This window comes from Chaetodon trifascialis, chromosome 11 (assembly GCF_039877785.1).
Source record: "Chaetodon trifascialis isolate fChaTrf1 chromosome 11, fChaTrf1.hap1, whole genome shotgun sequence".
In the NCBI taxonomy this organism is placed as follows: domain Eukaryota; kingdom Metazoa; phylum Chordata; class Actinopteri; order Chaetodontiformes; family Chaetodontidae; genus Chaetodon; species Chaetodon trifascialis.
The window spans coordinates 10136314-10190908 of record NC_092066.1 but is presented as its reverse complement, the minus strand read 5'-3'; the positions used below and the strand labels follow the sequence as shown (position 1 = coordinate 10190908).

The 54595-nt window shown below is 42.6% G+C and overlaps 2 protein-coding genes across 2 annotated transcripts; one reads left to right on the top strand and one right to left on the bottom strand.

Annotated features, from left to right (window-relative positions):
* Positions 1 to 9911: 9911 nt before the first annotated feature.
* Positions 9912 to 23842, bottom strand: wnt3a (wingless-type MMTV integration site family, member 3A). The gene is made up of 5 exons (XM_070973862.1): positions 23772 to 23842; positions 18548 to 18789; positions 12901 to 13166; positions 10900 to 12815; positions 9912 to 10837 (listed from the first exon to the last, which is right to left on the bottom strand). The coding sequence occupies exons 1-4, from the start codon at positions 23840 to 23842 to the stop codon at positions 12336 to 12338; spliced, it is 1059 nt and encodes a 352-aa protein (XP_070829963.1). The 3' UTR covers positions 9912 to 10837; positions 10900 to 12335.
* A 12301-nt stretch (positions 23843 to 36143) lies between these two features.
* Positions 36144 to 53639, top strand: wnt9a (wingless-type MMTV integration site family, member 9A). Its single transcript, XM_070974551.1, has 4 exons — positions 36144 to 36280; positions 49649 to 49908; positions 50113 to 50375; positions 52997 to 53639. Exons 1-4 carry the CDS (start codon positions 36189 to 36191, stop codon positions 53525 to 53527), a joined length of 1146 nt encoding a protein of 381 aa, XP_070830652.1. The 5' UTR covers positions 36144 to 36188; the 3' UTR covers positions 53528 to 53639.
* Positions 53640 to 54595: the final 956 nt, after the last annotated feature.

Genomic DNA, 54595 nt, shown 5'->3' with positions numbered 1-54595 from the left:
TATCTGCAGTCTTAGATAATCCCTTTTCTGGGATATTATGCCCACAGGCTGACAACCTCTGTAGACAAGTTGTTATCGTTGTCTTCTAAGATGTACATTTTGAATTCAATTGAGAAATATGAGACAGAGATAATGCTCAGCGATCAACTGGATAGCCTGAATGGACAATTCACAGTCAACAGTAGTTGACCTCTTCTTTTTTATAAGGATTTTAACCAAAATTTTAAAAAGCAGACTTTATTGGGTTGACATGATCAAAATACACATTTACAACGTACCATGTAGTGAACTGAAGACACTTTAAGGATCCTTGAGGAAGTGCTAAATCCACTTTTCCATGCTCCACGGGTAAAGACAGTGGTAATATCCATTTGAAGGGCTCTCCTCCTTCCTCCTTTCTCCTTTTCGGCTTCATATCTCACCAGATACTGACAGCTGTGATGTGTGGACAGAAGACTAGAAATAGGACAGTAGGGGGTGTATATATCACACACACCCCCTCAAACACACACACAAACAAATCTGATGGCACCGCTTGTGTACTCGCTTGACAACTTTCTCCCACACATGCACAAACATGCGTACACACAGACACATGCATGCATTCTCTCTCTCTTTTTTAAATCCCTTCATTATTTGTGTCAAATCTGTCCCCAGAACACCTACTCCCACCTTCGACCTCAGAGGGGACAGCAAGAGTGGGACTCTGGAGATTTTCAAAGAACAAACCTCTTTTCTGCAGCACAAATTGGCTTTTGGTAAGTATCTGTGCTATGTATATGGACTACATCACCGCCTGAGAGATGTTATCCAAGTTGCTGAGTCATTTTTACCCAAATCAATGTAAAGTTATGGGAGGCGGTGCAGAAAGGCTGGTCGGCAGTTTGTGAATGGAGGAGGGCTGCCAAGGAGCCAAACAGGCTTCGCAGTAGGAAGTGGGTAAGGATCTCAGTAGGGGCCTTACTCCCCTCTGAGACGAAGCCTAGCAAGGATAAAAACGCTCAGTAAGGGGCTTGGGAACGCTGATCTGGTGTGCGTGTGTTTGTGTGTGTGTGACAGAGGCAGATAATGTGTGCGTGTACACATAAGAGAGATGTGTTATTTGCAGTTTTGTGAGCCTCACGTTTTGTTAAAAAATTTATTTTGCATTTGGAGTTCATATATGTGGTATGTTGTTTCAATAATCATGATAATCATGATAATAGACACACATTATGAAATGGCCCTGGGGCAACCAATAGACTGCTGTGTGAAGTGTACAAAGGGGCTGGTTTGGGCAAAGCAGTGCTGGAACTTGGATGGACAGGCATGGGATGCCTCCCTCTGCGTCTCATGTACTGGATTATAGGTCGGGCAAAATCCCAAAGGAGGTGTGAAGCAGGAAACAAACCGAACATTATTACAACGACCAGCATCGTTGCCATGAGAGGATCCATGCTGGCTTCATCCATTGGCAACAAGGGCCACTGGGCACCCTACCCCACGCCTCTCACAGTAGGGGGCGCTACAGACAGAGACAGGCCGGGGCAAAAGGATAAATGTGCACCAGTGTCGGCTGCCAATCACCTTTGTATGGTGATTGTCGGCAGTCTGAAAAGGTCGTTAAGGGGATTTACATAACATTTTGCACTCCGCCCCGGGTACATGCGGAAATGTTTGATTCCATATTGAGTCATTACTGCATGAAGATGGTTCTCTTGTATTTTGACAGCACAGTTTATGGAAACAAAGGCAATGAGGTGCTCTAGTTGAATGGTGATGAAGTGTGAAGTACATGGCGAGCCATAAGTCTGGGCAAAAAAAAAATGAAAGATTGTGAAGTTCATTAGCCACACCTGTTTTGCATTTATCAGATTTTTTCCAAAAACCTTCTTGTGCAATACAAATTTCTTAATCCTTGATGCCACAAATGGTCTTCAACCATGAGCAAACGTGCTACTGAAGAAATGATGTAATTGAAATATCAGTGACCCTTTCACTCCTGCCATGACAGCTTGTGGGAGCCATGGTGTTGATGTGAGATGTGCTGGGACATCCGTGACAGATGGTTGAGACAAGCTCTTCAGGGACGCACTTCCTCAGAAAAACATGGGGGCCTCCAGCATGGGGGGTGGGGGTTGGGGGTGAGGGGTGGGAGGGTTGTATTAAGAATGGGAATCGCTGGCTTGCAGGATGTGGGTACACTGGCAAGGTGTAAGGGTACACATAGAACAGGACGTCCATGCCAGGGAACCGGATTTCCTGCTGAAGGATGACTTGGTTGGACGTGAGGTTACCATGCTCCATTTCTTCAAATTCTCAGCACCCTTTAAATGACCTACATTTAGGGCATTTCACCACCTTCCATGAACCCAAAGGACATTTTGACTGGAGTAGTATTTGAGGCTACGTCGGCTTCTCTCCCTTTGAAACTTGCTTCAAGCATCCACATGGGCTATGACGAGCCATTGCAAGATGAAACAATTGCGAGGATAAAGGCATTTCTTTGAAAGACTTTTTTGTTTCCCTCAGTGGGTTGGTTTGAAGTTGATTCATGTTTGCTGTGTATACAGGTTTTTAAGGGTTGTTCCACCCCTGTTCCCTGTTTTAAATCCAGCTATATCCCATTGGAGGAGGCATCAAAGATTAAAGTGTGAACCTGTTGCACCTTGGGGTAGATAATTGGTTGGAATGCACAGCATGTCGAAGCAGGGCCTTGAGGACAACCAGCACCAACCAAAACCTGTGGCATCAAAACCACGTAGGTGTCCAGATTTGGCATTTGGGATTTTACACTTGTCATGTTGATGCCAAATGATTTGTAACCTGGTCTCAACTTATTCCTCCAACATTCAGGCATCCGTGACATTGACAAGTTGATTGTAAGTGGCCCTGTGGGCCTCCTGGTGACAGGCCTAACATGCTCCCAAGGTGGTCCAGGTAGACTGTTTTTTATTGCTACTGACAACTGAAAGATAATCCTCAAGTGATTGAATAATGAATTTGGAGGCGTTTTGAAGATTGGATCCAAGTGTGTGCACCACAGGCCAAAAAACATAATGAGAAATCTGACAAGTGATAATTCCCCTGTAATATCTTGGCATTATGTTCGCTCTAGAAATGTTAATATAGATATTTAACATGTGAGCAGTGTTATGACCTGGTCATTGTTTTGATAGGGAGGGCGTCTTTGGGTGTGTATACGTTTGGAGTGTGTGTTGCTCGATGGCGCACCTGTCTGCCTTGAGGCTGGAAAGACGGCAGCCTCTCATTTCTGGCTGGAACTCGTGCGGTGATGCATTAGAGGGCTTGTCTTTGCACTTTATTGAAGGCCTCTGACAAGCAATTTGACACCCTGACAGGGTCAGAGGTGTCAACCTGCTCAGACTGACAGGGAGATGGACACAAAAAGGCACAGGCGAATTAGGTTGCTACCCAAGTCAATTGCAGGTTGTAGCCCCAGGGCTGCTCCACCAATAAAGCCAGGATGCAGTCACGTTCGATGCACAGTCAGAAAACAGGAGACATGCAGATCACTTTTCAGCATTTCAACCATCTTAAACACATCTTTGCATTCTGTATTTTTCATCTGTATGACATTTTCCTGATGGTGTCTTTGTGTTTGGATAGGGGAGAAAAAAGCCTCTTTATAGAGCTGTTACAGATTTATTTGCAAAGGCTGCCAGATGAATGATAAAGCCAGTATTTTTTTTTGCATTTTGAGCATTTTCACATCAAATAAGGACACATAAATGTGGGAAACAAACTGTAAAAGGTTCTACACTTGTACAATATAATGTAATCCAATACAGCAAAACAGCTCTGCCTTAAGTTCTGCCTTTACAAAGTGGGTTCAGTTTTCATTGATACCGTCAGAGACGTATTCATTTAACTACATGTTTATTATTGAGGTCATAGTTTGCGATAGTGTTGAACTGGACTGCATTATCTTGAGAGGTGTTCCTAATATCTTGTCCCCTCCTCTACATACACGAGAGGGGCAGAGCATTAGAAACATCTTTCAATACATTTCACTTCAGTGCATCACCACCAACCACTACGACCTCAATAATAAACATAAAGTAGAATTATTACCTCTCTGGAAAATTCAGAGTTTTGTCGAAGTAGTGACATTGTTCAAGTGTAGCTAATGAAGTCTACGTCGAGTGAAAATCTGAATAAAGTAATTATTACATTCTGTCACAATGATTCTGAATATTGTGTGTAGACTTGCATGTAAAGATGTAAGGAACTGTGGGCTTGTAAGGGCCACAAAATGGCAAACAATTTAGTTGAAACTGCACAGGATGGAAATAATGGCACAATGAATTCTAAAGTCTCAAATCCTTGTTAAGACCCTCCATCTTTCAAACTAAACTAGATCACACCAAGAATCTCCGATCCCTTTATCCTGTTTAGATCCTCTAATCCCTCAGCCATTTTACATCCTTTCTCTTTTTCCCCATTTCAAATGGCAACTGTTTGGTTGTCCAGCATTGGAACGTTGAGAATTTGTCCTCTCAGTGAAAGGAAAGTAACTATATTGAAGAAAGGAAGAACAGCTTGACAGAGCCAAGAATGCTACGGATCTCCTTAAGTCCCATAATGAGATGTTTTCTCTGCTCGGAGCTTGTATTGACATGGAGACTAATGATTTCCACAAAGTAATAGATTGAGAGAGTAATGCGCAGGGGTGGGAAAGACAACACGAAGTGATTTAAGTCGTGGACTAGCCAAGATGCTCAGGGCCTCTCTTTGTATGGGATGTGGAGAGCCTTAATGATATCATGTCTATGCAGCAGACACACGCAGAAGCATTAATGGAGTTTACGTGTGCCTTCATAACGAATGTGGAACTACAAATTTTGTTTCTTGATCACTACAAAATAGATCTAATACAGAAGCACAGTTCACTCAAGAACTAAGAGATTTTAAAAAATGACAGAACTTTCCTGAGGTCCAAGACCTTCCAATTAGGTCCTAATGTTATCTATATTAACCCTTCGCCCCTTCCCTGACTTAGCTTTATTGAGGGAAGGGCAAGGGGGTTGGGGTTGCCTCAATAAAAACAGCACTAAAAAGCAATTACAGTGCTGTGAAGAATGGGACATGTCAGTAATTTGCTGTCTAAAACCGAGGAGATTGCAGGTCTGGGGCCGATTGGAATTCTGAGCCTGCAGTGCAGTGTGGGAAAAGCAGTGGGAAGGCAAGCACCACCCTTTGTGAGGTAATTACTGGAACTACCAGAGGCTAGCGCCAGTCCCTGCTAATGATAACCCCGCTCCTCTCCCCTGCTAGCCACCTTGTAATTGATATACCCAATCTCACTCACTCAGGACATGTCCACAGTAATGCGGATGAATTTGAACATGCATCTTTTTTTCCCCTCCCAATTTTGGCCCTCCATCCACACTAATCTGATGTTTTCGATCACCGAAGATGGAAATTTCCAAAAAGGTGGATACACAATAAAAACAAGTTTGTGAATACATAGATTAAGGTAATATCTTATTCTAGCGTTATCAGTATAGTTTGTGTTAAAACAGATTTTCTCTCCAGGCTCCCAAATTTACATGAGTTGTTTGCTAGTTGAGCTACTGTATGTTAAGATGCATGGGAAGCAAATGGGAAAGTGGAACAGAATAGGAAAACAGAGGGTGTTAGTTGTTTTCTGTGTTAATCAATTTACACACAGGTCAAGTGTTCACTGTAAGTGCCGAGCAGAGAGGAGTAAAATATACTCCTCTCTGCTCGCCATGACAGACTGAATGAGTATCTTACAAACTCATACAGAAACTGATCGATTACTCAACAGATGCCTACTGCAATTAAACAATTATTAACGGTCATATGTCTTTCTGCAGTATTGTCAGCAACTTAAAAGTATCAGAAGTGATCATTCCAAAGAAACAAGGTCCCTGTGAGTGCTTAACTACTGTATTTCATGTTTTTGGATTAAAGTTACTGTGCATTAAATGTGTATGTTGTGTTTTACTGCTGTAGATGTTTAAGGTTGTAATAATGCTAATTATATATTGTGGGGTAATTAATCTATGCATCATATTCTACAAGATCATCATATGTTTGTAGTGTCGCTGTCCTAAAAAGTCAACTTTTCATGAGAAATAGCCCAGTTTTCCGCTATGTGATGATGCATTGTCTAACCAGTTATTAATAGTTTATTTAGCTTAAGAAGAGATGAATCCTGCTCCAATCAGTTTGAGCCAATGTCATACAGTTTTTTGCAGAGAAAACTCACCTTAACCTCTAAGAAATCTCAGACAGACACTGAAACTTATCTGTAAGTTTATAATTCTATAAAATGAGGTGCACATAATAATTGTCTCAATTCCCAATAACAACAAACAACATTCGGTTGCACACAAGTAAATAAATAATCTCACTTGATGATTATTCTGGATGCGTTATGAATATGAAATCTTTATCCCTCAGACCCCACCAGAGAGATGTCAGAAGTGCATCCACGCTCATCCCACCTGCTGAATCGCTTTGAGCTACAGAGAGGTGAAAAGGTGACTAATGAGTGATCATGTCTGCCTCCTCCTCCCCTCTACAACCCCAGCCCACATTGATCTGGATGATGACCCTCCTGTCAACCTCCAGGCTCGGCACCCCACCACCACCACCACCACCACCACCACCACCACCACCACCACCACCACCACCACCACCACCACCACCATCACCACCAGACCACATCTTACAGCAGCATACCTGACCACAGAGGGCTCCCCTGAAACACTCACCCTGAAACCGAAGAGTTAGAGCAGTCAGTGTGGTAATCGAACATGCAAACACACACCTGTAGACGGCGTAGTGCATGACGTCTCCCATTACCCTCCTCCCCCTCCCTTCCCTCCTTGTTATCGCCCCCAGTTTGACTAATGTTCTCTTGTAAGTACAGAGGTGGCAAAATTCCTTTGTTGGCTTGAACAATACAAACAGGCACTTCAAAAGGGGATGAGGCTGCTTTACAGGTGTCACATCTCTTCTGATGATGGCTGTCCTCTTTAGAAATCTTGCAGATAACCCATCATCCTCATTCAAGGCAGGTGACATACTTCGCACGTTCCCCTCCCTGGCTGTAAAAGAGAGAACATAATGCCATGATTGCGATGGATGTTAAGATGTTTCAGCGCGGCCATTAGAAAGCAGTTTGTTTGTGTCAGAGTTATCTGGAGATTATTTTGTGTGTCTAATGTTTATCCAAAAGCGGAAAAAAAGTGATCAGTGGTGTGTGATAAACAACACATGGGCGAGTCTTAAGTTAGAATTTAGTGGCTGAAGTGTTGGGTGAAGGTGTGAGTGCTGTCAGGATCTATTTATTTAGAGAATAGAAGTGAGAAATATCATCACTTACAGGCCGTATAAAAACAGGACTAATAAGGCTAAATAATGTCATTTCAACATCGTGAGTTTTTAATATTTCAAAGTGGGAGTCAAATACAGTGATCACATGCGTCAGTGTCTCAAATTAGACTGCAATTAGGGAGTATACAAGACTGTTCTTCATGCATTATATTTTTACTCTTAATAATCTGGAAGGTCTGATGTGTTAAACGTCTTTAAGACATACTAAATCCAAGGGAGTGATCTAATTTCAGACAGAAGAACTCATAGACATCAAAAGGCCGGCTTCAAAGTCAGCTACATAATGAAATGCCCACACACACGCACCACACTCCCCTCTGTAGCTCAGCTTCGGCCCATCACCTTTGGTGTGCATGACCTACGTATAAACAAGAAGAGCTTTGAGAATCACATTCTTTAAAGCTACAGGCAGACGCATTTCATGTTGAGCTGCTGAGCATTAGAGCAGCATCAAACTTTTGCACCCAGACAAAACATCAAATACATTAGGCACCAATAATCATCCTAGCTTGTTGATTTGTTGTCAGTGATTTTTTTTAACATCAAAAGGCCTCAGGAAGAGTGAAACAGAAGCTGGCTGTAACCAAAGTGTGACTTCTGTGGGAGTATTTGCATCGTGTCATTCGAGTGTGGGCCTTTGCACCACTCCACTGTATATACGTCGCTCCGGTCTGCCCCATACCAGCAAGGCTTTATTGAAATGCATGCAGAGTCCTCTCGTGAATGTCAGGGTGAAACTCGGGACATAAAATAAAAAGAGGACACTGATTGCAATTAGGCCCATTGTCTCCCATTTATATGGTTATTGGGTGGTGCCTCTTGCAGTCTGGTGGCGTCGAAGTTCTCACAGTCAGGATGCCATCTCTCCCACTGGAGCCGCCGTAGCCTCCTCTGGCAACTATCTGCTAACAATGTTCATCTCACTTGGGTGACAAAGCTGCTAGGTGGGTCTGGCTGATGGGAAGGGCCCTTTTCCTTTGCTGCAGGGCCGGAGTTTCTGTCTATCCTGTGATCTGTTTCATGTTTTGTACTTGTTTTCTTCCATTCAGATGGTGTGAAAAGTGTCAAAGGTCGAGGTGTGGAATGAGCTGCTGACAGCCTCCCAGTCACTAAACCAAACCTGAACCTGCCTAGCTCCCAGGAGTTCACACACTTCAGCAAGCCTTTATTCATTTGCCATGTCGAGGCAGGGTTTGAATGCTGTAGCATTTTCATGTATGTCTGGGGAAATGAGTACACCCGAGTAATGAGGTTTAGTCGTAGGATAAACTGTGAAAGACGGCTTAAAATATAGTTTGATGTGGGGGTGGGCGAGACTAATGAATCCACATGAATGAGAACGGAAGGGTATCACTTTTTGTGGTGCTTCCACTCTGGAGGGGGTGTGTATCAATCTTTCTGTGAGATAATGGGGTTAGATAGCAGTGAGACCTGGCCTCTGGTGGTGACATTGTTGCAGGGCTCAAAGACTATCAGGGGTCCAGCGGCTGAGCCGGAGCACTGGTGGGCTCTATTCACATCCAACCTCTAATCTATCTTGAGATCAGGTCTTTCTCCTCCACAAAGCTCCATCTATTTCTAAACTCTCATCACTGAGATTTTTTTTTCCCGTTATTATTGTTTCTCCAAAAGGCACAGCTGGTTTCTGCAGTCTCTCAAAGGAATCAAATTATTAGTCCAGCTTTTTCCCCTTCTTCTCTCGAAATCCACAGTCCATGTTTGGGTCTTACGGCCTAAATCTATTAGTCTTCATGACTGACAGTTTGTACATATTTAAAGTGTGTGACTGTGATTAGGGCAGGCATTGGTATTATCTGTGGTAGGCTGTAAGAGTGTCTTCATAATGAGGCAGCCTCTGCAGATCAGGCAGTCTTGTGGCTAATTCATTGGCCCTCAGGTATCAAACATGCTATCTACATGTCTCTTCTGTGGCAACAACAGGCTTACCTGCATGATTGTACCTGAAAGGGGTGCAAAGTTTGTTGACACTCAGTTTCCAACAGCACCCATGAATAGCTGACTTCATGAGTCACAAACCACGGTAACAAGCATGTCCCGGCCGTGTGCATCACTTTTAAGTGTCCCCCAGCAGGAGTTTCCACTATCGTCTGAGCTACTTGCTCTTGTATGTCTTGTCAAATAAATGAAGATCTTTTCTTAATTTGCTTGTGTTTTATCTGTTTGCCGCACTCTTCCTTAGTTGCAGTGTGTTGAGTTCTTGGGCCACAACCTATTAAATGTTACTTTATACCCTTCCAAAGCTGATTTTGACAAATGTCACTATCATTCATAATTGCACTCCAACACACGATCCTCTCAGCATAGAAATAGCAAACAATGTGTCATTGCACATATATAGATTGATGTGACAAGTGCAGAATGTATACACATGCAATATGTATGACGTTGGCGACTGTGTCCACGAGCCTTACCAAAGGTCAGCCCCTGCAAGTCAGAGGTCAATGGGCACTTGATCCATCCTTAGCTGTGCTTATCCAGTCATAGATGACAGAACAACAGTTTGGTTGTTTATGTTGCTTTATTTTGGTGTTACAGAGTTAACTTTAGAAATCTACTACAGGCAGTAGGACAAATGGTACCTGTGTGCAGTCAGTGAAAAAACAGAGATGAGGTAAAAAGGTTACAGTGTTACGAGTCACAACACTGCCTCAAAAAACATGTATTTCTGCAAATATATACTTTGACTTACTAATATGTACATAGCATGAAATAAATAATTATAAAAAAACATCCAATTTTAGAAATCCATAAAAACGCAATACCTAGTTTGTACAAAACTTTGGATTTAAAGACTTAACAAAAAATTAGAACGGAGGCAAATTGTCCAGACAAGCAATCAATCACATACAAAGTGTACAGTAATAAATGCATGATGACAGATCTTGTGCTGATAATGAGTTGCTGTGTAGTTTATTAAAGATGACTTAATATGTGAATCTGGTTATGGCTGCTCATTAATATTTTCAGTCAGGATAATCATGGGTGGCAATTTTGATCAAAATCTGAGGACTGTACATGCCTGAGAAGTAGCATTACAATAATTCATCGCTCACTTAACACATCTCCATAGGCGATGGTCTCAGTGAAATCTCATGCACACATTTTCCTAAACTTATGCTACTTGTTTAGACGTCTTGTCTCAGCTTTCAGTGGTTTGTCACTTTCCGAATAAATAAATACTGTGTTGTATTTGTTCTCAAACTAAGGCAGAGCAACATGAATCATTTCTGCCCTGATGTTAAGCATGACTGACATAAGCAACTAAAATAACATAAACTCTATTTTGGTCTATTTGGTTAAAATGGGAATTACTGTATGCAAGAATTAGTCAAAACTTCACATTTTTTCCAAACTATATATTCCGGTAATAGATTTCTTTCACAGAAAGAATCAATACATGCAAGAATAGAACACAAATAGATGAAGACACACTGTATGTAAGGACCTAAACACACACACACACACACACACACACACACACACACACACACACACACACACACACACACACACACACACACACACACACACACACACACACACACATTCAAGCACACAAACAAATATTATCTTTACTTAGCAGCATTAAAATAAGGGAAGTATCGATAGTTTCAGTGATGCTGCTTGTTGTTTAGTTTGGGGAACAAGAAGCCACAGCTGAGAGTCATCACATGCACAGGTTTTGGTCATCATTTTACTACAACTGCAAATTATACTGCATTATACAGAGCTTATATGATACAGCTTAGTATGCGGTTTGTTTGCCATTTGTGTTTTATTTTACCAGGGAGTACAGAATTGACCTCTATTTCATCAAATATCAAAATAAAAGAATATGTGTGTGAATGAAACAAAAATATAGTGGGAATATCCCTTTTATAAATAACAGTTTCCCCCACACCCAGTCACATGAGACATTGCTAATACTGATAAAAACAAGGAGAACATGCTTCATATTTCTCAACGGGACACAAGTGCTGACCTTTCAGATTCGTTTACAGCTCTCTGACCGCCGCAGACTTACAGGAGGTTTTCTTTTCTTGTCTTTGGTCATAACTCTTGATGTTGTTCAAAGCATTGTTACTCTTAAGAAAAAGCTTCCAGCGTTTTCAGCTGTTTCAAGAAACGTGCAGACTGTGTATGTTCTTGTTTTGCTGATGTTCAGTTGATGTGGCTCATGTCTACTCAAGATAAAATTAGTCATTTAAAGCAGATATTAACTTGTTAGCTTAAGAATTTGAGAATATGTAAACACACTGCAGCATAATTACTACATTCACTCAGGTGCAAGTGCATTCTTACCCAAACATCAGTAACATATTAACACTATAAAACTCATTCACACAATGATAATGTTAGTTTCAGATATACACATACACACTTATAATGTTGAGAATGCACGCTGCTGAGTGTCTGGTAAATTGCTCATAAATCTTTCTGTGGCAAAAACAAATGACGATCAAACATTGCAGAAAATGTGACATTTTCATTGTTTGCCCCTTAGATTTGAAAGCATTGGCAGTGCTCTACTATTCTCAACAAAAATAACTACATGGAACACAGGGGGAAAAAAAAAAGAATCACCAATATGGTGTTTGTCAATTAGCCGACAGTTCTCCTTTCCTACGTCAGTACATGAAAACTCTTTCGTCATAGCTAGAGATATCAACATTGTTGTCATCGTCACCATCACCAAAGTTCATATGGGTGATGCTTTGTGACGGCAACATCTACTCAACTGTTTCAGTTGATTGAGGCAGAGACAGACTCTTTTTAGCATCACAGCACAAAGCACAAGGCTGTTACAGTATGTCCGCCACTGGACTCCATGGACAGGTCAGACAGCCTTACAGTCTCTCATGCCTTGTAGATAAGTTGCTGCTTGTTCTTCTGCCTACTGAAGTCTTTAAATTTTGGTGAGAAAAGACGAGAACCATGCGTCCTTATTTGCAGGTGTGCACATCGTAGACTCTCATGCACTCTTGACAGCTGACGTAGCAGCACCAGTGGAAAATGCAGTGGCACTTTTCCTTTCTCTTCTCAGTCCTGGTGTTGTGACCTCTGCCGCAGCACAGGAGGTCACACCCGTCTATGCCATGGGACGTCAAGTTGCAGACGCGATCGCGGGTGCCAAAGGAGCCGGTCTCGGGATTGGGGTCACAGAAGTTGGGTGAGCTTTCATAATAAACCAGGTCTCGCTCAGTTGGGGGTTTGAAGTAGTTGTACTTGGGTCTCAGGGTCTCCACCCATCCGCGGGACTCCTTGTGTTTCTCCACCACCATCTCTGACGCGCTGTCATACTTATCCTTCATGTAGTCACCAATAACTCGGAAGTCAGGCTGAGACCACCAGCACGTCTTGACCTCACAGCTGCCCGAGAGCCCATGGCACTTACACTTCAGGAACATGTTGTCATTGAGGGACTATAAATAAAAAATCAAGATGTTAATCAATCAGTTGATTAAAAGGCTGTTACAACTCAGCAAAAAGAGCTTTCAGAAAACCCACCATTCTTCCTGCTTCATTGTTATGGCGGTTCATGGCTGAGCGTGCATCAGGACGATTCTCTCTTGCATCAGCAAACTCCCGGGACACCATGCTCCCAAACTCAACATCCTCGCTGCAGCCACCCCACTTCCATCCCTCACCAGGGGGGCCCTTGTGGCGTGTGTCACATCCGCAGATGGTGGCTGAACCCTCAGCACAGGCACGGGTCACTGCAAATGCCACTCCCGCCGAGGCAATAGCATGAACAAACGCTGATTCTCGAGTGGCTGCAAAGAGAAGTTCAGATATCTGTAAGACATGCAGCAGGGGAAAAAACACTCGGAGGCAACATCCTGCAGACAAAAACCTCTGCACAATTAAATAATCATGGGTTGTCACACGAGTAATGAGTTTCTGATGCTAATGATTATTTTTGGGATTAAATTTTTAGAATAGTTGTAGCTATAATTGCTAGAGAAAGTAGGTCACCACCTGTTTAGATGAATTTCTGCTTGTGTTCGGTCTTGTATGATTGCATAAGTAAATACCTCTCAACCCAAGCCAACACGACAACATCAAACAAACTATACATACTGTAGAGTCCATTACCATTGTTGGGTACATGTGTTTAAGTATCTACCAAGGTGTACCAGTATGTGGATTCATTTAGCCCACACATCAATCGTCCTGTCTCTGAATAAGGCCAGCTATGCCTCTATGCGTCTGTCTGACATTGTTACCTGATGACTCAGAGGGATCAGGATCTTCCAAAGAGATGAGAGGAAGAGACGGCCCTGACAGGCCTATAATTAAGAGACTCAATTAAGCTTTTGAAAGGTTTGGAAACTGCCTCACACTGTGGGGACAAACACAGACACAACATGGAGATGGGACCATAGTGTCCAGATATGCTATCCCAAAAAAAGCCACTTCAGCGTTATAGAAGGGGAGACAGTGTTTGCCTCAGCATTCCCTGCTCCAACAGAATTCATTTCGATAGGGAGGTTGCCTTGAATATATGTACTTGTATGGTCTTGCACAATCACAAGAAAAGAGACAGAGAGAACAAGATAAAGAAAGCGCAAACACCAGCTGTAGATATGACATGAGCACACAGAGACAAAAGAAATGGACAGAGAGGGTTAAAGATCAATAAATTTGGGATTGTGTGTGTTTATGAGATAGATAAAGAGGCAGCGTGTGCTTCTGTAAAAAGAACAAGAACAACAGAGGGAAAGAAAGAGAAGAAAGAAGGGAGGAGAATAAATCTAAAGGGAGTAAGAGCTCCTCCCTTATAGCAGGTTCCAACCAGTTTGAGGACTAAAGGGCATTAGAAACAATGATGCAAGAGAAAAGGTCTACTGGCATCCTCCACCACCCACTGCATACTACTATTGTATACGCACAAGGTTACTAATGTTCACAAATCCTCTGAACCTCTGCTCTCCTTCTTCAAGTCCCACTTACTGCATCCACCATAGATCACATGTCTTGGATATTGTGTTAGTTTATTTGCAACCAAGGTAGCTGAAGGCTGTAAGATGTAGATCATAGTATCAGGAAACTATCTACAGTGATGAATTCATTTTCATTTCCGAGGTACGGGTGAGTTAGTACAACATTATCTAAAATGTCAGGGCATTTACAATATGGATTCTGCTTAAGGAGTGTTGGGGGACTAACAAACTTCCATATTCACTAAAAACTTCTCTCTGCATATACAACTAATTCAAACCATTTGTTAGTCTTCTCTGCTATTCAAGACTGCATCAACTGCAAAGAAATTGAATTAAATGTAATGTGTCACAGAATGTTGATCTTGATTAAGGAAAAGCGTGAAGAAATGTGGACCTAAAACGGAACCCTGGGGAACTCCTTTGGAAACGTAACCTTATGGATGACTGGCATGGAGGCTGCAGAGCATAAAGGGGAGGAGGAGTTAAAGTCAGAGACGAAAAGAGGATTATCTTGGGATAAAATGAGCAAAGGAGAAGGATCGGGGCAAAATTAAATATGCCCTTGTGTCTGTGTGTGTGAATAGATGAAAAAAATGAAGCAGGACTCTATGGTCGCAGACCTCAGACTTTAAAAAGATACTATGATCTGTCCCCACCAAACTTCAGTACATTACATGATTGATACATAGTACAAGAACTGGTGTTGATACAGACATATAACAAGTTAACTGCATTCAAGCACATAAATATCTATCCCAAGCAATAATGCTACTGTCCATGGAGCTCTTAAACATTGGTTATGCAGAAAACTTCATCATTATCAAAAGTTAAAATGCTCAGATTTTGAAATATTTTTCAGGACTTCTAGGTGTGCTTCCACAATTATTATTCTAATTATTATTATTAACAAACTATTACTTATTTCAGTGTTTCATACGACATACTAGTGCTGTATACACCTGTAATAGCATTTACTTCACCTGAAAACACCAGCTGTCACATTAGTTGCTCAGCTCTTCTTTGTTTTACGACCAATTTATGGCATTTCAGGACACTTTCACTCCGACAATGCTCCTCCACCAAACTTTGCCAGACCCTCGCAGGCCAAGTGGTCCCTACAACCTGCTGGGGGGTTGAATCCCCTATTGTGCTGCCACTGTCACGCTGTGTTAGGCCCACAATGGCCCCAGATATTTTATATGAAATTTGCCCTGGCCAGTGATTAGTGGGGACCAAGTTAAGTCATAGCAACAGAGAACTATGCATTGGCTGGACCCCGCTTGTCGGCAGACGGGGAAATCCCTATTCAAATGGTTTAATAAAACAATCTAAAGGGCGTGTGAATGGGGAAAAGCACTTTTTCTCCTGCTTAATCTCATGGTTGCGAAGATATTGTGCTCTGAGCAGTGCCCAGCAGGGAGTGGGGCTAAGGTCCCCCCATCAACTCCATTTACCACACCCTTTCTTTCTTTCTTGCCCAGAGTTAATGATATACTGGTGCGCCAGCTTCCCTCCCCCAGCATGGAGAGACATACGTCTCATGAAAAGCAGAGACCTCTTAGCTCATCCTAAATAGTTACACTTTCTCATCCTCAGGTCATAGGTCGTAACCCACATCCCCTGACCTTTTCCCAGTTAGTTTAGATTGGACTTAATGATTTAGGTTAATTTACTGGGTGGGTTTCCTTGTATACAGAGTTTGGTCAAGAAAAGGGTACCTGCAGGGAATGAAGGTTAGATAAGTCAGAGCTACAACAGCATGAATCTTTATAGTCCCTTCCACATGCTTTATATTATGTAATAGGAATTTCCTATGAGCCTCATTTGAATTTAATGGTTTGAAGTAGAATGGTGACGGTGCATGTCTATACTCGTGTGGGTGGTAACACCTGTGAAACTGTGACTGTCCACTCTTTGTAGCAAAGCTGCCCTCACTAATTCTATCATATGACTCATAAACCAGAGCCTGATTATACCCATATTGTAGGTACGTAGGTGTTCTGTAAATACCAAGAATGCCGAAACAGCTCTGGGATCGGCTCTGCGGACAAGAACACCTGCGCAGCTTTCTATTACCTTTCATCACAGGCAGATTCCAGCAGTGCATGTTTTGACACTTTAGTTAATGTAAATTAATGAGTGCTGACGCAGACGTAGCCTAGAGGCAGGGCTCGTGATTTGGGGTGTGGAGAGGGAGAGAAACAGAGAGAGGATCAGACCATGTGTAAGGAAGGGAGAACATGTGTCCATTTAAAAGGCAGAAGTAACTTAATTCTTTTATGTTTTGGTACAATGAGGTTGTGTAAGAGCATGTGCAACAGTGTGTGTGTGTGGTAATGCCAGTGTATGTATCTATTTGAAAGGAAGTCATGTAAGAGATGAAAGCATTTTTCAACAAGCATAAAAATGTTTTCCATTCAGTCTTGTCTTGTAGTCCATGCCTTCCATTCTTCGAGCACTCCGCTTAATCCACCTCTGTAAAACAAACTTCTGATGTCCTCGGTGAAGGTGAGGAGGACATGGCCGGTGATGGGCTAACTGATAGGAACTAAGCCTCTGAAGCCTATAAAGGCGCCCACCCTTCCTTTCAACTTTGGCCCCCAAAAAGGCAGGAGGAAACCGACACACACCAGTCTGAATTGCAGACAAACAGACACCAGTGAGGACAATGGCCCTGTTGCACAGACAAACACCAGCATCAATCAAATCCAATGAAATGGAAGCCCTCTCCTACTAAGCCCTATCAAAGGCCTGTGAGCCCCTGAGTCACTCTCCTTGGCCTCTGACAAAGGCACTTAATCCAGCCACTTTGACCTCTCACATTATTAAGGGCCTCAGTGACCTTAATCCAATCAAAATGATTCACTAAAGCCCAGTGGCTGCCTCCTCTTTCCACTCAGTACCCCTGCAATTTAGGCCTGGGAAGGGAGGCACTGGGAGAGATGTGGTGGCATTTTGCACCACAATAGGGCTCGGATTGAGAACCCCTATCGTTAGCCACCTACTTGAGCTCAAGCCCCCTCCATCAACTGGCTCAGGAGTTTATTAAAAGCAATTGCCCTTACTAACCTCCACCCCCTTTCTGTTTGCATCGATCTTCTAGGTGAACAAGGTGACAGGTTTAGGTCCCCGACCCTCAACCCCTATGTTTTCCACTCACTCTCAATTTTGAAGCCTGCAACTCATTTCAGAGTTAGCACGAGGCTAAGAACATGCAAACAACAGCATCGTGGAACACTATATTATAAACCATCTGCTCTACTCACTGAAGGCATCAAAACAATAGTCAAGACTTTTTGTGAAATAAGGTTCCTTGTCAAGAGTGAAGAAGATTGAGATCACTCTCGAATTTAGCTGTAACATATGAAGCTAATTTTGTTTTTTGGGTGTTTTGCCTTCAAATTGTGTCTTGTGCAGTGGGGATTTCTGCACTCTGAGCACACTCTTGCACCAGAATAGACAAATGCCGAAAGCCATAATACATCATCACAGAATCTAATGGAAACGAAAAAAAAAACCCCAAACCAAAACAAAACATATTTTGGAAAACTCCATAACTCAAATTACAATCTTGTGTCAGGCACTTCAGAGGATTGTACAGCAGAACCCTCACAGGGAATTCCCTCCTAAAGAAAACTCCAACAAGACAGAACTCACTGGTCTTAGTTGTGTAGATTATTTCATGCATACAGGCTGCTCAGAGCTTGTTCAGTCTAAAGTCTATTTAAACAAGGATTTGGATGAGCATAATGAATGATGCACGCAGGGAGAGCAGCTTTTCTAATGCAAATATCAGACACAGAGAATATGGAATTGTTAATGGAAGAGTTAATCAGCATAGAGGTGCAATAAGTCCCTTTAATTTTTGTCAGTTCTATTCTTTTTGCTGTTCAAGCACTTAAGAAGGCTATAGGGTAGAAGGTATAAGGTCCAGAAACATAATTTTAGGGTCGTTAGGGTCAGACAGCATCAGCAAAGTGAAAGTTCTGTAGGTGTAGTGTGTGTGTGTATATATATATATATATATATATATGCTGACTGACTATATACTATATATGACTATATATGCTGACTGTGGCTTGAGGTGCACTGACAGGTTCTTTGCATGAAAGAGGAGCAGCAAAAGCAAGTGACATGTGCACTATGATGACATCAGAGAAAGCACGCTTCTTATTACAACTCACATGAATGCGTTTGCTTTGTAACATTACCTTTATCCAGCACTGGCCCAAAAATGGCCAGGTTGTCATTGACTGTGGTGCAGTTCCAGCGTCGGCCTCTGAACTGGTGCTGGCACTCCTGGATGCCAATCTTCACACCCTCAGCCACACTGGGCATGATTTCCACGTAGTTCCGGCAGAAACGCAGCTGCTTGGGCACCAGACCCGGGATGCTGCCACAGAGGATAGGCTGAGTGCCCAGTGATGAGTACTGCTGGCCCACTGCTAGTGACCTGCAAGAAAAGGGGAAGTCAGCATTGTCAGTGCATTTTCATGATCGCATCTCAGCCTGCGTGTGTCTTTATTTACTGATTTAACACCACTCAAGCAGGAGACTAATTTTCCTCTCCAGGTGCAGTGTAATTTTACGTCTGAGTGTATTTGATTGTCTGTGTTTATTTGCTGTTATCAGATGCTACCATTAGGCGTCCAGCCTTTATCCCTTCAACTACCTTCTGTGCAGACACCTGGCCTTTGTGTGTATTGAAATTGTAGCCCTGCCACCACAGAATCAGGCAATGTCTCTGTCTAAGATGAAAGTCCACAATGCATCTAGAGGTCTTCATAGACCTTAAGCTGACAACTTGGAAAACTACACCTTGTTATTAACTGTCCGCACACTTAACAGGCCTTCAGCTTAGGGTAATAAGAGTGCAAACCCTACATTGAAACTTCAGAGAGTGTATTAAGTGTGACACAGAACCCAACCCCCCCTTTTCCTTTGAGGAAGGTATTCTGGGATACAACAAGTGCAAACTTGGTTCACTGATTACATCTCTCTGTCTCGCTCCCTTTATTGCTTCTCTCTGTCTTTCTGTCTTTATTTTCGGTGTCCTCTCAATTAGGACTTTTAGTAACTGGTAATCATAGAAATGAGATATCCAGTGTTTCATTGTGTAGTAATTTAGCCAATTTTAAGAAACATTTTGTTGCACTGTGCTTGTACATGACCATTTGTCAGTCTGTCTGTAGGCATCGCCACCTCACAGAAAGCCTTACTGGCTGGTACAATATAATATAAAGGTAGATAATGACTTTGATTTGCATATTTAGCTCTTTTTTAAAGGACATATTTAAATCTGTAGGCGTTAATGTAATTTAGATAAACCAATACCATTTTTTCTATTGACTATAATCTAATCTATTCAACTGCATTACCTGCTGACCTGAGCTGAACAGTTTGTATTGAAATGTCACCAAAATCAATATTTTGACTACTTGCTTATTTAATAGCAGAGTTCCTATTATTTTTGGCAAATGCTCTTCAGAGGAGCTACAAAGTAGCTTGTTGGCAATCGAGACAAGTCTTCATTTAACCTCAGCTGTCTATTAAAGAGTGAACACAGGCAGCAGTAATCTGCTGATCCTCCCCTGAGTGATATGGGCTTGATAACAGTAGCACAAAGGCAGAGGCAGATCAGGTGTGCAGCCTTTTGCCGCTCAGTTAGCTCACTATCCATTGACCTGTTCACTGTTGTTCAAGGACTAATCGCTTGATCACAACAAGATTACCAAAGCTGGCCTCAGGCTGCTTTCCTTAAAACCTCACAGCACAAGAAAAGATCTCCTCAGCCGAATGACCCCTGGCTGACGACTTCAGGTGGCAGCAAAACATGTTGACCTTGAATACCTCAATTATATTTTGAAATTTACAGGTGTTCATTCTTAATATTATGCTTAAATGTTGTCTGTCAGGTGTCAAGGTGTGTGTAAACCATCAGATGAGTGAACCACTGTTATTTCCCCCAAAGCAAATGTCAGAGTTCTGTGTCACGCTGTGTTTTTAACAGAATTTCTTGCGAAATTTCAACACAGTAGACCACTCTAGTTAATCATGAATGAGGCGTTCAATGAGCGAGCAATGGCAAGTTGAAAATGACTTCAGAGGAAATCAGATGTTTGTCTGCAGTTTGTCTGCAATGTCCATCAGTAAACAAGGGCACTCCTATTCCAAGCTGACCTCTCTTTGGCCCTTGTCAGTCCATATACCCTGAAGCACATCATTCCCAGCAGAAACCTGAGTCCGCATCCCAAAGTGGTGCAGACTTTTGGTTTGCTAAGAAAAACATGAAAGTGTTGCAGGTCTGCATTTAAATTCAAGTTTCCATCGCACTGAAAGAAGATGTTTGCATTAGTGAATGGGCACAAAATGTACCTCAACAGCAGGAAACAGCTGAAAAACTCTGTATTTATCATTTAATTTGTGCATGCTCAGAAACACTAGAGCCTTAGCACCCATCAGGACTACACCTATGTGGGTCATGCATTTCTGCCAGGTCATCTTCCTGAACCATGTCAACCAAAACCCCAGTGAGTCAATGTGCTCAGGTTGCTCCACTCATACGAGTCTCTGTGTCTGTCTCAGTGGGGCTGACTAATCCATGCCACCTCTTCCTGTGTTAGGAAATGGCCTTAGAGAGGAGGTAGGGCATGTTCCACCCGGGATGATTTATGATTTTTTTTTTTTTTTGATGGAGCTTAAAGAACATAAAGAACAGTATTATTGGATACCAGCTTTGACAAATGCTTAAACATATATTTTAGGCATCTATTGTGTTTTCATTTTTTTCTAATTCCTCCTTAGAAATCATTTATCCTCCTCATACCAGCTGCCACCAGAGAAACTGATGGATGAAACAGAGTATTCATTTATCTTGTAAAGGTTTATGTCATCAAATGAACACTTTAGAGAAAACTGCTACAAATAAATACTTAAGCAAAACATATATCACATTTAATTTTTGTCTCAGAGCAGACTTTCCCCCTCTTGTCTAAGTGTATCCACGCAGGTTTAATGCATATTTCAGCAAGCCCAAGCAGGGTACCTTAGAATTACCACTTTACTTGTGGGCCCTGGGGCCTTGGAGCCGACTTTGACATCAAGAGAATATGTTTGGGAAAAGGAATGTGCGGCAAGCTTTCACCTCCAGGTATTTATCTTCTAAGGTGGGGTGGACTAGGGAAGGGGGTGGTGAGGTGGCGGGTGCAGCCAGGCTATGTCATGGCAGGTCGAGAAGAGACAGACATGAACCTGTCTTAGTGCATATCCCCTGAGACTACTGTGGCACAGAGGCTGAGAGCGATGCAGCTCCGATGGCCACTTGAAGCCAAGTTCAGCAGAGTCTGTCAGCAAAACATCACACGCTGCTTTTCACAGAGGCGATAGTTCTTAGATAGCTGACACGCTGTTTGAAAACGGAGACACAACGCAGGCGTATTCAGTGCAATACAAAAGGAACCACGTTATTTGACTTGGGATGAGTTGCCATGAAACCAAAAAATACATCAGTAGTGCTGCAAGAAAAAAAACTTCAGTATTACGTCAAGAATGTTCAACTCAAGGTGACTTCATGTGCTGCTTCTGTGGGCAAAGATTGCTCGTATTGGTAGCAGTGACACAGCAAACTCGCGGCCGTTACCTTTACTTGCCTCTGTTTTGCTTCTGTACTTACACTCAATCAAAGACCTGACCCACCCTCCAACATCAAACCAACACAGAAGTTAGTTGCGTTTTTGTTATGACAGAATGGAAACCTGCCTTCCATTGTGTCATTCATAACTGGCTCCACAAAAAAGAAATGAAGAAAAAAAACCCCCCGACAAGCTCTTATGGAGAGTGAAATTCAAAACCTTTCCTTGCCAGTGTGTTCGAGCGTGTCAATCAGCAGGGCTACAACATGGTACTGCACACGCTGGCATTGCAAACAGTTCAAGATGCGATCATATGACACACAAGCTGCTCAGTGAATACACTGAACATCAACTGAGTGGGTAAAGCACCTATTTTGACTGCATGCATGAACTTTTTAGAACCAGGAGTGGGTAGATTTGGGTCAGCTCTTTTTTTTCCCCACCTCTCGGTTTAGAGGGCCCACTGTTATATCAGGATTTCCCTCCAGCTGTGCGTGTAATTAGTTTCTCATCAGAATTACCACCAGGGGACCCATTAAGGGAAGTAGATTAGACTACACCTAATATCTAAGCAACCCCAAATACTGAAGGATTCATCATAAAAACAGACGTCATTTGTTTGTTTTGTGCTAAAATGACATTTATGATTGTGTGTGTAGTTGGTGGATCAAGCATGAAGGTTGGACATCTCCACAGGATGAGACAGCGCATCTATCTAAAAAATTCAAACTTGAAAAAATCATGCTAACAAACCTCAGACAGTTTGTTAAATATGAGGAATAATTAGGCTGCTGCACCATTAGTTCACAGCCTCACTAGTTCATGCTCTGTGTGGTTAATGAGAGGAAGACAATGAAATTAAGCCATAAACGCCACAGTCCTCAGTGTGATTGTCAAGTTTTGGATTTTTGAGGACAAATCAGTGGTGGACGGAGACATCCATTCTCATGATATCCATTACAGCAAATGCTGCTGCCACACATCAAACTGTGGTGAATTTGGTTATTAAGCCTTCAGTTACATTTGGTTAAAAGGCAAAGAAGCATCGCAAGTTTGATAAGAAAAATGATTGTGCTCCACAGGTTGCACTGATTACTCTCATAGCGTTACCAAAAATAATCTAAATGACCAAAAGAACAGACTGTTTCACAGTTTGCACAAAGCATTAAAGCTAAATCCTGGGCAAGATTTCATATTTGTTCTGTGCCACTCTGACCCCCTTACACACACACACACACACACACACACACACACACACACACACACACACACACACACACACACACACACACACACACACACACACACACCGGCGTGCGCGCACGCACACACGCAGACTGAAGTGGTCGCGCACACACACACGCACTTGCAAGCACACAAACTTGCACCTGCTGCACTGAATATGAAAATTGAGTCAAATTGCTAATGTCGGGAACCACAGCGTTAAGAATAAACATCAAAGTGAGATAAAAATGTGTTTTTTTTCGTCGCTGACCTTTGGTTTCTCCAAAAAACGGATCGATTCTCAGCTTTAGTTTTATAATGAAAAGCGTCATTTACGCACGTGTTTTTTTTCCCTCTGTCACTGAATTACACTCGCCCGCTTATCAAACCCTCCTTTGCACCTCAGTTTGTTAACACTCATGTCAAACGTCTCAAAAGCAGTTCCACCATCCGCGCACCTGAATGCTGTCAGAAACCAAATAAGACCACCAAGCACTCCAGAAACGGATCATCAGACACTTCTCAACATTTACAAAAATATGCCGCCGTTTGTTCCGCATGTAAAGAAAGTAAAACTTACCACCAGATGGGATAACTTGCCATGACATGCGTAAGCCCACAGAGCAGCAGGAAACATCCAAGGTATATCATCCTTAAAGTTTCGCAAAACTTCTCCAGCAGAAAGCCTACATGCGCGCTCACACGCGCACAGAAAAAAAAGAATCTGCGCTGATGGATTTTTATTTCTGTCCTCCAAAAATAAGAAATAAAAATAAATAAAAAATAAATAAATAAAAGAAAAACGGAGGGAGAGTCTACCGTCTATCTTTCGCGACTACTCGTGGCAGAACTCGGGAGCCAAATATTAAAAGTTAAAAGCCGCTTGCTTTTTTAAGACCCAATCAGCAGCTATTGCCAAAGGGGGAATTCTGATGATATGTTCCCGCTGTTGCCTCGTCAGCCAGCTTGAACTCAGACACCAGAATGAGCTAATTTTAAGATGTGTTTTAGTGCTCATTGAGAATTGGTCGCATTAGCATGCAGTGTGTGTGATATATAATGTTGTTTAAAGGAGAGAGGGAGGGTCTGAGGGGTTTTAAATAGACATCGGAACCCCTGTGGATTGCGTAGCTATAACAACCTGTCCGGATTTCACTCCCTGGCTTGAAGCTTCTAAAATGCAGAAATAAATATGTGTGAATTGCTTGAGACCATTATGAAGGTCTCCACTCCTTTATCTGTGCCTGTTTGCCGTGAATGTAAAATTAAGTTGAGAAGTCCCCCCCCCCCCCCCCCCCCCCCCCAGGGACTGATGAATCCACAATAATCTGATTTAAACTAAATTAAGATTTTTTTTTTTTTCAAAGAAATCCCCTATAATCTAACCATTTATTATATTTATTTATTCTTTTATATATATGGAACAAAAACTCAAGCCTGCCACGTGACTTTTTAAAATGATGCTCTGAGGCTGTAAAATGGCAAAAAAACCCACACATTAGACCTAGGAATGTCACATTTTAGCATTAAAGGAAGGAAGTTTGCCCTCAGATTGCATGATTTCATGCACTGTTATATCTGTGCTGCATTCACAACATCAAGAGGCTAATTGCAAAGCTGCCCGCATGATCAGCTGTCAGAGGGCTTATTCCAAGGAAAATATTCGATCAAATTGGCCGCACCGCTGAGTTTTAAATGGTCTCCTTTCCTCAGTGTCAAGTGGCTGTTGATAGCTGATCTGTCCCTCCATTTACAGACACTGAGGCTTACCTGATGATTAAAAAAACAAATGTCCTCGTTGTGCAACATCAGTGACTAAGAGGGTTACACAGTGGGAGCAACAAATGAAAGAAATGAAAACAGCTGAATTGTCTCACTTTGCACAATTATTAGTCAACACGTGTTGTTCAGCAGGATATGAAATAATGATGCTAATAATAGTGATTATTTTATAATAGAAAAAAGTGTCATATCAGTGTTTCAGCATAATTTCAGTGCACTTTTGTGGCTTGATGGGACTGAGAAATAAACCACGTTACCCTGAGGGGAGGGCAGGGGGGGCTTTTGACCAATAGCGGTGAAAACAGTCTGGGAAATTCAAATGTGCATATTAATGAAGCTGCTGTGACGGTTTTTTCCTCCTCATATTTCTGTTTAAGACAGTGAGGAGAAGCATTTAGCAGGGAGACATGGATTCGTCTGAAAGTTGATAACAGACAGCTCTCACGTTCAGCCCAGTGATGGACTGTGTCAAAACACAAAATGAAATTAAAACAGAAACCAATTAGATGTGTGTTTTTATTGCTGGGATTTAGCTTTTCAGTGAGCTTTTGAAAAGCTAAATTTATCTAAAATGGTCCAATTTATTCTATGTATAATCTATGTACAAGCTGAACATTGTCTGCCTGAATACACAGACTGTTTCTTCACCTCTCACACCGTCTGTTTTAGAGGAATGTGTGAGCTTTGCCATGTTTGACAACATATTTATCGCCGAGTATTTCCAGTGACTTGTCCTTCAGTCATACAATCGGCCTATTTATTTCAAACCTGTCACTGTTATATAATTTCCAAAAAGTTTTCTTATACTAAACTTCAATGTCTCGCCTGGCGGAGGCAAACATGCTGTGCACGTTCCTGCACCTCTGGAGGCAGTGGGAAGACAAAATGTTAGCGCCATCTAGTGGGCAATCCTTTGCACTGCAACCCTGGCCAATACTTTGAATTAAAACTCAGAATCAGAATACTTTATTGATCCCCGAGGAGAAATTGTTTAATTGTTTAAAACTCCTTATATTAGAGCGATAAATGAGACTGAAGTGTACCACCTATACTACTGGATTTCACATGTAGTCCTGGAAATTAAATAAGTACTTTTACTCAAACGCTGTACTGCGGTTAAATTTTGAGATATTTGATCTTTACTTGAGTATTTCCATTCTCTGCTACTTTTTCAACTTCACGGCATTTCACATTTAGCTTTTTGCTTAGTTTGACAGCTGACACTCCTGAACCTACAATCACTTTGTAAAATACGGTGCACTGTTGCAGATTAAACTACCCAACATCATACAAAGTATTTCAAACTGGACAACCCAGATCAGGCACAACATTAAAATGCCGCCTACAGGTTCATGCATCAATAACCATAATCCAATATCAGAGTCAGAGCATTTAGCTATCAAGCTCCTCTCCTGTGGAACCATCTTCAGTCTTTGTCCGGGAGGCAGACACTGTCTCTACATTTAAGAGTAGGCTTAAAACTTTCCTTTTTGATAAAGCTTATAGTTAGGGCTGGCTCAGGCTTGTCCTGGACCAGCCCCTAGTTATGCTGCTATAGGATTAGACTGTCGGGGGACATCCAAAGATACACCGAGCTCCTCCGTCCTTCTGTCCCTCTCCATCCGCACGCTCTCATGTCCTACCATGGCGTGTTACTAACTTAGCTCCTTCCCCGGAGTCTCTGTGCTTTGTCGTCTTGCAGGGGGAATTGTTGGTTTCCTTGTAGATAAAAGAGCTTGGTCTGTACCGGCTCTATATGGAAAGTGTCCTGAGACAACTTCTGTTGTGATGTGGCGCTATACAAATAAAATTGAAAATGAAAAAAAATTGAGAAATATACAGTAACATCTAATGATATAACTTTGACATGACAATTTTGCTGCATGAAGAGTACTTCTGACACTCTTAAGCACATTAGTACTACTAATATTTTCACTCTGACTACCACGAATAATAACAACCATCATCATCAAGTACATATTTGTCCTGTAATGTTGACTAATTCAGACATTGTCACTAAATGACCAAACTTCCATGCATACAGTAAACAACTGCAGGGCTGCACAGAGGAGCTGGAGGGTTTGGGCAGCTGCAGAGGGGGAAATCTGGAAGTCTGAGCAGCTAAGAACTAGTCCTTTTTTCTCCCCTTTAGCTGTCAGCACTGGCACAGAGGCCAGAGTCAGCGAGGGTGTGAAGTGTATGGGAAAAATGTGATGCCTGTTCAGCTTATGGCAACTGACTGTAGATCAGTTCAATTAATAAGTGCTTAAATGTATAAAACATGTTTATCTTCTGCATACCATAAAAATGCCATAAAAGTTATTTCACATGAAGTGGTCACACAGTGAATACACTTTTCCAAAGCAAGCTGTTTGGCTAACTGTGGGCTCCATCAACACGTTTCCAACACCAGCTCTGTCTCTGCTGTCCATCCATTCAGGTTTTCCCCTGAGCAAACAGGAGGACATCATGGCACCTCTGTGTGCCCAAGGTGACCTCACTGCAATGATGATGTCATTCAGCAGAGTGCCGTTAGCCACGAGTCATGTCCGACAATTGAGTCTTGTCATTGCTCTGCATCCCAGGCCTCAGTCAGACTCCCTCTGTTTGACATAACGCAGCTACACTAACATCATGCAATACAAAAATATTGAACTCATCGCATTTTCATTACTTCACCGAGTTTTCCATGAATACTCTCCTGATGTGCCATGAAGCTGTTGATGCTCATTTGTGCATTCAAGTGTCTTAATAAGATGCAACATACCAAGAAAATAAAACCGCAGCTTCTGTGTGGTGATTGAATATCTTTGTTGTGTGCAAATGAGACAGTGCCACTAGATGTCAGCATTGTAATGGGATTACAATATCTGTTGTCACTGCTGAACTTAAACAATATCAGCTGAAAGCACATGTGGTAAAAACTTAATATATATTTTTTCACCAATTTAATGCAAAGCAAGTTCATTTGTGTAATACCTTTCAAATACAGGGGCTATCCTAAGCACTTTAATAAAACAAGGAAATGCAGAAGAAAAACATTTCAAACAATGAAATTGAAAACAAAATAAATTTAAACTAGATAAATAAGATAAAACATAATGCAAACACAATTCAGAAATGTACCTACATACATAAAACAGAAAACAAATACAAAATGTAATACACTAGAAATACACATTACCCCTGATGATAATAATAATTTAAAATGATGTTTATATTTAGGAGGCTTTGAGTGGCAGCCATGGTAAATCTCAAGGAGACTGACTGATTCAGTTTTTGATGCTGTTTAGTTCAAGCAAACTAAAACAAATTAAGTCCGAGCAGGAGACAACCTGAGTTGATATCTCTCAGAATTTACTACCCAGTTTCATCTGTTTTGTTGTGTTGTGTTGCTAAATGCTCTTTTTTGTGAGGATTATCATCAAAAACCAAGTCAGATATCAGGAAGAAACAGAGAGAAGATGGCTAAAAGCAGACCAGGAGGACTTGTAAACAATGACTGTTCCTGCTGTGTAATTCTGTTTGAGTTACAGCCCTTGCGAGGGAAAGGGAGGCGAGTCGTGCCTCAGTAAGATGTGACACACCCCACGAGCTCACACCTGGAAACAACTCATCACTTTCCCTTGTTCTTCCCAGTTGGTCTCCAAACATGGGAAACAAAGCTGAGGGTTCGCCTCTCGCTTTGACTTTATCTTCAGGATGGGCATTACCACAGGCGTTGACGTCGCTATCTCGCCAGCTCGCCTCTTGGCAATACAGGGTGTAAAAAGGCTTCTGATAAGAGAAATCATGGGAGACAACTTCCAAATCTTAATGTAAACTGTTTTTGTAGTCTCTGAGGTCAGATTTGTTGCTTTTGAGCTCTGAACACACGCCATTTATTGCACTGTATGCTAGCTGAGCTTGAGGGTAGAGATTCAGTTCAGCTACAGCTTCTCGCTGCTCTTCCTCATCCTTGACAAACCCCAGTTGAAGCTTGGATGGATTCTACTGATAGATGTAGATAATCTTACCAGGATGTAACACAAGCATAAATTACAATTTCCAAGTGCTTTTCAGATAAAAAAAAGATTGAATTTTAGAAGTGCAGCAAGTAAGATTGGACAACAGACTTCACATCCATCCATCCATCCATTTTCTATATCGCCTATCCCTTTCGGGGTTGCGGGGGGGCTGGAGCCAATCCCAGCTTCAACGGGCGAGAGGCGGGGTACACCCTGAACCGGTCGCCAGCCGATTGCAGGGCAACATGCAAAGACAGACAAACTTCACATGATGATCAAAATTAAGCCTGTTATCAAATGAGATTTCGGCAATGATTTTAAATATGAGGATCTTTGTTAAAGGTGTAATGTGAAAACAATTATACCTTTGTTGTACATTTTGTTGAGTTGTGTGTATAATGTTCGAACCCAGACAAATGTGTTCTTTTATTCAAGGTAACCAGGCGTTTCATTACGTTGCCTGTCAGTGGTGATAGAGGAAACCCCAGATGATACATCAGGGAGTGAGGAAGGAAGCTGGTGAGCGTGACCAAATGTATCATGAATAAAACTTTAATACGTTACCTCGTCCGTGAACATTTCTTCCTGAGACGCGTCAGATAGATTTTCACCGGAAATGGTGGCTGTTTAACAATGAAGACAAACTCCCAAGATCCCACACTAGCAATGAATCAGATCAACTGCTCATTTATCAGACTTTAACTCAAAGAAGTTATGAGATAATCCAAATCAAAAGAGGAGGACATCTAAGTGTCTGCATAAAAATGTGTATGATGCTTTTGAGACATTTGACCTAAAGGCAGCATGTCGATGGAGAATAAGTCAAGGACCGAGAACTAATCCCTGCGGGACTCCATCAGTGTAACTGAGGATTTACAGTCCTGTCTAGCCACATTAATGTCCTTTCAAACAGTGCCTGATATACCTGCCCACTGCTTGAGAGTTGAAGTGGTTAACTGTGTCAAAAGCAGCGTTAAGATCTGAAAGCAATAAAACAGATGTTTGGTTTTAATACTTTAATCTAAAGATGGAGTCATGAGAAGCATATAGATGCACATCGAGGCCTGAAATCATCTTGTCTGCTTGTGTAGCCTGTTAAGTCTCATTTTCTTGTCTGTAACCGAAGCCTTAAACAGTCTTTGGTGGGAGCCTTTGGTCACATGGTTTTCCTCAGAGGGACTCAGATAGTTGTGTTAGCGCTGAGGTCACACATTAAGCCAGCGGGATGAAGCTCCGGAGGCCAGAAAACAAGAAGAGACAGCACAGCTTTAATTACAGGAACAGCCCTGTGTGTCATATCAGGGTGCAGTGTGAGTGTGTGTGAGGCTCCATTTCTCCACCTTCCTTCAGGCTCTTCTTCTTTTCTGGTCTTTTCCACACAATGACACTTTTTTCTGGGTCATCCCAGGTCGCAATCAGCTGTGAGAGAGTCTGCATGGACTGCAGCTGCTCAGCTGGACTCTGTCTTGTTTCATTAACGCTAAGCAGAGCAGATCATACCATTCCATCAACACCACCTGCTGGTCAAGAGCCCGACCCTTTCACTAAACGTCTACCATATCGTCTGTCTTCGTACAGCAACCTGTACTTTCCTGGCTTGAACCCTTAGCATGTCACTACCTTTACAGTCAACACTGCATTGTGTCATTGTAGATGCTTTCTCCAGTGAGATGAAGTAAACCTGGACGAGTGGTCGTGTTTGTTCAAGTGCAAATAAAACACTGCGATTCTGTAAGCACCATTGAAGCAGGACGTTTCACAGGTTGCTGGGAAACCAAGGAGTGGATCATATCATGCGAAAAACCTAGTGGACTTGGTTTGATATTAATGTCAGATATTAATGTCATTGTTTGCAAGATAGGAAATGTAATTAATGCTTGAATGATCAAAGTGGTTGGCCGGCAATAGGATGCAAATGTTAATAAAATAAAGCGAAAGATGCCTCTGAAAAGGTCACCAAACTAAAGGTAAGTGTTTTCTTTTGGAGGGCCATGTTTACTACAACCGACCATTTCACGCTGCAGTAAAGGTATTCCTCCCACAGTTACACAGCAACAGCAGCTTAGAGGTGCCTACTTAAACACTTTCAAGAATGGACAAGCTGCCACATGCTCACATACAATTTGGCTCAATTGTGTCATAACACTTCACTAGAAAATGTGCATGGACCATAGGCTACATGCCACAAATGAAGCACCAGGATTAAGTTCCACTCTGGTGTTTTCTGATTGTTAGATGCTCCTTCTTTAAATGGCAGCTACTGTTTTGGTTTCTGCAAACAAACTAGACAGTAGACAGGAGCCCTGTCAGCTTTGAGGAGACCTTTTCAGTGGAATCTTTTCTTAATTTAATTCCTTTTCTGATAGGGATTGTGACAAGTTCTTTTTGCTGCTTACTCTCCCCTAACATCCCTTAAAATGTATTCACTGACAATATGTGATTTGCCTTCTTGTTGCGACACGATCAAAGTTACTGAGGTTTCAAAAACAACAGCTACCTCTCCAGCCCCCGAGGACGGACTTTTCCTGAATCCTGAGAACTGCTGCACATGGTGCACCCGACGCCTGAAACAGCAGAGTGGCGCAGACGCACCGTCAGCCTCCAAACCTAAGCCACAAATTATGTCTGGTACATGGAAAAGATCATGTGGCCCTGCAGTGGAGTAGGGGTGGTGAGAACGAGGAGTTTGGTGGTAACTGGGTTGGGATTGGACGGATACGATTTACATTCCTCTCCAGGGATGTGATATCAAGACAAGGTCAGACCAAGGCTAATACATAAGAGTCTGAGGAGAGGGAGGAGGAATCTAATCTTTGCTCTTTACTCAAAATGACTTTTTTATGTAGAATGCGATACCATATTTTATGTTAACTTTATACGAGATGCAATCTGTCTTGCATTATATTCATTATCTACATCTTTCTAGATCTCTTCATTGGTCTCACATGCAGCAGATACCTTGCGCACCGTGCTCGTCAAAAATATATACAACACATTGAAATGTTTTGAATGCATTTTAGGAGATTGTGCCTTGCAAGGAAATACCTCAAACTCCATCAACATCCCATAGCACATTCCATCTCATTTGAATAGTCGGTGCACAGACTAACCTCAATGCCCAGCGGAACCTCATTGTAATTGCAAAGAAATGTAACACTGCAGGCTAATCTGAACTGAGTATTCTGGTCACACTTGGAGCTGAAACAAAGTTGACTTTTTTGCACCGTTACTTCTCATGGATATCTGATACGACTATTTTCGGACAGGATCTATAACATTCACATCTATAATGCGTTTTGTTCATTTATATATGCATGTTGGCTTCTGAGGGAGACGCGGGGAGGCAGAAAATGGAGGGTAAAGTAGTGTCTCCAACTGCAGGGAGGGAAAAATTCCCGACAGCCTAAAGAGATTAGTGTCCATTACCAAACAAATTTCTGCTACCACCTACAACACTTATGACAGCCCTCAGTTCAACCCTCACCGGAGCACGGGTGAAAAAACAAAACAAAAACAAAAACTACATGCTTTTGTCCTCATGGCCATGTTCCCTCGACACCAGAATGAAACAAGCTCTGTTTTCTTGGCTGCCCGGTCTGAGAAGAGGGGGCGAGTGTGTTTTAAGAAGGGTGTGGGAATCAATTATCCCACTCAAGAGACATGCAGGACCACTGGGTATTGCTCGGGATTAGTGTCCATTCTTGTCATGTACTGACAAACCCTCCTGCTGATCTCCTTAAAACCAGGTGTTATTAAGAAGCTGGGTCCTTACTGGGGGCCTATAGGCTTTTGAATAAGTGCCCTTTAGGAGTGACAAGCTGATAATGTTAAAAAAAAAAGTGCATTCCTGTGCCTTCACAAGCTCACCTGTCTGAATCCCCAAATGATTCTGAGTATGAGTTGAAAGTGAAATCATGCACACTGCAAATTCATAAAACTCACTAATCCTGTCATACAAGAATGTATCTATCATCCTGAGTGACAACAGCAAAGCAGCAATTCACTGAAACGTGAAATGCTGGAGGAGCACAGTGACAATTTGTTTTCTGGTGGTGCGTTAGATGAGAGGATAGATACACTCTCTATGAGCTTAGCTTAGCACAAAGACTGGAAACAGGGGGAGACAGCCTGGCTCTGTTGAAAGATAACACAATCTGCATATGAGCACCTTGAAGTATATCTTGTTTGTTTAATCCGTACAAAAATCAAAATGTGAAAGCATAAATTTGTCATTTTGCCGGGGGTTATGTGCAGGACTGTTTCTTGGCTCTGAGCACTTGGCGCTCCACAGCAGAGACTCCAGGAAGTTAAGAAATGATCTGGCACAAAACATAACATAACTTTACACACCACACGTGCAGAGGCACAGAACGATTTCAGGCCTTCAGGTGCATGTTTGCTTCTCAGAAGTCTTCAGATATCAGATGCGACCTCTTCATTAATAATCAAATCATTTGGGGGAATACTTTTATCCGCTTTCTCGCTGTCAGCTAGATGACAATATTGATACCACTTTCGTTCGTATTAAATATGAAGCTTCATTCAGCAGCTGGTTAGCTTAGCTCAGCATAAAGACTGGAAACAGGGGGAAACAGCTAGCCTAGCTCTGTCTGGAGGCATCAAGACATCCTTACCAGCTTTTCAAATGCTCACTAATTAACATGTTACGTCTCATTTGTTTAACCTGTATAAACAACCTCACTGTGACAACTTTAGGAAGTCACAGCCTCCAGCCACAGCCCCACATACAACTTCACATCATAAAACTCCAATAAACAAATGAGACATAACGTGTTCATTAGCAATGTGCTATTACTGTTTCTACCTGCTTCCAGACTTAATGCTGAACAAACCTAACTGGTTTACAGACAGATATCACAGTGGTATCAGTCGTCTCATCTTACTGTCCACCAGAAAGCGAATAAGCATGTGTCAAACATTTGCTTTGAAATAACCTTCCGCAATGCAGCGAGTCAACCTGTCATGTCCACACACACTCACGCAAAAGCTGAATAACTGCTTATCTGTTGACGTGAGCGATCATGGGATCACTTATCAAGTTTGCTCGCTTTTAATCTTTAATTTGAGGTGCTGTTTTGTTTACACACATTAAGTAGAAACTTGGCTCAGCGAAGCCGCTTGGCCCATCTGCGGCTGCTTGTGATCTGCAGTGAACGGGCTGGATATTGTTTGAGATTGAGAATGAAAAGACTTCATCCCGAATGCTGGCAGGAGCGCTCCCCAGGTGTAGCTGAGAAACCCTGGACCCTTCCCAAGTTCAGATACCTTGCTCTCTTTATGTGCCAGAAATCAAGGTGTGTGCGGACACAAAAGATGTCAGGTGGTAGCTGAGCCACTGAAAGGTGTTTACACAGGAGTTAAGTAGGGTTGTCCCTGACTAAAGACATTCTCAGCCAGCAAACAATCTGTGGATATTATTTACACATCAAGAGGCCAACTTAAATCAACACATCTGTAATACTGCTTCTCACTCATTATGACTGTCATGCTTGAGAATAAACAAGTAAATAAAGCTGTCATGCCAGTGAAATGCTTGTCTGGACTTAATTCCTTTAAGTCTATGAATAAAAATATATAAAATGGAAAAACAATTAATATTAATCAGAGGTCTTAAGTTAAGAATCCAGTATTGAATCAAATAAAGCTTTGCTGCTTTAATACATTATACGCTCATGTAAAAACACAAGCGTGTCAATAGTGATCGCATGTTAGAGAGGGTTTTCTGTGACAATAACTAAACGTTTTGGTAATCTCGAAATCTTATGCAATCAAATGCGTAGGAAGAGTAAATATTTTTCAAGAGCAGGCTTGCCAAAGGGTTCAGATTACTTGCCAGAATGATTGATAGTTCGCCAATTGATTTACGGTGCTCAATATGATATTTTGCACAGTGATTAAAGGTTTCGTCTTGGGCTCTTGTGAAATCGCCTACAGTTATATTTGCGGACAAATTTGCTTTCTTCATGGTGAACTGCGCGTGAACTCACCTCAGCGCATGTGGTTTAGGAGAACTGATGGCTGTGTCTCGCAAGAAGAGGCAAGACCAGACTGATATTTAACTTCAACAGGCAATCTTTAACCAAAAACCTACTAAACAGGAAGCCTTTCCTGCAGCATATTATGACTTTTTGACTGATGAAATCAACACAGACATGAAGATATATGAGGCATATGAACGAACTAGTCTGTAATGCAAAGTCTGGAAGAATATTTTGAGACAGTGAGTAAACCTTTCCATACAATATAGCAGTGGCTACTTCAGCAAAAGTATGAAAAGTAAAAGTACTTGTTATGCAGCAAAATGGCCCACGTGAGTGAATACATTTTACAGTTGTAGCTGGTTCATGTGGAGCTAATTTTAACTTCTTAATACAGTTTAATGTTTAACAAAATGCTTCATCATATGTTTACTGTGTATCTGTGAAGAAACATGTAGTGGAGAAAAAGGTACCTGTCCCAGAAAGTTGACAAAACTGTCAAAACGTAGGTTAAAATTGCTCAAGTATCTGTTCTGGAGCTTTCAGCCCATCATATGCTCTTCCTCAGCCGATGGACTTGCCCCCGTGGTGACATTTTTTTCTCAGCTATGTCAGAACTGCACTTAAGTGGACCTCTTTGAGACTTTACACCGCTGAACAACAACAAAAAAAGAATCATAATTAAATGCAAATCTAGCTACAACATCTTTTTTTCCTCTTAGCCAATACTGACTTCCCTCACTTCAAAACAGTGCAGCGTGTGGACCAGCATTACTGTATTATCCTGCTTGTGCTGGATTATACAAATGCAGGGTTTGCCATTCTGGAAATAAACTGTCACTGACTGGAGGTAAACAAGTATTTTATCACATACAGGCCAGCTCAGGCTGACCTCAGCCTGCACAAACACTGGCTGAATGCTGCTTTAAAACGCCCACAGAGGAGAAACTCTCACGCCAATCATACATGAAGAGAGAAGATCCCTTTGTGTGAAGGCAGAGAGTGAATTGTGAATCAGTTCAGCTCTCTGCATGTATTGCCATATTCCTCTCTCTCTCCCTCTCTCTCTCTCTCTCTCTCTCTCTCTCTCTGCTGATGGGAGGAGCGCACCGCAGCTCCTCTCTGTATAAGAAGTGTTGAGCGTTCAGCAAGGGATTTCACACAGCTACTCAGGAGAAACGAAATGATCTGCCCTGGAGCCGCAGCAAAATGCTGGATGGACACCTACTCCTGGGATGGTTATCGTTCACAGTTATAGTGTATCTTCTCAACTTGCCTGGACCGACCGCAGCATATTTCGGGTAAGGACTGACAGACTCACACTTGTGTGTCCATGATGCTGCTTTCATTGATTTGATTGGTTCCTGAAACACAAAGCAGGTAACTTTTTTTCTTCTCTCTCTCTCTGTCTCTCTGTCAACTCACTGAAAGTAAGTTTATTCGTGGAACCTGCGACAGGGTCGTCCCCACTCATTTTGTTATCTGAGTTGTTTTGATTGCATTAATATCTGCGGGTCAGTGCGGTGTCATTTGGCGGCGTTTGCGCAGCGCACAGCGGCCTCACAGCTGGTGGCTGCAGCAGGTTGTCTGCACGGGGTTCGGGCCACGCTGAAGCTGCTGACCATTAAACTTTTCTTTTTACGACAAGCAAACACATCATCTGTTATAGGTAGATGCACGCAGCCTCTGAGTAATGTTGGCCGTGGAGAGCTCACCCCCCATTCTTTCCCTGACAATTGAGCCAGCGCCCACTGTAAAATAACCCCTGGCACGTTTGAATGGCAGGTAGCGGTCGGGTGATTATTTTGCTGAAACACTTGTAAAATCATATCCTTAGTCGACTCTGAAAACAGCGAGCAGGAGCGAAAGGTGAGTGTGTATGCCTCAGACTCAACAGCTGGTAACAATAAAGCAATCTGACTGACTGAACTGGTGGCCGAAACGTCTGCTCAGCTTGCACAGAAAATTCCCCCATCCAGCATAAACATCACACAACTCTGGCAGGAGTTTTTTTTTTTTTTTTTCTCTGCTGCCTCCATCAACTTTAAAAAACACTTGGAACACGTGTTAGGAAATCAATCTGTAAAATTAAGCATTTCATGAATCATGTCATATATACAATAATGTTTAATTTAGAAAGAGCAGCAGGGTGTATATTTCAAAGCAAGTCATTCTCAGGGAACGCCTTGGATTTTAGGTGTAGCCCACGATGACCTCCACTTTCAGAGTGGCTGCTCCAGATTGTCTCGCTTCTTTTCTGTCTTGGTCACAGAAGAGCCTTTACCCTGCGGGGAAGCCAAGGTCATTCAAATGAGGTCAGCATGTCAGGTGGCAGAGCAGCCATGTTTCACCTGGAACTGAGGAGTTTTACCCCCCCCCCCCCCCCACAAAAAAAATCTCCATAAGCGACACCTAATCTGGAAAGCGACAGAACAAAATGTGCCTTTAAAAGCCGTCAAGGCGCCGTCTGCTCAACAGAAACAAGAGCTTGGTGCTTTTCCGGAGTATCTACAAATATCTGTGTTGATGGGTGTTGTTAGTGCTCCCCTTGGCTGCAAACAGTGCAGACACACACACAGACAAATGGCTGTGCACACTGTGGAGTGATGACACTTGAAGCCTTTCCAGTGGAGTCAAATGTATGGTAGGTATGGGTGCAGGATCCAGGAGTGTTAGGTGATCTGGGAACTGTTGTGAATCTGCAGGAGAGCGCAGGAAGTGCCCCCTCGGTACACTGCTGGGTTAGACCTGCTTTGCCTGGATCTTAATAAGGCATGTTAGAATGAAAATCTAAAGAAAAGTTAAAAAACAGTAGGGAAACCATAAAAGGAACGGCTACCTTGGGAAGCATTTTCTACATGTAAAACTCTGGGTAAGCTCTTTGCCTCTGGGTAAATGTTGTTCTCTTGGGTGTTGCACAAGTGGTCTGAGTGATGCAAACATGCTGTATGGCACCTGTAGCAGCTCTGCCTGATGGAAACATCTCAGCCCTTCTCAGGAAAACGTCATCATCTGTAATGCTCATGCACGTGTCAGACTTTCTGTCTTTGGTCTCAGCTCAAAAGTTGCATTAGAAAGACAAATGTAACCCTGCACTGTGTTTCTGCCTCCCTCCCTGAAGCAGTGTCACCCTTGGCAGGCAGTATACATCAAGGCTGACGTGCCAAATTGGCACTCACAACAGCCTTAATGGTCCTAATGGTAATGCATATTTACTTATTCAGTAAGCACTTGTTTTCAATTCCCTCTGTCAGTCTGTTCTCTATCTAAAACTCTGTGCAGTGCAGAGAGACATGTGGTGTTACGATACTCCAGATTTATTATTCCGCGGGCCGCTGAGGGGGGAATATGAATGAGTGTCAGTGAATGATTTAGCCCTGCAGCTGAGGAACATGAAACATACCGAAACAGCCTGCACAGGTGACACAGATACAAAATGTGACTGCCCCGTGGCCAGCCTCCCAGAAACTCGACACCGGTGACACTCCGGCACAGTCCTGCTCGGCTTCGACTGTGGGACATGCTAACACAAACCTGTTCAAATAAATATTCCATGAGCACGAGGCATCCCAGGGCCTCTTGAGTACTGATTTACTCAAAATAGAGGGTCAATGTTGCATACCCAATTTCCAGAGTGCGGTGGAGCGTAAGTGTAACATAAACACAATCTCTCCTGCCCGTAGTCTGCGCAGCCGAGGGTGGGGTGGGATTCCTGGCGTAGTCAAGCACCCGCTTAAATTGTCATCCTTTGCCACAAGAATGCGAGCGCTCATTTTCTTTCCCTCCGCCTGTTGTGGCAGGTGCTGGTTCTGCTAAATCCGTTATCATTAGAGCTTGAATCGGGGGATGCTCGCTGGGCTTTCGTTACCTGTCTTAATAGGTTTCGGCACCTTGATGAGATATTGTGTAAACTGTCGGAGAGGGAAGTGATTTGCTCGCCCAGTTGACCCCGTCAGGGCTCGGAGCGCTCTCTGAGACGACTCCAGTGGTTTAAATTTGAGTTTTGCTAAAAGGCATGTCATTCTGTGGTCTTGTAAACTGTGCTGAATGCGAGTCCTAACACTGAGTCAAGAGTTTGTTTTTATTTAGTTCATGTGCGACATATACAGGAAGGCTGCCCACAGTCATGCAACTGGGATTTACCGATCACAGAGTCACCGCAGCATCCGGAAGAAGCGAATATAGTGGTTGGTATTGCTTGCTGTTTAATTACTGCAATATCCTTAAACACTCTCTCATCAGTTTGTTCCTGAAGCAGAGCTGATGCCCTTTCAGATGGTATCATTGTTTTCAGCGCTCCATTAAGTGAGGCAGCATGCCAAAAACAACAGGATAACAAATGGGATGTGTGTAAATTTACTGAGGAGGAGTGATTTTTCAGTTTGCAGCTGTAAAAGCTTTTTTATCACTGTGCTGAATTAGTTCCTGCTGTGTATCAAACAGCAGTGCGTTTTAACGTTTAAAGGAGCCTCTTTTCTTCAGCACAGCACAGAAATGTTACAAGTTGTTTTTTAAGCCACTCCATGTAAACATTTCCTTCGGTTCCCTCCTCTTTCTCCCCTCCTGTCTGCTGGCTTTTGCCTGCCTCATGTGCGTGCCGGCATCCCTGCAGCGGTTTGTGGGGAGCTGCTGGGTGATTACCACTCATTAGGAGCAGCAGAGTTAGTGTGGGCTCAGGCTGGCGTTGCCTGGCAGACAGTGGTGGCGGGCGTCTCATTACCAGGCCTTAAGGACTGATTAGCCCTGACGTGCAGCAGGGCGGGGAGCACCGTTGATAGAGGGATTTCCCAACTTCATAGGATATCCTGTGGCTATAGCCACACCTCAAAGGGTATCACTTTACTGTGAGCCAAGAAGATAGGATTCTCTCAGCATGGTGCTGTGACCGTGTAGCGTGGTGAGATCACGCAAACCTGGAGGCTTAGATAACAGACCGCACGGCCTCTGAAAAGAGAGAGCTTTGTTTTCTTTATATTTCTGTTTGATACATCCGGATTTGAGCTAAGCCGTGCTTTGCTTCTGCTCTTTAACATCCCAGTGGAAGGGCCTGCTATGCCCGTGGATGCCACAGGGTGGTGCAGCGCCTTCTGAGAGTGCAGGATGGCCCTCAATCAGCACTTTGTAACCTTTTTGTGTAACAGTAGGAGAGTGGGAAATGAAATGTGAAAACATCAAATGTAAAGGCAGCCAAGTCTGTGTAAAAATACTTTAGGAAAGGAAAATAGTTCTACGTATGCTTAGCTGTGGTGAACCTGCATGACATGTACGAAGTGTCTTTCAACTTCAGCTTACAGAGCAGAAATTCACCTCTCTGCACATCATGTCTTCCCTGCACTAAGTAATGCACAGTGTGACTGTTTATTTTACAGGTTGAATCATCAAAAATTGCAGAGAGTGGTACACACCTTTGTTATGAAGGTTACAGTGGTGTCTGTAGTGGGTTGTTATGGGGCTCATACTGTATAATAACATGGTTTTTCTGAATATTTTGAAGATTACATGGTTTGGTGAGGCTTTTAAAATGTGTTTGGCTTGCACACATCCTAAGGGCTTATAATTCTGGTGTCATCAGCATGCCGAAGAGACCGCAGCTAAGACATATTTGATTTTAAAAGGACTGTCCCACCAGTCAGTTGTGCACGTCATTGGTGGATAGTTAGAAGATATGGGAAGGAAACTCCCGCTGAAGGAAACTCTTGTTGGTTAAAGTGTACACGCATGATGATCTTTGCAGATGGAGCTGGAGACATGGGCAATTTGCAAAACAGGAAAACTAATATAGACTCAAGATACTCTTAGTGGTCAGGCATTGATGAGATGATGCTAGTTAGTGCGACCGCTATGTCCTGTGTTTTCCATCCTTGACCACAGGCGTTTTTCTCTGCCTGGTTTGTGGGGATGAAGAGACATGGCACTTCACATGTGCCAAGATTAGCAGATTGACAAACCCTCACTTAAGGCTCCGGTCTTCTAGAGAATATCAGTACATTTCTCATGTCTGACTTTGTTTACTTTTCTGTCAATTTTCACAGTTTAAAACTTGTTTTTCTGCAGCAGCCAATGTGAAATCTTGATTTTTAATCTCCTGCACCAGTTTCCAAGATACGTAATTTCATAAAGGATGAAAGAAAGTCTGCCATACCTTTTCAGAGCTGCAGGATTAGACTTTTACCGCACTTTATCAGCACGATCATCTTGCATAAACACAACCCTATAGAAGCCTGACCTAACATGCACTCAGATACTCCATTCAAATATGTGTGTTTGCCAAATGGGTGTTATTACATAGACTATAATTTGCTCCAAAAAGCATATTTATCCATAAAGCCTGAGCATTAGTTTCAATATGGATGCAGTCAAATGTACACTGACGTGAATGAGAATAGGCATGGCAGACGTTCTCCGCTGCGATTAACCCTGGAGGAGTTTTTGTTCCACGCTGAAAATGGCCCATTTGCATGACTTTCAACTGGTTACTGCTGGTTTAATCAGCAATCGCTTGTCAAGAGTCAAACTTTCTGACTCCAGGCGATGAATGAGCTGTGCGTATGTGCACACAAACTCATACTACTGAGGGATATTTGTCAGGTGAGGCAAATAAACACGTCTTTAACTTGAAAATTACTGTCACAGCACGTGTTTGAGCTTGAATATTTCACAGCAGATTGGAAACAATAAAGTGCTGCATTTTCAGTTTTGTGTTCTGGAGGCCCGTCAGGAAAAAAAAATCAGATCTTTGAGGAGTGAGAGTAAATAACCGTTAATGAACTCAGCACTTGTAGTTACTGAGGCATGAGCGATTCAAAACAGCTACTGTTTTGTTTTGGATTTTGTGGTTTGACTTTGCATGCTCGGTTTATTCACCGAGGTGCTTTGGCCTCGGTGTGACGGGACTGAACAAACCTGACATTTCCAGTCTCTGCACAATGTTAAATATCTGCTTTGTAGAATTGCACCAAGTTTGCAGTCAAACTGCTTTGCTCTCTCACCAAACAGCCGTAGTCTGGGTCTTGTGTCAGCATGTGCGAATCGGTGAGATCCGAGTACAGTATGTGTGCCTGAACGTGTTTGGTGCGTCGGTGCGCTGGTACAGGGCTGCTCTGTGCCATGGTGTCGGCTAGAACAGGGGAGTCATGTGGACACTGCTGCGCGCCCAATCTGTGCCAGTCACACAGTGACTATAACTGAGCTGCTGACCTTAGAAGCCTTGAGTTCTCACATAGCAGTTAAACCTCTTACCATGCCCCACACTCCCATTCCCAAACCCAGGTCCTGCAGTCCTACTGCTCAGCTACCAGCGCTCGCATTCACGGCTGTGGATTAAAAAAAAAAATTAGGCTGAGCAGCAACCCCCCCCCCCCCCCCTTTTTTTATGAATTGAAAAAGAAAGATGTTTTTCAGGTGCATGGCCTGGAGAGAGAATACATCGACTTTAAAGAAAATATAATGCAGCGTGCATTGAAAATGTCAAGAGAGCACATGTACGGGAACTTGACCCAATCAGTAAAATTATTGGGAGTAGTCTGACGCGGCCTGTGTGGGTTGTAAATGACCAGAAGGGACAGCAGATGATATAACATTGGGTCATATCCTGTTAAGTCATACGAGATAGCGGACTTTCCCCCTCACATTGTGAGTAGCAGTGCCTCTAGATGTTGCATTACATCCCCACTACGCAGAAAGACTCATTACTCAACTAGTAATGACTCTCTAAGTCTCAGGCCAGTACTACTTTGTTTTCAAAGTCGTTTTGTCATGTTACTGTACTGTGTCAGTCACAGCTTGTTAGGAGTAGTCACAACACCCAGTGCTTTCAACCACTGACTAATCTTATCTTAGCCTCATACATAATCGTTTACTCTTTCCCCTATTTCTGGTTTTAATGACTTGGGGAATGAACGGCATCACTATGGCTGTTAGGGAGAAAAAGTCGGAGTTCAGCGCAGGATTGCTTCTCGTGTAAACTTCTTGGAGGTGGACTAAAGCCTGGAGACTCCCTGTACCAGAGAGTCATTCGACACTGATTCACGGTTTCTTCAATTATTCACGTTTAAGCTGTGGAGCACATTGTCAGCCATAGTTAGAGTGGGCCAGAGGGAAAACACCACACACACTCACATTCCTACAACCTCTGGCATGGTCGTGATACACCAGATGGGACTTGGGCAGGGTGGTCTGAAGTTCATCCAACATTTCTGAGAAAAGCACACACTAACCCCCCACCCCCCACCCCCCACAAAAGGAGCATTTTAGACAGTGCAAAGGCAGGAGGAAACAGTGAAAGAGAGAAAAGGAGATCAGCACTGGCGAGTTTCATTTCCTACAAAAACTCAACGTTAAATGTTTTAAAAGACTAACCTCAGGTGATCACGGTAGTTTGTCTTCATGACAGTTTAACTGTACAAGGACAAATGTTCATGTCCGTCATTGTCTTGTGTGAGATACGTTCATAGACAGCGGTGGTTTTGTCTAGAGGGGGCTTTGTTTTGAGCCAACAGCGGGGTGGAATGATTGGCATTCGTTTAGAGTAACTGACCAGTGGGAATAGGGGAAGTTTGGAGAAGAGGGAAAAGGGAGGAGAAGCACGAGGGGGGGAGGTTTAGTTGTGATCGAGGAGACACCAGACCACACAACCTGCAAGTTCAGGCCGATGGAGAAACTGCGGCTTTTGTGCTTTTTCTGCCCGGGCGCGTTCAGCCACGACTGACTGTTACAGGTGTTGACTTAAGGTAGTAAGAGCCCGTATGCACATACAGACACGCACGCACGCACGCACGCACGCACGCACGCACGCACGCACGCACGCACGCACGCACGCACGCACGCACGCACGCATCCTTATCTGCATGTTTGAGGAATAACTGCCTTTAGTAACTTCTCGTTATAGTTTCAGAAGCACCAAAGAGGGTCTTTCCTTTGGAAACATGGAAGTTTTTGTCTTGATATAGTGCAGGTATAAAAAATGCGAATGTCACCTGCAGAAGTTGCAAAAACCTCTGCGATATGGGAAAAAACATCCAAACAGGGCAGCAACTGGACTGATATCAGTGGTACACATGTAAGACATGTAGACACATTTAAAAAAAGTATTCCATTAATTAGCTTTTTGAGGTATTATGACTACGATGTGTCTTGAGGGGCACATTTTACAGCTGAAAAATAAACTCTGTGCTCACTGTTGGATAAACTATGTAATGGGTGACACTGTTTCTAAATGACCTCAAATGTTCCCATTCGATGCTCCAGCTGTGACTAATGATTATTTTTATTACCAATTAATCTGTCAATTATTTTTTGGGTCAGCAGGAGTTTATAAAATGTCAGAAAAGAGTGAAAAATGACCCTCGCACTTTCCCAGAGCCTGAGGTGACGTGAACAGCAGGAAATGCTGGAACCAGAGATAGATTAATTGTTTGGCGAATTGACAAAAAGTTTACTGTTCCAGCACTAGATCTGATATTTGTAAAGTTTACTGTTTGTTCTGCTTTAGCCTCCTGAGATTAATCTGTACCACATGGACTGAGCTGCCTTTGTTTATATATGGTTGCGTGAGTATATGAATAACACCAGCAGTTAAAAAGCTATACGTGTCTGTACTCTATACACACAGCAGGCATTTCAATTAGGCCAAGACAGTTAAAGGAACAGAGATAATATGTTTTCACTATGAAGAGTTTAGGCATCATTATACTCCCTTAACTACTCCCTTAACTTGACATATCAGACCAGTGAAGAATGATCAGAATTACCAGCTGAGGGTCACTTCCAGGACTGTAATGTAAAGCCAGAGAGGGAGTGATGATGGCGAAGTTTAGCGCTGGTCAATGATTTCCTTGAGGGATCAACGCCGAAGCTCCGCGGTGTGAAACGAACCGTTTTCACTGAAGCAGCTGCATTGGAAAACGTATATAAAGTAAATGTCACGGGCAATGGGAGGTGCTGACAGTCAGAGAGAAAGGACTAAACAAACTGCTGTGTTTCTTAGTGAGAGACAGTGAAGGAGGCGCAGCGTGAGAGTGGCTCAGCGATGTCTGCGAGGAGTGTGCAGAGGCAAGTGTGTGAATGGAAAAGGCAAAGCTGAGCAAACATCAGCAAGAATCCCACCTCACGTAGGATAATAATGAGTTTTATATGTTGGTGTTATGTCCTGTGTGTAATTGGTGTTGCTGTGCCAACACCTCAAACAAAAACACCTGCAGAAAATGGTCCACGATGTGAAAACACACAGCTACATGCTCTTACTTTGATTCAGTGTGGTGGAGCACCTCAGCTTCACTTACTGTTGCACTTTTCTGATAAGCAGCTGTGTTCTGCATAATATGGTACAACCTTTTGATAATAAGCACCCTTTATAAAGTTAGAACTAATGGCTTTATGAATAATTAATAAAAGATTAATTAATGCTTTATAGATCAGTTATTAGATTAGATTTGGGATGCCAGGTTGTGAAAAATGATCCTTTCTGTTTGGTACTAATGGTGTTAAAATGTTTATTAGTTGATTAACTGACTAGTTTAAAAATTGATTTAATTGTTCAAAACATTTTTCAAGCAATAAGGCCCCAAATTTGCTTTTATGTTTTCAAACAGATCTTATACATCAGTAACTTGACTATCTGTGGATTCTTTGGACAAAGCTTTTAGCTTAACTTAAAATTTTTACTGTTATCTGATGAACATTGAATTGATTAATGGAGAAAATGATCTGCAGTTTTATCGATGAGTGAAAATGTTCATTTGATGCAGCCCTAAAATGTTGGTAATCCTTTAATTAATGGATAATAAGTTCAGGCACGTGTAAAGACATTTTGAGGTGCTAATCCGAACCCTAACCTGCTACCTATATGTTAGCCAGCTCGCCAGAGAAGATGGGGCACAGTACCAAGTTTGGACACTATAGTGTCACATGATAGCAGCCATAAGTCTGTGTGAGGCATGCCTTTGCAGAAGCATTAAAAGTTTGGATGACATCGAAGTTTAATTTGATGCAACTTTAGCCATTCTGAGCTTTTTGTATCTATGCAGCCAAACAGGGAAAATGGGCAGTTGTTCAGGTAACTTTAGCCTTGTGCACAACCATGAATAAGTTGTAAATAAGATTTTTGTGCAGCCCTTTTGTGGAAGGAAAGTGATCATAAGGGTGAAACAGTCAAAGGGATTTTTCAGTTTGGCAACTGAAAAAGTCGTTTTTATTAGTGACTGAAAAAGCTGAAGTAAATTAGTCAGCAACCATGACTAAAACCATTAGTTACAATTCATCAGCTCTTTGTAAAGGGTTGTATGTCGGGGAGGTGTCAGAGATGACACATGACTGTGCTTTTCCATTTTTCCTCTTAAAAATGGTTGTCGTTACGGGAAAACACGATAATGATTTCCGTTTGGCCGAAGATTTCAAGTTCAGATCTGTAATGATTTTTGTGATTCAGCCGCTGGACTGTCTTCCAGTTCTCCTTTCCTCTAAGTGAGTTGAATGAGGTCATTCTTCAACAAACAGCAGAACAGAGTGATAATTTTTTTTTGTTTTTTTGCAGATCACCATATTGGAATGTGTGACCCTTTTGTGTGACAGCAGGGGTCACGGTCCCGCATCCAGGGAAATATTATCTTTAATTTCCAGCAAACTTGAATTAAAGAGGAATGATTGACACCAACTCTGCTTTTAATTTTGTAACTATCGAAAAAGTGAATTTGCTAAGAGATTGTTTTTATTTATTATTTCACAACGACAAGAAATGGAAGCAGCGTACATCTGTGATCCTCTTTGACTATTTTCTGGTCTGTCACAGAGTGGAAATATGCACAAGAGTGAGCCAGTAGTTTCTCCTCTGGAGACGTGAAGTGTTTCTCCGCTCTCAAATCTCTCCCCTCTGCACTTCCCCCCCCGGGCTGTCTTTGTAACCAGCTAGAAATATGCCTTTGTGTAAAAAAGCCGCAGAGACAGTAGCGCTGAGATCAGTGTCATGTCATCTTTGGCCCCCCTCCAGCTCCTCTCAGACCATCTTTTTGTCTCAGGCAGACGTCGCACAGACAGTTGAAGTCTGTCACTCTAATGCTCTCTTGCTTTGGCAGGCGCGTGGGCTTTCAGAAGATTCGTCGCTGATACGTGTTCCTGTGCAGGTCTTGCTGAGGAAAATGAATAGTGTGAATTTGAAATGTACGTTTAATTTACATGATTTTGAGTTCCCCGCTCGTGTAATGGGCTGCAGGTACTCCACATGGCACCATCATTCAATGCCTGGCTGCTTGCTTGCCATAGAAATGTTGCGGAACGCTCGTCAGTCACATGTAACACACTGGGTCGGCTGGAGTTGCTTGTTTTGGCACTTTGAATACGTTTCCTTGGCGTTGTTAGCACAGTATAGTTTAACAAAGCGTGAAACAAATAAGAGGAAAATGTTAGTTATTCACAGGGAGACGCAGTTCTGGTGCATTGTGTATGCCTCGCTCTGTACGCCTCAAACCATACATTTTTTTACTCTCTGAGTGTGTTGGGAGAGCAATCTCTGTCAAGACACAGCTTGCCAGGTTTCCATTTGAAAATTCATCGCTGTCGGACAGGTTAAGGAAAGGCAAACACGCTTTGTAAAAAGGAAACCGTTTGAAACAATCTGAGATCAAATCCTGATTCCTCCTTTTTGATTTGACTGCTCTGATTGTCAACCAGGCTGTGAGCGCATTTGTAAAGACAATATCATGAAGCATATGTGAGCTATTAAGTCCCCTGGTATGAAAGTGAGGACTCGAGGGGAAACATTTCAGTCAGTTATTGGACTTAATAAAACAAATCTCTTGTTGAAGAACTACTGTGACCTTCTGCTAGAGGCTGGACTGAATGTGAGTGGTGACAGAACCTTCTCTGAAAAACAGTAATGAAGTCAAAAATGTAAGTAATGGAGATCAGCGATCAACACTTCTGGTACATTAACCGTACTGGTGTGGACATCCAGCAGGTAGTCTGCACCTTTACAAAAATATTGTGGAATAATTTCTGTTACACTGCTTGGCTAAATCCAAGTATGTGGCAGGATTCCCATTTACTGCGGTTACTGTTCACAGTCTTATAGTTGGACTTCTTTTAATTTGTTTGGCTCAATGCACACTTTTTACAAGCAAGAAGGGATACACAATTCATGACTGTGGGTTTAATAATGCTGTGATATCTTAATGCACAATTTGTTTGTCTAAATTCAATAATAAAAGGTAGTTTGGTTGTAAAATTTCATTTAGGAAAGATTTTAAAAGCTGTATAATCAAAATTTCACTGTAACAACATCTATGAAATATCCCGTGACAGCCTACTGTTTAAGTCGCAGCCAATAATAATTATGCTAATCATTGGTGGCATTGAATTCAAGTACATTACCCATCCCTCCTTTTAAACTGAAATAATCCCATAATAACTCTCTGTATTCACTTGCACAACTGGGTGCTTTAATCCTTGTTTTTGCTCATTTTTTCAGTGATAAAAAATGAAAACTTTGTCCTACAGGGAAAGCAAAACAGGAGGACTCCTACATTTTATCAGTGCAGCATTAGGCGAGGCAGAAGTGTCCTTTAAATTTCCCAAGTCCGTCTCCAAAGGCACGCTGGCCCGAAGTCTTGTGCTTTTGTGAGTTCTGTAAATCCATTTATTCTTCAGTTTCACTTTAAGGGTGTAAAGGAGGCCAGAAATTCCACATAATGAACAACTACAGTGCCAATCCTGTCAGTTGGTGTGACCAAAATGGTCACAGGCTGACAGTCATGTCCCCTGTGTGTGTTTATGAAAGTAATGCTCTGCTTTCCCCATCACAACCTCAGAACGCTGGTCGTCGGTTTTGCCAGCTATGTGGCAGTCCCCGCTTTGTGTGTTTTATATACGCTTCCCTTAAATAAACTGACGAAAGGAGTGCAAGTCCACCACATGTTCTCCATACCATGTTTAGAACTGATACTTCTGCTTGTTATATTTGAAACGGCTTGCAGCTTTAAGATCCTGAATACTGGACTTTTGTTATGGGGATCCTATAACGAGAGTGTAAATCCTGCTGTGTGATCATGTTTAAATCTATACAACGCTGCTGTGAGTGACATTCCCCCCTCAGGATATGTTATAAATATTAAACCAAGTATCTGCTGGCTACTGTTTCACATGCATGTGGGATGACTGTCACGTTCACTGCATGCCATTGTTTGAAATATGTCCCCATACTATCTGAATGCTTTATTACTTACACAAATCATGACCTCAGTCTGAATTTCTCAGCGCTGTAGTAGGCAGTGAGCTGCTGGTGCTGTGACTTGGTTAACGTTTGAGGTCTAAAACAGGGACAAAAGGGTGTCAGGAACTTTTTATGAAAAGAAACAACTCTTCCACCTCTGCAGGGAATTCGCTCTATACACAGACACGCCTGTGCTGGAGGTTGATCTCAATCTCCAGCAAATGCTGAATTCCCCTGAACATTAACCGCTGAACAGCTGAATTCATTTGAACATTAACCAAACTTTTGAGCATTATATGCCCCAGCTGTGCTTCCTGCGCTGTTTATGTAGTATATCATTGCAACTCCTATTGTTTGTCTAGGAAGGTCGGCATCCTGCGCTTTATTGGAACCTTTATCAAGATGTGTCCACTCCCTCTCTGCGCACTCTCTTACCTGACCTGAATTTGTTTGTGATCTTTCCCTCCAGGTTGACAGGTAATGAACCGTTGTCTATCCTGCCACTGAACTCTCTACCAGAGGAGAACGTGGGCAGGGCCCACTACAAGCTGTGCGACCGGCTCAAACTGGAAAAGAAGCAGCGCAGGATGTGCAGACGAGACCCGGGCGTGGCGGAGACCCTGAGAGAGGCCATCACCATGAGCGCCCTAGAATGCCAGTATCAATTCCGCTTCGAGAGGTGGAACTGCACCTTAGAGGGGCGACACCGAGCCAACATACTAAAGAGAGGTATGGGCTTTCCTCTTCTTCTTGAACCTAAAAACAGACTTGGTATCGCTCCAGTAGCGCACAATGAGGACGGCAACAGGAACATCTTTGCGATTTACTCCCTTGGGCTAAAATAGAAAAGGAAAACTAGAATTAAAAGCGCGCTGATGCTCAAAACTCTACTTTCCTCCTTCTCATTTGTCACTCTCCAATGTGCTTTTCCAGGATTTAAAGAGACGGCCTTCTTGTATGCCATCTCCTCGGCGGGCCTGACCCATGCGATGGCCAAAGCTTGCAGCGCGGGACGCATGGAGCGCTGCACGTGTGACGAGGCCCCGGACCTGGAGAACCGCAAGGCGTGGCAGTGGGGCGGCTGTGGAGACAACCTCAAATACGCCAACAAGTTTGTCAAGGACTTCCTGGGCAAACGCTCCAACAAGGACCTGCGCGCACGTGTGGACATGCACAACACAAATGTGGGCATGAAGGTAAGTGCAGGATGAGACGATGAAGATGGCTTCTTAATCATAAAACCAGAGACAATTATCTGTTTCCTTCAGCTCTACAGAGCATTTTAGCGCCTGGTAGATCATTGTTTGGATTTTTCAGCCTACGATTATACTGTTCTCATCACCGATTTTCAATGAAAAAACACTCACATAGTGTCCCCTGTATGCCACCTGCTCAGCACCAAAGGGCAGAGAGACAAAGTTAACAACTAGCTGGTGAACACAGTGCAGCCTTCAGCGGCTAAAGAGCCAGATATTTACCTCAGGGGATTGTTGTGGAGATTGGGGGAGATTGAGGGAGATGCTATTGGGTTGCATCATGGGACGTGTAGAATCAAGTATTTTTGGAGCTTAATGAAAAGTCAGAGTATCTCTGCTTTTGCTGCTTCAGTTTTGACCAAGTGTCCCTTTAAGATATAAGGTCTAATTTTGTAGTTACTCCATTGATTATAAAAGCATGTCTGTGACTTTGACAGCAAAAGTATTTTATTAGCTTATTTAATTTGTGTAAAACATTAAATTATAACTTAATTGAAGTTGTGGCAGAGACTTATTCATGTACACCTCAGTGATGCAAGATAAATTTTACTTTCAAAGGAAAGAAAAAAGTTAACCCGACAATAATTTTGTAGCATTATTTTTACCCAAATGTCTAATTTGCCTTTTATTGAAGTAATAATTCCAACAGTTTGAAAGCAAAAAGCTGAACTGAGGCACGACGCCACACAGTCATCAAGAAAACAGTTTGAATGGGGTCAGAGTTCATTTGGAGTCACAGACAGTATTTAAACAGAAATGTTGGCTAATTGCTAACATGAATCAGTTAAAGGGTGGGAAAACTGTGATAATATAATACAGTCTGAGTTCTGTGCAGTTATGTAGACAAACAGCAGTGAGAAGTGCCAATTCATGGCGTGTCTGATCCCGGATACACTCGGCTACCATATCTATGGTTTTCCTTTTGTAAAGCAGGAGTTTAAACATTACAGTGCTGGTAAATGAATGCTGTCCAAGACAAAACACACCGTCCAAATATATGGTTAAAACGACCAAAGAGGAATTTCATATGACCTCAAGAGAATGACATTGATAGAGGTATACATGGCGCATCTTGAAGGAGGGAAATTACTGAAAAAATAGTGCAAAGTTTCAAGGATCTCCAAGAAACCTAACCTGATTAAAGTAATTGCCACTGTAAATTTGGTGAAATCTGAAAGTGCTCATTAGTCAATATTTGGTTTTCTCTCCCAGATTAGATAGGCAATCACTCTCATTTGTGCTCTGGCACCATTCAGCAATTGTTTGTGGTGAGCAAATATGGCTTTTTCATCTTGGAAGTGTTTTTAATAGTAAAATAAAAAAGGGAGGGAATGGTCTTAATCCATCAAGCCAAAGCAAACTGAAGGTCTGGAATCGGTTGCTTTTACTCGGCTTTTCTCATATTGTAGCCGTTTTCATTTCAGTTTCAAAATGAGTTATAGCAGAGGCACACTTCCCAAATGTTAGCAGACACAAAACTCTCCCAAAAGACCAATGCAGGCTCTTCCTTTTCTGCTAGGCTCTCCAAAATCCAATCTCTTGGGAGGTTTTATTTGTGATAAAAGATTTATGACATTGTTTTTGCTCTTTTTTGTGATTTGCACATGTAGTGAGGTATACCGCATTCGTTCAGGATGAATTCCCACACGGAGGATGGAACTGGAATGTGCTAGCCTCTGCATCCCCCCGACATTTAAAAGCTGACCTATTAAATTTTCTTGACCCGCTGGTGTGATGAATATGCACTTCCTGTTCCCCGATCTCTTTCACAGTCTGAGAAAAGAACTGTAGATGCTATCCAAACCCCGTTGAAGACAATGTGTTATTGTCATTGATTTTCGCACACACACTGCTTTTGAGATTGTGGTTGATGCTGCACTGAACTTTGGCTGACCGCGAAGGGGTCAAGTAGCGTTAGAATAACGTCTTGTGGTGATTTTTTGCTTGTTTTACAAGCAATTATGTCTGATTTTATTTAAGAGAAGACTTTCTTTACTATTCTTCCTCTTTCCAGCTGTTTGCATGACATATTCTCTGTGTTATGACATAACAGTGGCCAGCGTCTACATGTTAAAGTCTCCTCTTTCCCATGGCTGCCTGAGTGGATTGTCAACTTGAGAGTACATCTCTTTGCGAAAACCTCCCTTCACTTATCATAATAACAGTTATTGAGTTTAATGAAAATGTCATCCGTGGTGAAAACAAATCCATCCTCCCACCATCTAATATCCTTTTGATCTTTTATATGAGGACAAAGTGTAACATTGTTCACCTTCAGAGTTATGTAGATGATAGTTAACGTGCAATAAGTGGAGCCTCCATTTCCCCCCCTTTTATTATGATATCAAAAAGAGCAGTGAATGTAATCATTTTCATTGTACCTTTACATTCCTCTGCAAACCACTGCGCTCCACCCTAATCGTCTGGTTGCGAGTATGTTTGTGTAATTTGGCTCTTTGAAACACTGCTTACTAAACAAAGGCTCATTAAATCACATAGCATTCATCACATTCCTTGAACGTTTCGTGGCAGTTAACAGTATTTCATTGTCTCTGAACCAGGTAATCAAAGCCGGAGTGGAGACTACTTGCAAATGCCACGGCGTCTCCGGCTCCTGCACCGTCCAGACCTGCTGGAGGCAGCTCCTGCCCTTCCATGAGATCGGCAAGCAGCTGAAGCAGCGCTATGAGACCTCCATCAAGGTTGGAAGCTCCACCAACGAGGCCACGGGGGAGGGAGAGATCTCCACAGGCCGGAGCCAGCAGCCGCAGCAGCCGCCACAGCAGCAGCCGCAGCAGCAGCCGCCGCAGCAGCAGCCCCTGCCTGGCCTGAACGATCAGATCCCTCGCACTATGGACCTGCTCCACATTGAGGACTCACCCAGTTTCTGTAGACCCAGCAAGTACTCATCGGGCACGGCAGCCCGCAAGTGCTACAAGGACAAGAACTGCGACGCTATCTGCTGTGGACGAGGCCACAACACTCAAAGTAGGGAGGTGACCCGGCCCTGCCAGTGCCAGGTGCGCTGGTGCTGCTATGTCGAATGCAAGCAGTGCACACAGAGAGAAGAGGTCTATACCTGCAAAGGGTAAACCAGTCATCTGTCAGCCCCGATGATCAGTGGAGCAAGAGAAGGATGGATGTGTTGAAGAGGAGTGGTTGTTCTGTTGCTTCCACTGTCGGAACAGTGTTCTGCAAACAAAAGAGGAGCGAGCCGATGGAGAAGCAATAAGCACTTTGAGGGATTTCTGTGGGTTGGGTTTCAGAGCTCCTGTGGCTCCTGTGGCCCCCGTGTCGGGGGTTTGCAGATGAAAAAAAAAAAAACCCTTCTCAGACAACTGGGTCAACATCTCAAGCTTTTTTAAAAAAATCACAGTTTTGCCTTGAAGAGAGTCGCTTTTATTTTCCTATTAAAAACAAAATTGCATCTTTTCACAAGAAAACAGAGATTAGTCCAGTCAATGAGGATCCAACACAAGGACAGTAACACCAGCAGACTGGTTTCTGGGGCTTTGCCCAAAGAAGAGTGATGTGTGTGTGTGTGTGTGTGTGTGTGTGTGTGTGTGTGTGCGTTCGTGTGTGTATGTGTGTGTGTGTATGTGTATGTGTGTCAATCTTTTACATGTGTGTGTTTGTATGTGAGAACATGATGAGAGGACAGTGAGGGGACAGGGGGGTTCGAATGACGACTTCTATGGCAATGAAATCCATATTCAGAGACTGCTAAAAAGAAAAAAAAGACAGGGTGTAAGATTTACTCTACACGCACATATTTACACACACACACATTGTGTGTTTGCATATGTATGTACATAAATTCAGTTATATTGTAATGATATTATACAAGCCACTTATCTAACTATGTTAAAACAAACCACTAACCACACAAATGTTTTGCTGTTTGTGTGCTCTCGCTCGTTTTTCTTCTTGATTCATGTTGACAAGGCCCTTTGGATAGCAGCACACTTGTGTCCGTCGTCTTGCTGTGGATAATTTATAGATCCTTTGGGACTACTCCTTCACAGGGAGAAAAAAAGATCTGTTTTTTTTCTTTGTTTTTGGTAAAAAAAAAAGTAATATGAAGCTGTTAGTAAATGCATTAACAGAAAATAAGTTAACCAGTCAGTTTAGGCTATTCTCGGCCTTGAGCGAACCAGTGT

Bases quoted from the DNA above. Each gene is read 5' to 3' on its own strand.
- wnt9a (XM_070974551.1), top strand. From the start codon at position 36,189: ATGCTGGATGGACACCTACTCCTGGGATGGTTATCGTTCACAGTTATA. The intron at 49,909-50,112 runs GTATGGGCTTTC...GTGCTTTTCCAG, and splicing joins AGCCAACATACTAAAGAGAG to GATTTAAAGAGACGGCCTTC. The intron at 50,376-52,996 runs GTAAGTGCAGGA...TCTCTGAACCAG, and splicing joins ACACAAATGTGGGCATGAAG to GTAATCAAAGCCGGAGTGGA.
- wnt3a (XM_070973862.1), bottom strand. From the start codon at position 23,842: ATGATATACCTTGGATGTTTCCTGCTGCTCTGTGGGCTTACGCATGTC. The intron at 18,790-23,771 runs GTAAGTTTTACT...CTTTTCTTGCAG, and splicing joins GCAAGTTATCCCATCTGGTG to GTCACTAGCAGTGGGCCAGC. The intron at 12,816-12,900 runs GTGGGTTTTCTG...TTTTATTTATAG, and splicing joins ACAATGAAGCAGGAAGAATG to TCCCTCAATGACAACATGTT.